A 71262-nucleotide genomic window follows, 5' to 3' on the forward strand; every position below is an offset into this window, starting at 1 on the left:
GTCACCGCAGGTTCCGCTGGTTGGATGCTGAGCTGGAGGAAGCAAAGCCAAAAACACAGCCCATGTAACAGCTGGCAAGGGGGATACTTAAAGCTTCTTAAACTGCCTTTGGATGACCCAACTTCTTTGGAGAACTGTGTACATACTGAGTAAAATGTATTAATCATGTAAACTGTATTTCACCAGTGTTGTCTTTTCAGTTAAGGGGGGACTGTCACTGCAATGTGGATTTTCTCTCTGCCACAGAAGCAAATAATACAGTTCCTTAGCTGGTGAGCATTGTAATGTTTTGAACTGTTGGGACTAGAGGGAATATGCTGTAACACTTGTCCCTTTTTCCCTTGGCTCTCAAAGAAAATATATCACTGAGCTTTAGGTGCTCAAATAGTTTCAAGAGTGTTGCAGTTTGGGACTAAGTCATCCAGAACATGCCCTTTCCAGTAGGAATTGCTGGGAATACTGCCTATTCAGACTACGAGATCTCACACAAAGCCCTGGTTTTAAGTTTTTGACTCTTCTGAGCTTGGTTTTCTGCGCTGAACATGGCTCTTAAAGAAAGTGTCAGCTTCCTTTCAGGGAGTTGCAGAGAGCCACAAAGTCACTGAGCCTCCTTTTCTCCAGGTTAAACACCCCCAGCTCCCTCAGCTGATTGCTGTAGCCAGAGAACAGGATCTCTCACTCTTTCCGTATTGCCAAAGTACAGTGAAACTCCTGGACAAAGTGTTTCTCAGATTTCAAGAGCTTCCACATCAAAACTGCTGCTGCTAATGTTTACTCTGAGAAAGAGGTGGGCTTTTGTGAGTTTTTTGATCCTGCTTTTGAAGGAAGTATTAAATTTGGCTCTCTCATGGATTGTTTATTTTTCTTTTGATAACATAAGTTCAAAAGCTAGGGCAAACTGGAAGTGAAGTGCATATTAGTAATTTGAGCATAAACTTACTATTTTTGACTGCCAGCTTTTCTCTATCAGACCCTAACTCCGTAGTCTTATTAGCACTCATTTGCTAAGTGTGGCCCCGATCTTGATTTATTGCACGTTGCTCACATCCTGCTGTGAAAGCACTCGTGTTCCTGAGCTGCTTCAGAAGAGTATAGAGAGATGCAATTATCACATAGCCCTGCACAGCTAACGAGCAGTTTCCATTTTCAGATAGCACAGTGCCTGCAGGAAAAGCTGGCAAAGGCAGTGTTGGAATGTGAGGTGCCAGTTCTGGAAATGTTTACCGTGGCGCAGTGATTTATTTTTCCCGCCCCCCTCATTCAAAGCACAGCTTTTCCAGTTGCACCACTGAGCTCTCCTACAGGATCTTAATTCAGGCAGCCATTAGAGAGTGGGAAAGGGGTGAATATCCATGAGAAATTTACTTGAAGCAGCTGTTCCACATCGAGATTATGGGTAAAGTGGAGCATCACACCACAATACTTTGCCTTACACAGCACTTCCCCTTCCCACCTTGTAGAAACTACGCTGTGATTTCTCCTAAGTTAGCTTTCTGTAGCAATTCCTTTATTTTGTAATACAGCTCCGAGTACAGAATGACTGTAATCCCTAGAATTGCTAAGGTTGGAAAAGACCTCCAAAATTGTTGAGTCCAATCTTGGGTTACCACCTTGACAATTAGACCAAGAGCACTGAGTGCCATACCCTGTGGTTTCTTGAACACCTTCAGGGATGGGATTCCACAGTGTACCTGGGCAGCCCCTTCCAATGCCTGAGCAGCTTTTCCATGAAGAAATTCCTGCTGATGTCCAACCTGAACCTCCTTTGGCACAGCTTGAGACTGTTTCCTATTATCCTGTCTCTTCCTATTGGGAGCAGAGCCTGACCCTCACCTGGCTGCACCCTCCTGCCAGGGAGTTGTTGAGAGCCAGAGGGTCCTCTGAGCCTTTTTTTCTCCAGGCTGAGAAATGCTTAAGGGTTTCTCCGGTTGCTTAGAGGGCAGATTTTAATGACTGAGAGGAGCATTCATGCTGGCAGTAATTATTCTGTAGTTACCTCTCCCTCCGTGCTGTTACTTCTTCTTTTCCCTCTGCCCTAAGAAATGTGCGTGGATACTATTCCATGAGATGAGATCAGACGACTGATATATTTAAAGCAATCCAAATTTTGAGTAATTAATGAGAATATTATTGCAGCTTCTTTGAGGTAGGGGAGCAGAAGATGAAGGGCACTGACAAAAAGGCAAAGAGGAAGCCAGTGGCAGAACTGGGAACAGTTATTGTGTGCTGCTATAGGGCTGCTTTCTGGGAACTTTCTCCCTAAACACCATTCCTTCTTGGAAAAACTTAACATCAGTTGGGCATGTTGCAAACTACAGAATGGAAATTGCCTTTCTCATCGTCACTAGGGAATGTTAGGGATTTTGTTATCGAGATTCTGGTTTGAAGCAGCACATGGAATCCCCAGCTGGAAAAACATCTCTAGCAACACAGACCTTGCTTGCACTGAGTCGCCAGTAGTCGGAGCTGCTGCTTAGCAAATCCTGATCCCTGTTTTCCATTCACCTCTTACGGAACCTCTTTTCCCAACATTCCTCCTCTGGGCTGATACAACTGATTAAAAAGCTATTAAGTACTTCCCTCCAAAGTTTACATATCCAAAGGGGAGTGGTCAACAGCTCACTGTCCTGATGGACATCGGGGACAAGTGGTGTCCCTCAGGAGTTCATGCTGGGACCTGTGTTATTTAATACCTTTTTTATGATGTAGCCAAAGGGATCGAGTGCACCCTCAGGAAGTTTACAGATGACACTAAAGCAGAGTTGTCACACCTGAAGGACAGGACACCCTCCAGAGGGACCTGGCACAGGTTGTCCAGAGAAGCTGTGGCTGCCCCATCCCTGGAAGTGTTCCAGACCAGGCTCTGAGCAATCTGGGTTAGTGGGATGTGTCCCTGCCCATGGCAGGGGGTTGGAACAAGATGATCTTTACCCTTCCAACCCCAACCATTCTGTGATTCTGTGATTTTGGCAACTGAAGTGCATTGTTCCTTGCTCTAAAACCATTGAGTTTGTTTGTCTCAAGATTATCCCTGAACCTTACTATTGCAAACCTTCTCTTCATGGAGGAGATGCCTCTCAGCTTCTGATCCCTGGGCAAAGCAGTCTGTACCAAGAAACAGAATCTCGGTTCTGCTGGAGGAGCACCTCAGGTGCTGTAAGGGATTTGTCCAACTGCCTGCACCAGAGGAGCCTTTCAAGGGTGCTCGGGTGTGGCTGGAGGAAAGAATAGGGGCAAAGGTGACAACAAACTGCTTAAAGCAGCCCTAGGTGGGGATGAGAGAGGTAGGTGCGTGGTAAGGAGTCCGTTTGGCTCTTTCAGTGGTGGTTAAGGGAGCTCTGGTGAGCTGCTCCTTCCCTTCAGGCAGCAGTTCCTGTGGTAAGTCACTCTTTTGCCTTTTTGTTATCTGAAATATTTGTTGTGGGCTTTACACATTCAAGAATGGATGGCTTTGCAAGCTGTAGATTCAGTGAGCAGCTGAAGAATTCTCTCCTGGAGACATCTTGTTTCTCCTGGGTTTTTGTCTTGTGCTTGGCCTCTCAGGGCTATAATGGTATCAGCGCCTCATTTTGTCCCTGTTAAGGTGTTTGTGTTGTCTCTCTGCCATGGAATTAACTGTGTGTAAGGCCTAAATTTATGTTTTAGTATTTCTACGTGTGGGTAAAGTGGAGGTTTTGTTCTCTTGTTTGTGAATTTGTCTCGTCTTTGGCCAACAGGACTTTCTGAGGTAAGGGTAGAGAATAGAAGCACATATGCATTCTGTAGGTACTATTTCCTTAGGAAGTTCACCTCTAGCTAACATTGCTGTTAATTAAAATAAAGTTGATGCTGCCACTGCATTTTTTGAGCCTCTGAAGTCTGAGGGCAGCCTGGGCAAAGCACAGGTTGTATCCCAAGCATGTGTCAGAGCAGTAATTTACTAAGACAATTGAGTGAAAATGAAAACAAAAGCTGTTCGCCTGTTTCTAGTTTTGTCAGCATTTTTCTTACCTTTTCCTCCCACATACACCACATGCTTTATACCCTTAATTTGGGCTTGGGTTGGGAAGAAAGAGCCACTCATTTTTCCATGCTTGTTGTTCCCAGACCACCTTATTCCTTTCTTCTGCTACATTTAGAGTATTCCCAGCCTGAACTTCAGTGCATTTATGAACCTATAACAAAAGAAGAATAAACTTTCACATCTTTGTGTCTTCTTGAAACAAGAAAAATCTAGTTATACAGCTGTCATGGGTTGACACTGGCGCAATGCCAGTGCCCCCATGAAAATATATTCTCCCTGGTGTCTACTGTGAGATGTGATCAAAAATAGAGCAAAGCAGGCTCCAACTTAGGAATAAAGAAGAAAAACTTTATTAACCTACAACTAGATGTAAAAAGAAACACACAGAACTCAGAATGAAAGCCTTCTAAAATTCCTCCTCCCCCCACCAAATTTGCACTACATCACAGTAAGACAAAACCTTGGATTCTCAATTCAGTTACACCCCTCAGATCATCAACTCTCAGTCCATCACAAGCCTTTGGATAGTCAATTCTCAGTTCATCAAGGAGAGAGGAGTCCCTCTTGTGCCATAGGCTTCCCCTGGAAACACAGTTGAGACCTCTTGTGTTTCCATGTCACACCTGGCACTGCCCAGAGATCATTTGCCATCGTGACATCTTCCTTCCATGCCCAGTGCTCTCACCACTGCGCATGGACCAGAGCTGCTTCTAGGATTCCCCTTTCAAGGATGCTTTGCCCAGTTCCAAAAAAAGCACAGTCTCTCACTTTTGGGACACCAGTCCCCCCCAAATTCACCCCCTGGGGCCGAGGGGTCTCGAGAACAGAGATCTTCTCCTTCCCTAAAGACGGAGGGCACCAGCACCCTCCTCACCCATTGCCTCTGTTCACGCACTCCTTCACATCACATCACTGCACTCTCTTGGCTCCAAGCCATTGCCTCCCCCTAAATGCAGTCTCTGTGTCACAGGAAAAATGGTTCTGTCCATGGCTATACAAGAAAAGTCCAGCCAAAGGCCACTCCATCATCCCTCCCACCTAAGATTCTTCTCAACTTCTCTCGTGGCCCATTTCCTCTTATCTCATCTTTATCTCTCTTCTCATTCAACTCCAGGAGGATCCTCATTTGTAAGGTTTCCATCATCCAAGAAAAGGGTTAAAAATCGCAGGCTCTGCCTGTCCAGAACTCCCATGCTGCCCTGCTGGGCACCTTCTCACCGCACCCCCCCTTCTCCTCCTTGGCCGGGCCGTGCTATCAAATTTCAAGGTGGCACAGGCTGGCGCTCTCTCTCTCTCTCTCTCTCTCTCTCTCTCTCTCTCTCTCTCTCTCTCTCTCTCTCTGTCTCTGTCTCTGTCTCTGTCTCTGTCTGTCTTTCTCTCTCTCTCTGGTGTGGCTGCCCGATGTCTCTCGGTGCTCCTTCACCCTTCCATCCTGCCGGGGCCTTCACCTCCCCTCTCTGCCCCAGGCCTGGCCTACCTCACCCGCCCGTGGCTTCCCCTCCCCGCCCAGCCCGCAGCCGGCAGGGCAGCTCTGACCTCTTTCACCAAGGGAACCCAAGAGAGCTTCCCCTGGGAGTGCTCTGCTTTTAACCCCCTGTGTTCTCAAAGGTGTATCCATGTCCTCAGTGGCCACACCAGGTGCCAGTATTCAAATCTGAGCACCTATTGGTTTGACCACAGCATCCCAAAAAACTCACTTCCTTTTCAAAGCAGGACAACAGCATAAATTAAAGAACAATCCCCTTCCCTAGTAATTAACTTTTACTCTAAATATTTGAAATTTTTCATGCTAGTCTTCAAAAACTGGCTTCAGTCTATTTGAAATTCCTAATCTGATTTGCTCAGGCCACTGACTTCATTTTAGAACCACAGACTCATCATCCCTGGGCAGCCTATCCCACTGCTTGATAACCTTTTCTGTGAATAATTCTTGCTGAAAAGGAGAACATTCAGAAATGCAGAGGAAATGCTTCCCTCCTTGGCTGTGTGCTCAAGCTTGCTTGGCTTTACTGTGTGTGCAGCAGGAACCCACCTTGGGAGGAAGAATTTGAAAAGGAAGAAAAGGTTCTATTCAGTAGTGTCCAGTGGAAGGGAAAGAAGAGCTGGTCTGGAGACAGGAGCTATTTAAGGGCCTATTAACTGCCAGTTTCTTTAAGGGGAAACTAAATCAGAGAACAGACAGAATCATTTAATCTGTTGCTGAGGGATTTGATTAGTTCTGATCAAACTTTGTGTGGTGAAAATGTGATAATCAATAATAACATTTTTTTTTTAAAAACCACTCTGCTTTCATTCACATCTTTTTTGCTTGACTTCTCTAAAATCAAGAGATAAATTTAGATTTACCTTTTCATTTTCCTCCCTCTTTGTGAAACTGCAGCCCTGTTGAAACATCAGCTGTGCTTTTATGAATGGGGTATAGAGCCCTGTTTGCATAAAAGTGTCCTCCAGTCAGGATCAGTGGGCAATGTTGAACCAAATTGTTATTTGAATTTAATCTGTATTTTGTTAAAAGAAAGAGAAGAAAAATGGTAGTTTTCAGAAAGTTAGACGAATTACTATTGTTTTCACCTGTTTGTCTCTGTTCCTGTCCATATCACAGCACAAGTTTTCCATTCCTATACAAAGTAGAGGTGGGTCTCTTCATTCTCTGGGTCATTTTTTTTTAAATTTGGTTGATGTTCCTGCACTTTGCTGATGCTATTTAACCTGCTGTTTATCTCTCTTCCTGTACCCATTTTCCAGTGCAGTGCATTTTGCATTAATTTTCTGGTACAAAACCTGAGGGATTTTTTAAATATTCAGCAGACTGGGAGCCTTTTTCCCTTGTGCTGAGATCCAGGTGAGGTGAGGACAGGACATCCACCAGCTTGGCAATTAATTACCAGCACTGAGAGGGCTAAAGGGCAGAGCTGCTCACGGTCAGCCACCAAAAAGCCCTCAGAAAACTGTGGAAGACCAAAGACTACCAATCACAGGGAGGATCCATCAATCCCAGAGGGCAGATCAGGGTCATCTCCCATCCTCTGTGCCTGGAATCTGAGGCTTTGCATGGAGGTCCCTGCTTGAAGCCAAGCACTGACAGTATGTGGGTGTTCAGCTCAACTTTCTGTAGCAAATGGGATTTTAGCAATTGTTTTATACTTCAGTTACCAGTCATGGCTGTAATCTCAGATTAGATTTCAAACCACATTTTTCCTGATTTTCGGGAGACTCAGCATTACTTCAGAGCACTTCTTCCATCTGTTCACTGTGAATCTACATGGAGTCCCTAGTTCTCCCAGACAAGGCAAAATGGTACCTGGCAGTGCGTGTTTGCCTGCAGAATTCCCCAGAAATGTGCCATCTGTTTCCAAGTGCCTAAAGGATCAGCAGTAATGGCAGCAGCTTTGAAAATGAAACCACACCTTAGTTGAGCCCTGCTGTGGTGGGCACACAGAGCTCTGAAGTCAGTGCTGGCTTCTCATTCTATTTGTATTCCTCTTGCAGTGGTTCAAAAGAGATTTGCAAATGTAGGTCAGTTCTGTGTGGATTATTTAACAGGAATTCTGGCTGGAAGTGTTATTTAAGCAAGTGTCAGAACCCAAACCTGGGAGCTCCATCGTGCAATGGCAGAGATCTTCCAGCTATTGCTTCTGTCGGGAGTTTGATAAAGGGGAATTCTTGTCGTACACAGGCAGTTTGCAATTTGCTATAATTCAAGGAGTAGTGCTACTAGTATAATTACTAGTGTAATTCAAGATGCTGTGCTAGAGCTCTACACTGACAGCCATGTCCAAAAAAGACTGAGACAAATATTTGCAAACCTTTATGAGCAACTCCATAGCATTGCCTGTTTGTTTTTGCATCTCCTTTAGACTTGGAATTTGTGTGTCTGCTGTTTTGTTTTGTTGTGTTTTTTTTGTTGAAGGGGTGCAGGTGCCATTAGTGTGGATGAACTGAGACTGGCTCCTTCTTTACCCCACCCTAGAAATTCTCCCTAATGTGTTCAGCTCAGTCTGCATCGAGTTCCATGTCTCTGGGGCTGGCAAGTCAGCCATGCAAGTCAGTTGGTTTAAGTAATAGCACACTGTGCTGCAATCTGCTGCATAATTATACACTTAATTAGATTCACAGTTTGCTACCTATGTCACACTGTGACAGGGCTTGCTGCTCTTTAGGGAGGGCAAAAAAACCTCATCTGCTTATAGCTCAGAAAAGCATCATAACAGTTGATTTTCTCCCTGAAGGTTTGAGTTCCTCTTAGAAGAACCTGCAGAACAGATTAAAGCTCAAGTAATTACTGTTTATTAAATGTCAGTGGTGAACACCCTGCAATTAAAATAGGCCTTTGGGCTTGCAGGGGAAAAGCCCTGAGAACAAGATGATGATGGCAAACACACTCAGAGCTATGGGATAAGCAGAGAGGAAATTTCTGTGTGTGAGTTCTGAGGGACCTGTGAGTATGAGGTCTTACATGACCATCACAGATGGCCTGGGTTGGGAGGAACCTTACAGATCATCCAGTTCCAACCCCCCTACCACGGGCAGGGACACCTTCCACTATCCCAGGTTGCTCAGAGCCCCATCCAACCTGGCCTGGAACACTGCCAAGGATGGGGCAGCCACAGCTTCTCTGGGCACCCTGTGCCAGGGCCTCACTGCGCTCACAGGGAGGAATTTCTTCCCAATATCCCATCTAAACCTGCTCTGTGTCAGTGTGAAGCCATTCCCCCTTGTCCTCTCACTCCAGGCCCTTGTCAAGAGTCTCTCTGCATCTTTCTGCATGAGGTGAATCACCTTCACACAGGGTAAAGGTATGTTCTTACTTGTTATTCTACAAAATATCTCTCTTCAAAGTATCTTCCTTCTACATGTTTAATCTGCCTGAAAACTCTGTGATGGGCGCTGCTTGTGTGTGTCAGCAAATATGAAAGAGCCTTAGTTTACCCTTGTTCACTTTAAACAATAGAATGTTTTGGAATGGAAGTATACATGGGGCTCTGAGCAATGTGGTCCAGTGGCTGGTGTCCCTGCAATGGCAGAGGAGTTGGAACTGGATGATCATTCAATCCTTCCAGCCCAAGCAATTCTATGATTCTATAAGTATGACATTTGATCCTTCACAGAGCAATCGAAGGATCCTTCTCTGTGAAATGAGATGAAAAAATGGGCATAAAAATTTTATTTCTCATCCTGTTCGTCCTCTTTCTTTCAAGATAGAAACTTCAGAAGTGTCTGACTGCTCAAAGCCTCCACAGATGGGCTGTTTCCCTAAGCATGATGCTGCAACAGTGCAGCATTTCAGGGACTGTGTCAAGCTGTCCACACTTTTAAGTGTTCAGAAACATAAGCCAACATCTCCCTCTGTAAGGGAGGAGTCCTTCAAAACATCTTGCTGCTGCAATTATGGCAGATTGCATTTGCACAGACCCTCCTAAGATACCGTGAAATTGGTTATTGTGCATTTCACTGAGCAATGCCGGGATTTAGGAGCCTATGCTGTTAATTAGAAAAGTAGTTGTCCCTTGGCACTGGTGAGGCCACACCTCGAGTGCTGTGCCCAGTTTTGGACCTCTCACTTTAAGTAAGGTCCCTTCTGTTCACACCATCCCAGCCTCATTGCTGATAACCCCATCCACCATTTCCTCACCAAACAGTTGGTCACTCGCTCCCTCCTCCATCCTTCTTAGTTTAGAACTCCCCTCAGCAGGTTGGACAGTTCTCTGTCTTGGCTTTTTTAACTCTGGTGTTTTCATCACCTCAAAAAGATTACTAGGAGCAGGAAAGATCCAGTGAACTTTGTCCAAAAAATACAAATAATAATGCCTGTGCAAGTGTTTCATACCTCTGATCTGTAGCAGTTTCCCATAATGCTGTTTAGGGTAATTTCTCATGCAAGCATAGTGTGCACAGCCCATAAATCTTACAATGGAAGAACCATTCAAGTTCTGTGTCAGAAAAGGGCTCCTTTGCCCCCTGCTTGTGCAAGGCTGTTCCAGAACTTCATAGTTCTGATCCTTAAAAACGTCTCCCCAGTTTTCAACCCACATCTTTCCTCAGAGAGTGGAGATAAACAAGTCCATATGTCCTTCTTAAGCCAAGATTGTCTTTTAGCTTAGAAATTTCTCTCCTTTATATTTTTCCCTCCTGGGAAACCAAAGAAGCCGTCAACTTCAACTTGTTAGGCAATTTCATTTTCAACTTCATTTCCTTAGGCAAGACAAAGTAAGCATTTTTCTTTTCATTCAAAGGATTTTCTTAACTGCCTTCATAGTTTTGTCCTATTGATCTCTTGTAGTCATCCTGTAATCAAGCAGCAAATGGAGTCTCCATTCCTTTTCAGTCTGAACACATAACAGAGGAGAGATTCTGTTCGATATCTGAAAAGACATTGTTTACTTGGTTTATTTCATGTGATTTTTATAATTATAGTCCTTAAGGTCACCCAATTTTTTTGACTGATTTCCCAGCCTTTCTGGAAAAGCCTGATTTAACAAACTAGTGATATGGCTCTTCATTGTCATGGCTATATAAGCAGCATTTTAGAAGTGATATCTGGAGTAGAAACTATCAACTATTTCTGGCAATGAGAATGAAAAACCAAGCAAACCACAAAGTAGCCAAATCTCCTTGTCTTTTCCACTTAAATAATAGATGTTTTATGCAAGACACTGCTGGAGGGAACAACAACAAAAAAATCCCCTGACAATATTTAACTGCTTAAAGAATAAAAAGGGCAGGAAAAAGTTTGTCTCCATTTGAGGCAGGAATATAGAGTGGTCCTCAGCTTTGGAAATAAGGTTAAGGAAATGTACAAATTGGCACCTACCTGAACCAGTTTTGGAGTTAAAGGAGAATGTGTTTCAAGGTTGAATGAAGTGCCTCTGGAGTCCACAGGCAAGGGCATTTCATTTTATTGTCAATAGGACTGAGAACTTTTAGAAGGAATTATGATTTTTGCAAAATTTGCTTCCATCCAGTCCTAAGGCTTGAAGTCCTCTGGCTCCTGCAGAGCATGGCTCTAGAGCAAACTTTGTGGCTTATGTCCAGCGGAAAGGCAGGAGGTTTCCTAATTCCTTTCTTCACAGCAGGAGCCCTGGGAGGTTTGGAATGAAGAAAACCTATGCTGTTCTTGAACATGAGGCACTTCAGAGCTGGGTAAGGCTCAGGACAGTGTGAGAAGCTGCTACTCTCAGTTGGATGCTGCACAGCTCAATGAGCAGCCTGAAGCCAGCTCTCAGGGGTGAAACATGGGAAAAGAAGGTAAATGCATTCCTTAGTGTGTGGAGCTACCAGAATGAGAACTCTTACCAGCCAAGTGGGCGAGCTCCCCAGTTGCCAAAAGGGACACAAATTTGGAGGTCACTGTGAGTTTAGCTGAATGTGAGGCAGTGGTTCAGCCAGGTTAGTCCAGTGCAAGTGTAGTAAACACAAAGCTAAGCACTGAAATATTTGCAAGACTTTAGGAAATATTCAGAAAACAGGCTGTGATGCTTTGTGTCTCTGGTAGTTTTGCATTACCTAAATTCCTTCCTAACCTGGGGATTTGTCACCAGGTAGGTTTGAAATTAGAGAAGATATTACTAATTTTCGATTTCTGTCCAGGCTTGCAGTTGTGCACAGCTCTAGTCTAGTTATAGTTGTGTGAGAAGTGAAAGGTTCTGAGCCTGCAACTTCAGGTCTGTGTTGAGGACTCCTGTATCTTCTCTGATGTGATGCAACAAAAAAGGTTTTCATTGTGAGAGTTGTTCACTGTTGGTAAAGCTCCAAGAGATAGTGAAATCCTCATCCTTGGAGAGTCTCAAAACTAGGTAATTTTTCATGGAATCATGTCAAGAATGGCTTGGCTTGGAAGGGAATATTAGAGATTATCTAGTGCAAGCTGTGGTTACTATACTGGATCACTGGGAACCAAGCAGTGGCCTCTCCATCTCTGTGTGTGGATGGTGTGCACCCAAAGCTGTTACCAGTCTAAATAGAGCCTGAAGATATCTCTAGATCCCAATTTAGACAGCTTTGGGACCTGCCTTTGGGATACAGGGAGCTGAATTTTACCCAGGAGCTGGAGTTCCTGTGCCTGCTGGCTTCATCCTGAGCCAGGACCAGCACTGCACTTTGAAAGGGCTCTCCAGCACCCTCCAAGGAAAACCAGATTTGATGGAGAGGAGGAGCTGATCAGCCATCCTCCTCAATTTAAAAGGTTTTCTTTTCTCTGTGGCCATTTGTGTTTCTTTTTAATCACTTGAAACCAGCCTGGGACTGCTCTGCCTTGGCTGCTGCTTGTCTTGAGATTTGTGAGGATTGAGCTGCAAATTAGGACTGGTCAGTGTTGAAATGCTTTTTCATCCAGGAGGTTTAAGGCACCTGGCTGAACTTCTAGACAAATCTCCTTGGTTCCAGCATGGACCCTGAGGAGAGATGTTCAATCACAAAATTCCACATGAGTTTCAGAATTCATTGATGGCAGGGCTGATTTCTTTGTTTTCTTTTTCCATGCAAAAGTGCCCTTTCCCTCCAGATTTTCCATGAAGTTTTGTAGGTTTTTTTCCTTGTTAAACGTTTCCACACCTCATTTTAACCCTTTGAAAATAAAGTGGTATTTCCCCTTTCTTCCCACCTAACCCTGTAGATTAGAAACTAAGCCTATTACTACAGAAAAATTAAATTTCCAAGTGATATCCTGTGTTTCAGAATCATTCCCACAGCCTTGAAATCAATATCTGCCTGTCGAGGGGGGATTTCACCTCTTCTTTCCCATGTGCTACAACATCTTCCAAATTCTTAGGTCTTTGTAGTTGAAAAAATGCAACTCCACTTGTTCCTTGTAAATACTTTTTGAAAATGATGGAGAAAAACTGCATAATTCATCAGGGAAGAGTTCTGTTTTCTAAATAGTTGAGCTGCATCTCTTCCCACTTCCTACTTCTGTCTATATTCACCCCCTGATTAAAGCCAGGAACATGCAGTGAGATAGGCAGCCAGGGATTTAGCCCCAAGTGTGTCTCAGTCACTTTCCAAAATGTTAACAGAGCACTCACACAAGTTCACAGCAGGCTTAACACATGGCCACCCTGTAGGAAGAGCCTTTACTGAATTTCTCAGACAAAGCTCAAGATGCAGGCTCTGTGCTGCTGCCCCTGCTCAGCAGCCCTTGTGTAACCACTGCAAACCTGACATTTTCCTGAGGAACGTGTGTGCATACACCCAGGGCACTCATCAGGAGACACCTGAGCACTGGAGCTGATCACATCTTATTTCCTGCACAGGGATGAATTGAGAAAGGATTCTTCTCTGTTAACAAATGTTGAAGGGGTTTTTTTTCCCTTTGGAAGGGGAATTTCTAGGCTTTCTCTCCTCTGTGGAAACTTGCTATATCAGAGATTTATGGCTTTGTGGTGCTTTTAGTTGAAATCAGGCAGTGGTGGCACTGCTAGAGAGACAAAAGAGAAATCAGGCAGCACTTGAGTAAAGAGTAGTTCTTGGACACTTCTAGCACAGGTGCTGCTCTGAGGCTCTGTTTTATGGCTTCTTTCTAGATGTGCTGGCATGTGAGCTGACAGGGAATGAGCTAGTGAGGGTTTCTAAGGCTGATTTGATTCAAGTGCTGCTGATAGTGGCTTAAAGGAACCTTTGTGTCCTCTGGGGGAGCATCAGTGCTCCTGGGGAGTCATTTTCATCTCACCGGTAGGAAAGGCTTTGGGAGCTCAGCTGTCAGTGGTTGGTGCCTCAAGATTCTTTGACAAGGGGTAATTTCACACACACTCCCATTCAGTTTGTGAAATTGGTCTAAAAATGTTACTATAAACAGGCTCAGTTATTGTAAAATACAGTTTATACTGACACAAACCAAACCTGCCATGGGCAGGGACACCTTCCACTATCCCAGGTTGCTCTGAGCCCCATCCAGCCTGGCCTTGGACACTGCCAGGGATGGGGCAGCCACAGCTGCTCTGGGCAATCTGTGCCAGGGCCTCACCACCCTCACAGGGAACAATTTCTTCCTGATATCCAATCCAAATTTCCTTTCAGTGTGAAGCCACTCTCCGGTCACTACATGCTCATATAAATAGTCTCTCTCTCCTTAGCAGATTACTATTAAAATAGTAAAAAGTTGAGGAATAGATACTTGGCTAACAGTTAATATGTCTGAAATTGGTTATTTCCTCCCCACCCCCAGTAATAAATCCAGCTCCCTGGATTTATGTCTTCATGACAGTGTGAGAGTGCAAATATTCACTTGTATGGAACATCCAGGTGAGAAAAGCTGCAGGTCTTGGTGGAGTAAAATTTCATAATGAAGTTCTTATTATAGAGTTTTGGTCTTAAAGTTCATTTAAGTTTGGCCACTGGTACAAAAATGTTGGCCTGGCCTCAGGATCAAACTTATTTTTAATGCAACTGATGGGAGCAAAACTGGTCCCATCAGTTGCACCTCTCATCAACAGACAAGTTTCAAAATAAGTGTGTGACAGAGCTCAGCTGCATGGGATTTGAATGTGAATGACTGGCTGGGGCAGGAAAAATATCTGGCAGTGTTTGTACAGCATAATATAGCTTGGATGTTGCCTTTGGGAAATGTTTTAACAGGGACTCGAGGTATCCACTCACTTTATTTTGCATAGAATAGTCTATCTAACATGCCTAATGATGATGGGTGAGAGACTTTATCTAATTTTTCCTGTATTGAATCCAAGAACTACTTCATATGCCCTCTCTAGTTAGGTATAATCATCACATAAAAAAAAAATTGAAAAAGAGCAAAGTCATCCATGTGAAAGTCAGAGTATAAATGCAGATTTTTCTTTTGCAGTAAAACTACTAAATTATGTCTTCTCAGGCTGAAAACTCAGTGTTTGCATATGAAATTGCAGAGAAGAGGATATTTACTTTACCTGATCCCTTTGCTTCTCTACTTAAAGAGTGAAGAGCTTTGATCTGAAGTTAATAAAAAAGAAGCATAATCTGTATAAAGCAAACGTGCCCAGGAGACTTTTCAAATAACTTTTTCAAAAATTTGGGGATTTTAATTGACAGCTAGGAAGTTGGGCCAAAAAAGAGACCTTTTTTCAAGTTGAGATGCACAGTCATTTTTCTATCTGACTCTTTAACAGAGGCTACATGAGGAGGTATCAGTCCTTTGACTCCTGAGCTGATCCTTCTCCATGAAGATTTGATTCCCCACCTTCCTGCTGGAAAATTCACATGGTGAATAGGATCTTTGTGATTAGGATGGTAAGCGGAGGGGCTTCAGAGTTTTAAGAGGTCTGTTCAATGTGACTTTTATGTGCACTTCTGTACGACCAGTGAGTTGCCAAAGTTCTGCTGAGCAGCTTTTGAAAAATCGTGGAAGTGTTGGCTGGAGGGCACCTCTGGGAATACTCCTGCAAGGGCAAATTGCCACCAGGTCACATCAGCCACAGCTTTGCCTGTCTGGATCTTGGAGGCTTTTGCTGATGAAGTTTCTGTGACACAGAAGCCCTTGAAAATGATACCTTGTCATTTGTGTTAACTCATCCCCCACAAAAGCTTTGCAGGAATCTGTGGCTAAAGGAGAAAAAAATGTGTCCACAGCTGCAGAAATAAAGATTAATTGGTTTGTTGCTTTTCAAATGAATTGGTGTATTATATTTTAATAGTTTAAGCTGGTTCTGTATTTAGCACCTATACTTCTAGAAAAAATTAAAAGGCTTTTGTTCCACTGATCCTGAGGATAATAAGGCTTCAAATTGGAGATCAGGACATGTAGAATGGGTTAGGGGAGTTAATTATTCAGAAACTGAATGGCTCAGATTTTTTCCTGTCTTTCAAAAGCTCTAAAGCTTAACTGTTTTCCCAAAATATGAGATTTTTGTACAATCAGAGAGTTATAGAATATTTTGGGTTGGAAGTAGCCCTTAGGATCATCCAGTTGTTCCAATCCCCTGCCATGGGCAGGGACCCCCTCCACTATCCCAGCTTGCTCAGAGCCCCATCCAGCCTGGCCTGGAACACTGCCAGGGATGGGGCAGCCACAGCACTCTGGGGAACCTGTGCCAGGGCCTCAGCACCCTCATGGGGAACAATTTTTTTCCAATATCCAGTCTAACCCTCTTCTCTGTCAGTGTGAAGCCATTCCCCCTTGTCCTGTCACCCCAAGCCCTTGTCAAGAGTCTCTCTCCACTATGGATACACAGTCTCAAGAAACTCATGGCCTTGATCTCCATCTTCCGCCTTTCCAGGGGTTGGTTTAGGGAAGCCTTGGAGGACAGGGTGACACATCCTGGTCTTTATTAGTTTCTGTGTGTTTGCACAAAACACAAAACAAGTCAGAGCTGCACAGGCCTCTGAGCTACTACCATTTTATGGCATAATTCAGGGCCACAGGGCAAAATGACTGAATTACTCAAATTAATAAAGTGTTTCTGGATGTCCATAGTCCAGCCTGCTGCTCAAAGCAGCATTATATCTGAAGTGATAGCAGCATTATATCTGATAGGGATATCTGAAGGTTGTGCAGAAATGTGTCAGGTTGGGTCTTGAAAACTTTTAGCGCCGTAGACTGCCTGTCACCACCACATCTCTAGGCAGCCTGCTCCCGTGCTTTGATATTTTCCTGTGCCTTTTTTCCCCACCCTTATGTCCAGTAAGAACCCCTCTTGCTTCAATTCAAACCCCTTATCCATTGTTCTGGAGCTGGGCATGTGAGATCCCTGCTCTTTGGCCTTGGCAAAAGCCTGTCAGGGATTGGGTGGCTTTAATGCATCCCCAGAGTTTTATTTTAAGGGTAATCAAGCTCCATTGCCTCAGCTTCTCCTCACAGGACAAACTCTCGAAGATGGACAGCTTTGGTGCCAATCCACTAAAGTCATTCCAGATTACTTTTAAAAGACTCCCTGAAATAGCTGTTCATGTTTTAGGAGTGGTTTATGATTAATCCAAAAGGATGGATAATCCTGGCTAAAACATTTTGACTGGCTTTCCTACAGGCCTGTGCACAAATATATGAACACAGTGTCTGTTTTGTGTTCCCTTGACCTCCTGTCTGGGTCATCTCTTTAATTTTGTGTCTCTCCCGTGACACCCAAGAAATCCTATAGTCTTGCCAGAGAGAAAATACAGAGGTTTTGCGTTGGACTTGAATGAAGCAAAAAAGTTTGTCTTACTCCTACTGCTTGTGTCATTAATTAGGTAAAACATCAAGAAAATGCTTCTTAGAAATGTACATCTGTGGTTCTTCAGGTAGAAAAGACCCTGGATATTACTGCATATGTCTTATTATCATGGTAAATGTTTAAAAGTGCAAGTAGTGTATGTTAATATTGAGTTTTCCTGTCAATTCAGATGAGCACATTATGAATAAAGCCTGGATTCCCAACCTCTCATGCCACTACAAAATAATGTTCCTTCTCTTCTCAGACTTGGTCAAGAAAATCACTTCAGGAATAGAAATTAATTATATAAGGCTGTACCCTGGCTATCTGACAACCTCACATCTTCCCAGTAGGCACAGTACTAACTTTATCCCAGCACAGTGCTCAGGCTAATATGAGTCATCTGATAACCTCTTCATTGTGCACTGACCTCAACCTTGGACCAAAATAAACACAAATTCAATTACAAACCTCTCCTTGATGCTCTCACCCTCCCTCCAGTGTGTCTGAAGCTCTGAGCAGCATGGCAGACTCGGCTTGGCTTTCTTTCCCATCCGGCTGTGGTGAAATGGGAGCTGAGCCTTGGGATGGGTTGTGTTTGTCCTCCAAAGAGCCTCAGACTCTGATCCTGTGTTTAGTGGGTTCAGCACTTGCTCTGTTCAATGCACGTGGGTTGCTCCTGCCTGATGTTGAGCAGGAGTCCTCTGTGATATGGGAAAAGCCTTGCATCTCCCCCTCAAGGCAGGACCTGGTGTCTAATAGCTCATTTCTTCACTTTCCCTACTTGCATTAACAGTTGGGAAAGATTTTTTGTAGGTTTATAATTTTTTGCCATTCTCCCTTCCTGAGAGCCAGATGCAAGACGGGGATCTTCAGGAAGAGAATAGGGCACTGCACTGAACAGAGATAACTCCAAGATAACTTCAGCCCTGCCACTGAGGGGCATTGTGTCCTTGGACACTCAGCTTGTGCCTCTTCCCCATCTACAAAACGGGGCCCACCACTAAGCCTGTTCCAAAGTCATATTCTTTTAAGGGGAAGATTTAGGGTTTTGTGGTTTGTTTCGAGAAGATTCCACGGGCCCAATCAATGGAGAGTGCTGAGCATCCCTGCACCAAAAACTAAGCTGCTCATCTTCTAAAGCCTTGATTTAAATCTCACTGAGCTGTTCTCTGTGAGTAAATTATAGAATAAATTACCTTCGTTTCTGGAGCGATCCAGTCCTGATCTGCCTTGAAATAAATATTTGAAACTTCACAGTGAAAAGCAGATGTTAAATTCATGTTATTCTGCAGCACCTCTGAACTGTTTGCTTGAAGATAAGCCCCCTTTCCTGTTCTTGCTGTGCATTGGTCATCTGTTCCCCAATATCTGAAACCACTAAAGCAGGAAAGTCATCCATGCAGGGAAAAAAACCATAATGCAACAGTTTTTAAGGTGCATTTTCAGATGCATCATGCAAAAACTCCCTAAAAGGTTCAATAACGTTGTCATGTGTGAATTTACAAGGACATATGTATTTCTACAGCCAGGGGATAATTCTGTAAATAAGCACAGCCCTGCAACCAAATATGCATGCAAACATGCCCAAATATACCAAAATATTTGTATGAAGCCTGCACTTATTTGACTTTAACAACTGCTCCCATATCTGGGAAGAGTAAAGGTGAATTTGACAAAAATTCTAAGTGTGAGTCAAGAAGTTTGGGTGGAAGGTACTACTGAAACATGGAATCATTCTGTTGAGGAAGACCCTTTAAAAGTTGGGACTTGCAGACACCAAACTTTCAGCACTGAATGTGACAGAGAAAGAAAAGATGATTCTGTTCTAAGAAAGCCTACTTAATTTGTACCCAAACCACCCTGGAATGAAAGGATTCTTTCATCTGAACCCTTCAGGCTCAATGCACCTTTTGTTTTACATGAAGTCTGAGGCATTCACCTCCTGTCACTTTGCTGGTGAAGTGCTTTACCTCCTTTATGATGCAATCTGAAGATCTTTGTATTCAGTAGAACATTTCCTTTTCATGTCAGTTAGTTGGGGAAGAGCTGTGCACCTCATTCCTTTGAAAAATGGATTAATGATCCAGAAGTGCATTAACATTGAATGTCCACAGTCAGGCACCTCAGAGAGTGTGATCTTGACTAACTTGGAAAATTAACTTTCTCTTTCCAACATGGACTAAAACCACACAAACATAGCAGTTTCTTGTGGAAATGAAATAACAAGCTCACACACAAGTTCAGGTTTCTCTGGAAGCAACATTCTTGGAGTCTGGGGCAAGATTTTGAACTTGAGATCTAGTGTAGTGTCTCTGTAATAAGCACAGAAGGGGTAAAAAGGAGGTGGAGATAATGGTTTGCTTCCTAAGAAATCAATATGAGATGATTTGGCATGGTGTAGAGCTTGGAGCTGATGGAATTCCTTGGTACAAATAATGGCAATCACTTGGGAAGAGCAGAGAGAAATCCATTTTGTGATGATCCCTAATTTTTTGTTCCTCACTCAGTTATCTGAATTGCAATGTCAATCTGTGCCTCTGACTTTATGTGCAGTTCACCCACTGAGAAGGTTGTGGAGCACACAAATTCCATCCCTCAGCAGTATTTAGGTCTTTTTCTCTTTCCACGAATTCCACCTGTTTTAATACCCTTTAAAGGAGCAACTCTGTAGCTTAAATAACTATCAAGTTTATATTTGAAATTTAAACCTGTGTCTGTTAGAAGGCCTTTGTCCATTCATTTTCTCTTCTGATCTAGGACAACATTCTGCATATATTTGCCATCCTGGAAGTGAGATCCCAGTGTCCTGTGGGTTCCTTGGACCTCAATTACCTTGATGTAATCCTGATGGCTGCCAGCAAATGTCTACATGTTTACCCAGGGATAATAAATAACACTTTGGGCTCAGAAACAATGATTATTGACTGGAGGCTCTTCCATTTGTCTTCCTGTGAATTAAAAATTGATGATCAGACAAACCTCCTTTCAAACAATGAGGATGGTAGTCCATCCTTACTTGCAGAGATTTGGGAATTGCATTTAACCAAGGCTGACTGAGAATCTTCTGTGAGGACAGTTCTCTGATGGAAAATGCATGTTATTAGGCATCAGCAGTAGCTGAGATTTAATGCCAAGGAAGCTTTTTATTTCCCCCTTTCTAGGATGAATATAGGGAATGATCCTTGGTTCTCTGCTCAGAGGAAACTCAGGAGCAGCTGCCAGGTGGGGATGAACTGCAGCCGCCTTGCTACCTGTTCCACTCATCAGCATCCTTGGAAGCCAGGCACTGGGAAAGGGCAGAGGAGGCTGTTTCTCAGCCTTATGGTTCTTACAAACAGCCACTGTTGGATCCTCTGTCTCCTTAGGAGCAGGCGGGGAAAATGGGGCAAGAAGGAAATGCATACATAAGGCACCAAACCCTTAATGACAAGCACGTTGAATTTCCACAGGTATATTTCTGGTGCAGTGAACTGATAAAAAGTGGAAGTCAGGCATATGGTGTTCCTTTAGGTTATCATTTCCTTGACTGTCAGAGGTCAGGTGAATTCATCTGACATGAGGCAGGAGTGGATATAGAATCATGGAATGGTTTGGGTTATAAGAGACCTTTAAGACTGTCTTGTTCCACCCTCTGCCATGGGCAGAGACACCTTCCACTATCCCAGGTTGCTCAGAGCCCCATCCAACCTGGCCTTGGACACTTCCAGGGATGGGGCAGTCACAGCTTACCTGGGCAACCTGTGCCAGGACCTCACCACCCTCAATTCTTCTCAGGGAAGAATTTCTTCCTAGTACCCAATCTAAACCTCCTCTGTTTAAATTCCCCTTTGTCCTGTCACTACATCTCCTTGTAAAAAGTCTCCCCACGTGTTTTTTGTAGGTTCCCTTCAGGTGCTGGAGGCCTGAGCAGTTTGCCATTGCTTTGTTGCCACAGTGCTCAGCTGGATCCAGCTGCAATGTCCCCATAAGTCAGAGATAATCAGCAGATGAGACAGAGCAGGAACAGCATGGCCACAGAAACCTCTGAATCTGTCACTGCAAGCTGGGAAGGCTTACATGTAATTGAAGGAATGCTGGAAGCAAACCTATTAATTGGGTTTTCAGTAGCACCAATGTCCTCTAACAATACAGCAGAGGAATGACTCTCAGGTTGGTGTTGCCCCTACAAGGAGGCTGGAGCTCCTTTCTCAGAACATGTTCTTGCATTATCTTTGCAGTAACATCTGCCAAAGGGGCCCACTGGAGTGGAAAGCAGCCGGATCCTTCCAGTGTTCCTGGGGGATGTGCTTGGGAGAGAGCACTGCTTGGCTGCAGAGAAAGAAATCTGTGCAAGAGTCTTCCTCTGAAGGCTTGGCAAACATTTTTCTGGTGTAACCTCCCTCCTACATTGTTTGGGAGCACACAGGGAGTGTTTTCCTGGGCTGCAATGATCTCCACAGCCTGGGCATCAGGTGCTGCAAAGAGCTCAGCATTTGCAGAATTAGCTCAGCATTTGCAGAATTATTGGTCGTTTTGGGCTTACAAAAATAGATGTGATCTTTAAGGCTCCATTCCAATAGCTGGCTCTGATGACAGCTCAAAATGCCTCACAAAATGAAGTGCAGTTAATGCTATTTCTGTCCTGAGCTAATCTATGGGGTTTTTTTTAAATTATTATTCTTAAATATTAATAGCAATGTCTCCACAAATGATCCGAAGTTCAGAATTCCACATTTCCTGATCATTTAGTCAATCCATTCCTTAAGCTAGGTGCTACTTATGCTAAAATGGCTGAAAGAGCACTTCTCAGCAGGGTAAAAACCTGAAGGATTGGGATCAGTGTCCTTAGGTGAAATGGTTCCCTTGGGAAAAATCCTAGAGAAGCTGTTCCTGAGAACTGACTGGGAAATAAGAGTAGTTTTGTTTGCTTTTTAAAAGTCCAGAATAATTCATTTATTTTTAGATGTCTGGCAGTGAATCTGGCTGCTTTAGGGATGCTTAAGCTCTTCTTAAATTCAAGTGCAGTTTCTTGTTTTTCCTTCAACACCAAGATGCCAGCATTAGCTTTGATTCCACAGATCTGTCAGTACAGTTTTGTTTGCTTAATTGACAGTCTGATAAAGCCTTGTTTGCAAATATTTTGGTTCCAAGAATTTGACTGGCCCATCACAAAGGTAGGGATTTATAACAGGAAAAGATTAGGAGATTATATATGTTGTAAAGAAAGCTTTTCCTAAAAATCAGAGGCTACTCAAAGCAGAGTTCTAGAAGGGGTTAGCATGTGATGATGTGTACAAACAGGAAATGAAATTTCTGGGTTTTCAGGGCTGTGGAACTAAAACATGATAGGAGCTTTATGCTCAAATTCAAAAACAGCTTCCATGATAAATTTAAGGCACCTCTTTATCTTTTAAGAAATAATTTAGGTATTTTCCCACAGAGGATTATTGACTTCAGTGGAGAGCCAAATCAGAAAAAAAATCCAGTCTGAACAAAAGCAACTGGAGTTTGAAACCTTGCTCTGGTAAAGGCATTATGTATTTTTCATAGAAAGCAATAAAATATTAATTCCTTTTAGTGACTGAGATGAGCACTATAAAAAACAAGTATTAGAACTGGGGCAAAAGAATTGCATTATTCAACCACATCCTCTTCATTACATGTTATTAAAGAGATGCTCGATATTTTGAGACGAAAAAGGCTTTTATAGTTCTGGTTATTGGAGTAAAAAGTTAAAATTTTGTCAGTCTTGGGAGAGAGAGCTGAGGCTGAGGGAGATGTTCCCACTCCTTTCTTTCTAAAGAAGTGAGCATCAACATTATAGTTAAGGAATTTTGTTTGACCCTTGTGCTGAAACAGCGTTTTACAGAAATGTTCATCAGAACAGCCCTCAGCAGTGTTAGAGCCTGGCTCCACTGACATTCCAGACTCCCTCCCAGTGATCCCAAAAGAGGTCAGAGGGATTCCACCAGCCAAGGAAAACTGCTCCCATGCCTGTCCCTCCAACAGTACCTAAATCACTATAAAAGGCTTCTCTTGGGTCCAAGATCATGTAGTATTTGTTCCTGACAATCACAGTCCATTGGGTGCTGACATCTTCACAGCAAGCCTTGACCAGGTCAATGCTATAAAAAGTTAATTTTATGGATTTCTCATTAAACTCCAAAGGGTGGTTTAGGAAGGTTTGTTTTACAGGCAGTTTGTGCCTGTTCAGGGGGACGTTTCTAAAAGCAATAATGAAAGTGGTGCTGCTGTTGTTCCTATTCCCAAGAGCTGAGGCCTGGCTTGACAGGCATTAGGAAACTGTTGGATATAAGTGGATAAGACAGATCTAATGGGAAAGATGTCATGGAAAGAGCATGATGCACTGCTTTGGGCTGTGCACAGAGCTTAAATCCGTGGTTTGATCTGGTGCCAGCTCCATTATAGCTTGACACTAGGATAGAGAGCGTTATTCCTTGGTTCCTGGTGATCCTGAAACTCTTCTTCTCCTTTGGAGGAGCCTTTCCCACATGCCTCAGGTTGATTACATCCCAGTGAGATAATTACATATTGGTGCTGTAGATGTGTTCTGCAAGCAGCAGCTGGAGCTTGAAGAAAACACCCTTTCCTTGGAAACCCTTGCTCTCAAAGAGGTTTCACAGCAAAGTTCTCCCAGGTCTGCTTCCAAGATTAACACAGAAGGCTTTAAACTGCATCTAGTGCTTAAAACTGTGACTCTGCCAAGCTCCAAACCTTGAAAAAACCTAAAATTGGAGGTCTTATATCAGACAAATTTGCAGTATAGCTCTCTTCCATTGCAGATTAACACATTGCTCAGATTCCATTAAGTTGCAGCACAGGACATAGCCAGGGAAGTGTAATGGCCTTTGTTTCCTAGATAAAGGACATTAAGGATGAAACAACACTGTATTCCTGATAAAACAAGGGAGGCAACATTGCTGGGAAACTAAAGAAAAACCCCAAAAAGCAGTGGGCACCTCAGACTTTCTCCTGTCATGTTTCTCTACCTTCCCTACCTCACTAAGCAATTTACATATTAACTTTCCTTTTTTTTTTTTTTTTGCCTTTTTTCCTTTTATTTATGGAGCCAGTTCCTCTTGCCCTGAAATCTGATTCAGACTGAAAGAATCAGAACTTGTGGCTCTCCAGTGGTTTCCAGAAAGTCCTGGAGCAGACACAGATGATTTTTGCATGGGTGATTTCTGTCAGATATTTTTCATCCTCACCTTACTTGTGACTCTCACATTTTTTATTCAGCTTCTCTGAAATGCTTTCCAGCAATTTTCATTCAGGGGAAGAGATGGCTTTTGTTACAGAGCTAATCTTACATCTGTTTTTATTGCTGTGTATTTGAAGATTGACTTTGTGTTCCAGCAGTCAAGAAGAGGGGAAGTAATTTCTGCCCTTGATAGCCAAGAAGGGTGGGAAGGCTGTGTGAATGGACTTAGTCTGATACTAAGTTTTGTACATCAGGTTGAGCTTTAATTGAATTTGGTGTCTATTTGGTTTATATTCAGTAATAATAATAATAATAATACCAAAATACTAAGTTCAATGATCATGCTACTGTTATATTTTGAGGAGTCTGGTAAAGCCCTCTCTGCCCCAGCTGGAAGGTTTCTTGTTGATCTTAAGACTGCTCAAATGAGATTTTTTTCATGTTTCTTGTCTACCTCTGAGCTAATTTGCTTGTTTGTTTTTATTTTGAAAGCTTCTGCTAAAACAAACCAGTGGAAAAAAAAAGATTTGGCTGTCTCTAAAACAAAGTTGGTGGAAAATGTTTTGCTCTGCCTGTCAGAAGTTATTACACTCATTTTGCTACAAAGCTCTCCGACTTTTTGAGCAGAGCCAGAAAATTTGGCAAGGAGGCTTTTCTGATGTCATGGTGCTCTCTGCCATCCTTGAAGAAATTTTCTCAATGCATTTTTTTAACATGTATTTCATTACAGACTTGTCAGAGCTTTACTATGGAAGTGCCTGAGGATTTCTTAGCTCTGGGATGACCAGATGTTCCCATATCAGTTGGAGGGAACTGTTCTGACTGGCCAAGACCTGCAGCTCCTGGCAGGGAGAGATGGGATAACAGGTGGCAGGCTGAGAGCTGTGTCTCCAGGGCTCTCCATGCCTCAGGCAGGACACTGGGAAGTGGCAAGGCACAGAAATCAGAGAATGGGATGAAGGGAGAGGCAGCCTGAGGTGAGAGAAGGAACACAGTGCTGCCAGCTGTGTCCTCACAGGTGGGGACATAAACCTCTTTTAGCCAGATGACCTTTGGAGGTCTCATCACTTCCATTCCAGGTCTGAACAGAGATCTCTGTGAAGGGAAATTTGAAGTCACAGAAAGGCCAAATCCTTTCCATTCTCTTTGTGGCTGGGGAATCTGGACAGGCAGAGGGGGCAGGATGGACGCATGACACACAGGGCATGGGGCTTCTCTTGCAACAGAGTTCCCTTCACATCAGAGCGGTACAAATCTCACTAAAATATTTCTTTATTGTTCCTTCTTAATAAAAGAGAGGGTGACATAAAATAAAGTGAGTTTTGTGATGATACAGGCAACATCTAAGAGACTGTTAGAAACTTGTTAAGGACTAACAAGTTCTAACAACGTAATTTAAATGTAGCGAATTTCCACAACTGAGGTGTTCTTTTGCTATTGTTGGTTGGTTTTCTCTTGGGTTTTGTCTGTCTGTTTGGTTTTGTTTATCTTTTTAATAAAGTTGAAACAGGCTGCAAGTGCATGTGACTGTAGAGATGCCCTCAGTGGATGTTTCACTGGGTGATCTCAAACTCTCAGGGATGTGTGTTAAGGGATGCTGTAAGTGGCCAGCAGCTCCTAAACTCTTCCCAAGTTTTCCAGAGTTTCACAGGCTCCCCTCAATTGTCACAGCTCCTCCTGTTCCTCGTTGCCTTCATCCATTGAAATTAGTGACTGAAAATTTTTGGTCTTTGTAATTTCTCAGTTACCCCTTTGTATCTCTGTGTGGTTTTCTTTCTTTTTCCCTTTATCACCTTTCATAGAATCATAGATTCACAGGATGGTTTGCATTTGAAGGGACCTTAAAGATCATTTTGTTCCAACCCCCTGCCATGGGCAAGGACACCTTCCACTACCCCAGGTTACTCAGAGCTCCATCCAACCTGGCCTTGGACACTTCCAGGGATGGGGCAGCCACAGCTGCTCTGTGCACCCTGTGCCAGGGCCTCATCACCCTCACAGGAAACAATTTCTAATTTCTTCCCAATATCCCATTTAAACCCACTCTATGTCAGTGCAAAGTCATTCCCCCTTGTCCTGTCCCTCCAGGACTTGTCAGGAGTCTCTCTTTGCATTAAAAGAGTCCTTGACTGGGATGCCTTAAAGAAGCAGAAGCTTTCTCCTTCCGCATAGCTTTACACAGGGTATAAGGCACTGATAATTTCCTGGACCACTAAGAAAACATTGCACCGCCAGCTAAAACCATCAGAGGTGCCACTGGCAGCATGTACCACCTGCTCATAGCCAGAACTCCTTGCAAGAGCATTCTGGACTTGGGCTAACATAATTTTCCTCACTGTATGTTTGGAAGCAGTGGATGGGCACCCAGATGTAGAGGGACTAAAAGCCACAACAGAATTCTCAAGAATCTCTTGTCATTTTGGAAATATGACAAGAGATTTTTTGCATGGAAGCAGGCCTTCATTGAAATGTTGGGGTTTTGGTGTCAGCCAAAGTTAAATGAAAGGATTGGAGCAGAAGGAACTGGGAAATGGGGAAGGATAGAAGAGCAAACTGAAAAGGCTGGGAGAAGATAGAAAATGGGAAGGAGGATGGGACATGGACAGGAGCTGAGGGACAGGATAAAAGGATAAACACTTGGGACCACCTCAGGGGCTCTAGGATGGAAGTAAATTAAAGAATGTAAATTGAATATTGGAGTGCAGGAGCAAAAGGGGTTGAACAGACCCAGAGAAGACAAAGTCCAGTTGAAGCATGACCAGAACTGCCCAAGCAGTTGCATCAGATGCTGCAAAGCCTGACAGTGTTTGTACACCTCAGTCATTTTAAGCTGTCTAGCAAAGAGCTGTGAAACCCTCTGTCTTTCCCTCATGAGGGGTCTACAGGCTGCTGTCACTGCCTGTCACACTTATTCATTTGCTCACACACCACAGGGTTGTGTTGTGAACCTAAAAACTATGACAGGCCAGAATGCTTTTCCTCCTGTGATAAACAGAAATGTGAAGTCCCTGAAGTACATCCACAGTATCTCTCTGGGAAAGGGCATTTGAAAAAAACCCAATGTATTTACAAGGGAAATACTTAAGAGATTTAAAAATAAAGGTTTAAAAGTTACTCATCTGTAGATAGAATTTTGGGGGAAAGCCCAAGACAAACGCAGTATTAAAGGCACTTTAGGTTAACAGAAGTTAACCTAATTTGTGAGAAAGTTTCTGGTGCAACCTGTTTCATCTTCCCCTCCCCCATTTATCCCAGTATTGTGACAAAATCTTCAGTTTTACCATTATATATTTTTGCCAGTACAAGAACCTGTCCTCATTCAACAAACAGAAAGGACAGCATTCCAGAAATAGTCTGGGCTGATCCAGAGAATAGGATGTCACCTTGACTTCGTGGAAGTGCAGTTCTTCCTCCATCAGTGGCAGCAGCAAAAGCACCATTTTCAAAGGGCAGCACAGAGACTGCCCAAGGCCTGGCTGCATGGGACTCTGAGCAACCTGGGCTAGGGGAAGATGTTCCCCCTGCCCATGGCAGGGCTTTGGAATAGGATGGTCTTTAAGATCCCTTCCAACCCTGGCCATTCTGTGATTCTGAGACTGGGATGGAGGGTTTCCCATCAGAGAATATTCAGGTTTGCTTCTATTTTGAGAAAATTGGGATTTTTTTGGATCCCTGCTCATTGTGGTGATGCATGAAATCATGATTGATACGTGGGTATTGTTAGATGCCCCAGCCTTCCTCACCTTGTCTGGTTCTTTGAGATCTGCAGTTACATGAATTGAGAACTCTTTGAGTACTTTCACCTCTATAGGAGTGTAATAAAAATAGGAAAGCCAAGGTTTCATTGCCCATATGCAGTGAAATCACTGCTCTTTCCTACCCCAAGTGACTCTGGCATTCTGTGAGATACAATGTTTCAAACCCAGGCCTTCACTTGGACTAGAATAAGGAGGCTGGAGGCCTCAGGGATCTGACCATGAACATTTTATGCCACAGGAGTTGATGCCTGGAAGATCATTAATAAACATCCTTCAGGTTTCTCCTGCTTTCTGGTGAAAGAACAAACCAGAACTCCTGTTTCCAAGTGGTGTGCCCAACAGCTCTAAGGCTCAAGCTAATTCTGCTTCCCTCCCCTGTTCAGCACTCTCATTTATAGATTTATGGCTCTGAGTAAGAAGGGAAGTATGAAGTTGGCTGTAATTGGTACTGTGCCTAAGTGTAAATTACCATTTCAAATGGGGATGCTCTGCCAGCTATTGCATTTTTTTTTCATTTTCCCTGTCTATTGCTCTTTTTAGACTGGGGGGATTTGTTTGATGTGTGGAATATTTTGGCTCCTGGGAAATGAATCCTACCCCAGGGCCTCCAGCCTGGGGGAGGTTCTGTTGTGCCTCCCAGCCTGTGCATTAGGGTGCTGATGGATGATTTTAGATGTGCATTGATCACCAAAATATATTGCAGGTATGGAAGGTGTTCTCATGTCTCCATTTAATGGGGATGAGAGCTACAAGATGTCACATGAGCAAAGCATGTCAAGCTGTTCTGCTGAAGGCCCAGTGGCCATCCAGCATCCCCAGCATGTACTGGGCAGCCTTCAGCCCCAAAAGGAGTTTTGGAAAAGGGATATGAAAAGTATTTTGCAACTGGGTTGCAAGCAAGTGAAGAAACTGTAGTAGGGTTATAGGGATGAGAAGCTCCATAACTGGGAAAAGTACCTGAATGTGGGAAGCAGAAGATAGGGGTAGCACAGGAGCCATGAAGGAGGGAATTGGAAAGTTCAGGAGATGATGGGGTGACTGGGAAATGCAGGAAGACAAGGAGGTGGCTAATAAGTTTTGCATGCCCTAGCTTCAAACCTGGATTCCTACTTGGGGTATCTTAGTTTTGGAGTGAGTGTCTCTGGGTTTGGCTTTCCTGAGAAAATGCTACACAGACACAATTTGTTGGCAGCTGCAGTGCTGATCGCATCCAATCCTGCAAAAGGGAGCTAAAAGAAATCCAAAGGTGGCAGTGTTACCCAAAATGCTGAGCCACGTTTGGGGGTGCATCCAAAGGAATGGTAGAAACTGAACTTCTATGCTGTAGATTGACAGTGCCTGTATGGACCAGGCCTGGAAGGACAACGTCCCTCCAGTTTTTGGAGCAGGATGAGAGCCCAGAACTGGGTGTCCTGTGCAAGCCAGAACAATTTTCCCCATGAATCTCTGAAAGGACTTTTGTGCACCTTGGCATTAATGACCAATACAGACTGCGGAGGGATGTGGTCATCATAAACTCTTGAACCACAGCGAGGTGCCAGACCTGAGTTGGAGATGTGATCACAGCTACTGCCTCAAAGAGGAGCTTAATGGCACCCTCAGGTGGCACTGGCCTCGTGGTGTTGGCTTCAGAGCCAGCACCCAAATCTGTCTCCAGGGAGCATTATGGTACAACAGTGTGGCTTTTGGGGACACTCTTCTTGTCCCTCCCAACATCTACGTGTCTCCCTCGCCTGCAGCTCTGCAAATGGTGCGCCATCGGGAGCTGCTGGCCCAGCAGGATCTGCACAGAGGCTGAATTGTGGCAGCTGGTATTGCCTCAATATAGAAGTGAGGGAGGGGTGTGGCGGCACAGGCAGCGCGGTGCCGAGCGGCTCGGAGCAGGCTGCGTGCTGACAAGAGTTGTGTCGCACTCTGCAAGGGCTTCTGGCTTTAGCACTGAGCCTGAGCACACCGTGAGCGCACCGGAGGGCCAGCGGCCTCTGAAGGGCTGTCAGCAGCAAGCCCGGGCGGTGCAGAGCAGCCGGAGCGCCTGCTCGGAGCTGGGCTGTGGCAGGAGGGTGGGAAGGGTTGGGATGTGGGAGCGCCCATCCCATCCCTTTGCTGGCTGCCGGAAGCACGGCTTGCCCAGGGAGCGGGCAGCCCAGAGCTGTGGCAGCATGGAATGTCTGTGTGGGCTGGAAAATGGTCCTGTAAACCGTTCTGGAGCTCCATGCTGACTCTGCTCTGCCGATTGAAGCTCGCTCCTTCAAACCCAGCGCAGGGTGACCTCCGTCATGTAGACATTCCCTATGTGTCCTCTTGGAAACCTCGGGAGCTTTCTCATCCCACCTGAAAGCTGTTTGGAAAGGATTTTTCAACAGTTAACCCTGCAAATGAATAAATCATAATTATGATTCAAATAATCCCGGGAATTAATAATTCATTGTAATAATTGAAAAAGAAATTTCAGCAAGAAGCATTTTACTATTAAAAAAGCAAACATTGATCCTCTTTTTTTATTTTTTTCCAAAGACTAGGTATATTCTCCAGCAAAGTCTTTTTCATCTGGCTGCCATACCCCAATTATGTTTAATATGAAACAAAAATACAATTCCTTGTGTGACAGCCATCTCTTCATAAATGAAAAAATATGCTTTCTTTTGCAACAGCCATCTTCAATGCTAATGAGCAAGAAAGGAAAGGGGATTAAGTGACATTTAATTCATATTCACCTCCTTCCTGAGAACAGAGACAAAGAAAGCAGTCACAGTCAGCTGGTCAAAATGTCCAGAGCCTGAACCAGGAATTGCCAGCTAGTTAGGAGGGACTGTGAGGAGGGAGGCATAAAAAGGGGAATGTTTTCCTCTAGATCCGTGCTGCTAAGAGATGGTGTAGGCTAAGCACATGGCTTGCAGCCAGCAAAGGCATCAGATGCTGCGATGATAAAAGCCTGGTTAATAACGTTTAGCACCGACAAAGGGCTTTCAAGGGAAAGACAGACTTTTGTCCTGTGAAGGATGGAAACAGAGTCACCTGTTAGCCAAATTTCTGTCTTTCAGGAGAAAGTACAGTGTCATGAGTTTCTCTGTGCTTTCAAATGCCAAGCATGACAGGGACGGGGCAAACCATAGATTTCTAAAGACAAAAAGAGCTGGCAGTCTGATCTGATTGCTTGTGAAATTCAGATTCTGATTTTGTGATTTTGGGAAGACTTGATGCTGGCTTTGTAGTGATGGAACAAAAGAAAAAAAAAAAAAAAACAAGCTTATGTGTTTGGTATGTGGCAAAAGAGGCAAACTCGATCCACCCCAAATGAGGAGAGAAACTGCATTTACCTGTATCTTTCCCCGGTTGCACTGTTCACCGTGACAGGTTGTCTCCATCTGTGGATGGTCCGATGCCACCGTCGTGCTTGCATCATGGCAATGACATTTATAAATGGAGGTCCACGAGCCACAGGCATGGAGTGACTGGCTCAAGGTCAACTCCAGCCTGCGGCGGGGACGGGAACAACACCGAGGTCAGCCCGGTTCCACGGCCGAGCTCTGAGCCCTGCCCGGAGCCGGCGGTGTTGGACAGCCCCCGGTAGCGGCTTGCCTGAGGGGACAAGGGCAGGACTCCAGGGGGGAGAGGCGGGCGAAAGGAGGGCGGCGGCGGTGCCGCCCTTTGGACCAGCTGTTGCGAAGCTCCTGGCCGGAGAGCTGCTCCGCCAGCGGCTTCCCCTCAGGGGTCTCCCCCCAAAAGCCGGCGCCCCTGGGCTGGGGCTGCCGCGTCCTCCGCGGCGGGGGGAGAGGTGGGGCGAGCATCCCCCGTTGGCGGGTGCGCGCATCCGTCTGTAGCTGAGCGTGTCGGCGCTGGCGCGGCGTGCGTGTCTGTGTCTGTCTGTCTCCGTGCGGGTGCCTGCCTGTGTCTGCGAGTGCCCTTCTCCCCGTGTGTGCCACCGCGCGTGTGTGCTCGCACACCTCCCTCTCCCGCTCTCTCTCCCGCGTCTCTGTGTCTGTGTGTCCCTGTGTGTGCGCGGGGAGCGCGGCGCGGAGCCGGGAGCGGCAGCAGCGGCAGCAGCAGCAGCAGCGCGGTGCCCCGAGCCCCGCGGCCGGAGGAGGAGCCGCGCCGGGAGCCCCACGGAGCCGCCGGGCGAGCGCGGCCGCACCGAGGCGCAACAGGCGGATGGCGGCGGGCGGCGGGCGCTGAAGGCGAGCGGGGCGAGGCGGAGGGGCAAGGAAGGGCAGGCGAAAAAGGGTAGCGCCGGGCAGAGCGGGCGGGATGCGGGCGGAGGAGCCGCTGGCGCTGGCGGCCCCCCGGGCGGGCGGAGAGGCGGAGGCGGAGGCGCCGGGCGAGGAGCGGAGCGGCGGCAGCTGCTGCAGCAGCGAGCGCCTGGTGATCAACATCTCGGGGCTGCGCTTCGAGACGCAGCTGCGGACCCTCTCCATCTTCCCCGACACGCTGCTGGGGGACCCCAGCCGCCGGGTGCGCTACTTCGACCCGCTCCGCAACGAGTACTTCTTCGACCGCAACCGACCCAGCTTCGACGCCATCCTCTACTACTACCAGTCCGGGGGGCGGCTCCGCCGGCCGGTCCATGTGCCCCTCGACATCTTCCTGGAGGAGATCCGCTTCTACCAGCTGGGCCAGGAGGCTATCGAGACATTCCGGGAGGACGAGGGCTTCATCCCAGAGGAGGAGAAGCCCCTGCCGCAGCACCACTTCCAACGCCAGGTCTGGCTGCTCTTTGAGTACCCCGAGAGCTCCGGGCCAGCCCGGGCCATCGCCATCGTCTCCGTGCTGGTCATCCTCATTTCTATCGTCATCTTCTGCCTGGAGACCCTGCCCGAGTTCCGCCAGGAGCCCAAGGGACCCCAGCCTGGCTTCGGGGAGGCTGCGTCTCTCGGGGACGAGGCGCTGCTGCTGCCGCCGCTGCCACTGCCGAGCGGGACCCCCCCCACCCTGCGCCCCGCCGCCGGCTCCGGCCCATTCTTCACAGACCCCTTCTTCCTCATCGAGACCCTGTGCATCATCTGGTTCTCCTTTGAGCTCCTCGTGCGCTTCTTCGCCTGCCCCAGCAAGCCCGAATTCTCCCGCAACATCATGAACATCATCGACATCGTGGCCATCATCCCCTACTTCATCACCCTGGGCACCGAGCTGGCCCAGCAGCAGCAGCAGAAGCAGCAGCCCGGGAGCAGCAGCAACAATGGGGGCCAGCAGCAAGCCATGTCCCTGGCCATCCTCAGAGTCATCCGCCTGGTCAGAGTCTTCAGGATCTTCAAGCTCTCCAGGCACTCCAAGGGGCTGCAGATCTTAGGGAAGACTCTCCAGGCCAGCATGAGGGAGCTGGGCCTCCTCATCTTCTTCCTCTTCATTGGGGTGATCCTTTTCTCCAGCGCTGTCTACTTTGCAGAGACTGATGACCCTGACTCACTGTTCACCAGCATCCCTGATGCTTTCTGGTGGGCAGTGGTGTCCATGACCACCGTGGGCTATGGGGACATGTATCCCATGACCATTGGTGGCAAGATTGTGGGCTCCTTGTGTGCCATCGCTGGTGTGCTCACCATTGCCCTCCCTGTCCCTGTCATTGTGTCCAACTTCAACTACTTCTACCACCGAGAGACTGACCATGAGGAGCAGTGCCAGTACACCCACGTCACCTGTGGCCAGCAACAGTCGCCCTTCTCTGAGCCCAAGAAAGGGGACAGTAATCAGTCCCTCAGCAAATCTGAATTCCTGGAAGCAGAAGACCTGGAGTCCATGAAATATTCCAACTTCATTCCTCCCAATAACCAGGGATATAAAGAGAAGAAAATGCTGACAGAGGTGTGATGGGTTTTGTTCTTCTGGGTCCAGACACAGAGCTGCAAGCTGCTGTTACAGTTGTCTTCCTACAAGCAGCTGGATCTATTCAGCATTTACATGCCAGACTGTGAATTGTGATACCGTAAACAGAATGATTGTGATAATGGGCTCTTCTGGCCTGATTTGCTGTTTCTCATTACTGTGTGCAGCCAGAAATGTTCTTGCTTTATTCTGTGGAGTGCTAGCTGTCATCCCCACTCCCTTATGCATTTCTTTCTCTGCTTTTGATGACTGCTTTAATCCAACATTTGCTCTGAAACCAAGTCTTGTAACTCCACTAGCAGAGAAGTCCTTGCCACTACTTCAGTAGAGTAAACAGTTAAAGGGGCTACAAACATCTGGCTCGAGCCGTGCTCTCAGTCCCTGTGCCAGCGCGGTGCCCTTGGCTGTGGAATCAGTCACGCCTGCCATGCCATTGCCTTTGAATAATGGAAACACTGCAGCCAGGATCACAGGGAGCTCTGCAGCTCTAGGGGAAAGCCAGCAAGCAGATGCCTGCCTTCTTTGCAACCCTTGGCATGCTAAAAGATCCTCCTGGTTTGTGTTTCAAAAAAAAAAAAAAGAAAAGAAAAAAGGCGCAAAAATTTAAAAGCTCTTTGCTACTTGCGACCATACATCATGTGTCAAAAACACGCTTAAAGCAGTCAACAGGCTTGGTGAAGATTCTCTGTGTTTTGAGCTTATCTCAGCCTTATTTATGCCAGTGCCCTGATGTTAATTGGCTTTTATAGTACCAACTTAATCTTCATAGTGGTAAGTGCCTTCTGATACAAGGCATGTTTGAGTAAATCCATTTGTTATCTGCAGAGTTCATCTTCACACAATAGCATTTAATGAGATGTGCTTTGTGCTTCAGATACCCAGCTCTGTATTCAGGCACGTGAGAGCAGTTGACTCCTCTGCGTTTTTTTAATTGAGCATTTGTGTAGCTGAGGGAAGTTTGCATGTTGGTGTTTTGTTGATGTGGCAGGAAAATCCCGACCACAGAGAGCTCTGCACCTGTGCTGTGTGAGGATTGTGCTGGTTTAGCAAGTAACAGGCATAAAATGCTCCAGGGTGAGTGTGTCAACATTTGAAACTGAGACTGGCATGGATACAAACTTCCCTAAGCTGTCTCCAGACCCTTTAAATGAGGGGATAAACAGCGAGTCCTGAAGAGAGGCCCTTGCTGTATTGCTGGCCTAGCCAGTTCCTGGTATTTCATGGATGGGAGCGACAGCAGTGTTTTTGTAATTGGTTTTGTGAGAGCAGTTTGTGTCAGCCATGCAAAATATGCATAGCTTGGCCTGCAGTGCCGAGTTTGCCAAGGGACCAGAGATTTCTATCTTCAAATACGCATTTTTCTTCCCAGATAATTTCATTAGTTTCAGTCAGATTGGCCTTACACCTAACTTTAAAAATGTTTCAAGCTCTGCCAGCAGGTGAGAAAGGGAAATGTATGCTTTCAGATTCCACTAGCAGAGTTTCCTGCAAGGAAAAATCCTTCTTGTTTGAATTCTAAATGTTTATTCTGCATTCACATGTCTGCATGTTTACGAAAGCAAAGGCAGCCATTAATGCCTTGCATCACACTGTATGAAATGCATATTGGAATGTACTACATATTGCATGGCACACCTGTAATACATAAACCAGACATAATGCCAAAGTGCAAAAATACAGAGAATAGATTTTGTATATATATTGTGCTTTTCAGCCATAAGACTAAGAATGCTAAAGGCATATCATAGAATCATAGAACCTGGGTTGGAAGGGACCTTAAAGGTCGTTTCTTTCCAAAGAGGGACACCTTCCACTAGACCAGGTTGCTCAGAGCCCTATTCTTTAATATAGTAAAAACTGGCTATAGAACTGGTTGTGAGGTGGGATCTGTTTGCATTTTCATTACTCTCCCTGTTCTCAGTTGTCTTGAGATATGGCTCCATGCCTAGAGTGCTTTTATTGTAGCCTCTCTCCATCCTGGCCCTGCTCATATAGTAGAAGTTGTTTGTGCAAATCCTAACTACTCCATTTCTCCAGAGTGCTGTTGCCTTCTCAAATGTTTTTAGTGTGCAGGGATATCCCTTGGGGTCAGCACACAACCATTATATTAAAACCTCTGCTCTCTCTCTCTCTCTTGCTGAAATTAGTAGGGAATTGCCACTTCTCTACAGCTGGGAGACACACGTTTGATGTGTGGAGATTCTCAGTTCAGTTGAAGAAAGAACAGAGATAATTTCTCCCAGGCTAGCCTAGGAATCGTAGAGGAAAGAATTAAAACAATTATTGTCTCTCTTTCTGTAACCATTGTTTATAGTTATGGTTTTCCACAGTGTGCTATTCATAGTGCACCAGTAGTGTGAGATGTTTCTACTTTAAAACCAATCAAGTATCACCTTAACAAATCACATAATAAAAACCCCCGCTACTTTCATTAAAAATAACCTTCTAATCCACCTGAAAACTAAAATCTTTCTTTCCATCCCTAACTCAACAACATCAGATGTGGTGAGGATTCATAGCTCAGAGGGGTTTGCCTGAATAAAGCCTAATTTCTCTTTGCTTCATGGGACTGAGGCAAGGGTTTGTGAAGGTCTGAGCCTTGGGGACCATTCTGCATCCCTTGACACCTGTAATCAGCTGGTGGGTAAATTGTCCTGGTGAATAAGTGGGACTGAGGGGCATGGTAGCATCTCTGTTGATTTTGTGTAAAAGTTGTCCTTAGTGTGTCTTAGTCTTGGTGGTGTTCTTAGTTGTGTTTCGGGGTCAGCTTAATGAAATCTTTACTGTGAGGCCAAGAGAGGGACGGTTCTTCAAATTTTGTATTACTAGAAACTAGCAAAAGAAGCTGCTATTTAAGAGGGATGTTTTGAGGCTGATGCCCTCTCCCAGCAGAATGCCCATGTTTGGGGATATTTTATGCCTGAGTCTATCAGCTGATAAAAGTTCCCCCAAAGTAAGATATAAAAAACTCAGGTTGAACACAAGTTCAGGAGGAGTCATGAGACACGCTGAGCCTACGTCAGAAAATTCCTGTGCTCGTTTCTCCCCCTGGGCCTGGCCCCTTTGGCCCTGCCAGGCAGGAGCCCTCCGTGCCCAGAACAGGTTGTTCTCCTGACTGGCAGGACAGACAGCTGGACATGGAGACTCTAGCAAGAAAAAAAGATCACTGGTAGCACAATCCCAGTGTGTCTTACACAGATCCTCTTGGAAAGAGGCGTCCTGCCCTTGGGTGGGATCCAGCAGTGAGTTTCCAGGTGAAATTCAGCAGTGAGTTTCTAGTGGGTATTGGATTCTCCCACTCACAGATCGCACCCAAGGTGTGAAGGAATTTTGTGGTCAGCAAGGCAGCTTTGTGCAGTTTTTGTGAGCCACATTTGTCAGTTCTGAAAAGAAAAGGGCACATGAAAATGTCTAAAGCAGGAGTGATGTTTGCTCCCTGGGTTTTCTCTAAGAAAAATACAGACCACCAACAGAAACATGGAAACTGTAACCTTGGGACTCATTTAGGGCATATAAATCCTTCTCAACGCACCTCCTGAAAAGCAGTGAAGTCCCAGAGTTATCAGTAATGCTATATGTTACAGAACTTGTGGAATCTGACCTTTTTTAAGGAACCTTCAGATTTTTTTTTTTTCACATGACTGAAATGACACTGTGGCACCCGTTGACTTTACCAGAGGTCTTGTGCCACCGATCACAGAGATGCTTTCAAAAACCTTACCTCAAATTCTCAGCCCCTAGCACTCCCCCCGGCTGCTCAAAATGCAAATCTGTTTCCTTCTGAAGGTAGAGCACATCCCTGTGAAGCCAAGTAGGCACCTTCAGGGACTTGTTTCCATAACAACCTCCCGGACTGTTTCTCTCCGTGCTGTGATTGTGGCTACAAGCGAAAGCACTGAATTTTGTATTCAGATATCAGCACCTTATCTTTACAGATGTTTTCTTTGCCTACTGGAGCTGATCCCATCACCTCATATCATGTACAGCTGCCCTGTCCAACTTCAGGTGGGCAGTTTCCAGTTTCTTTTGAAAGCAGAGTGCAAACCTAGAGATGCGAAGAGATTTTATTTGTCCGTCCTTACAGAGAGCTGGAGAGTGTGTGAAGGACAATCTGAGCACTCAGCCAGGGAGCTGAGGGGCAACTGGTCTGATGTAGAGTCATCTGGGCACCTGGTGACAAGGAATACAGGCTAAAGCATTACATTAAAGATCCAGAAATTCCTCTTGCAGCAATCTCACTAGGAAATAGTTTTGCAGTGGAAGAGACTATTGCTCCTTCCAGATCCCCTGGCTGGCTTGTGACAGTTGGTTCCCCTGATCATTTTCCTACAGGATGTTTTTCACCAAAGGAGGACAGGGCAGAAATCATCTCCTTGGAGGTGGGGAAGGAAGGAAGGAAAGGAAGAATTTTACTGAGGACACAATTTTTTTTATCCACACAAAGGTCTGGAAGCATGAAAGGCATGAAGACTGGTTCTGTGGTGTTTTACTGTTGGACTCCTGCTCTTATCTCCAAGATGAAATTCCTGTTCTGCTCCTTATTGGAAAACATTGGAATTCAGGATTTTTGAGTAAGTTTGGGCCTTTTGATCCAGCATTCATGGATAAAAATTCACTGCTACAGCAGCTGTGAGAGTGAAGGTGACTGAGCTTGGTCTTCTCTCCTGGGTACTCTCATTCAGAGGTCCCTATGGGATAAAGAAGAGTGAGTGTAAAGAAAATTCAGGGGAGCAAGAGACAGGGTAAAGACTGAAGTGTCTTCCACACAGTGATGGAAAAAGCAGCATCAACCCTAAAAGCAAAGGAACAAACAGCTCCAGCATCTGCTGCTATTGCAGAAATAGGTAAGGTTTCTTTCTGTTCTGGGAAATTAACGACCAAGAATTTCTTGAAATTAATGAGGAAGGATTTCCTAATTAGGATTTGCAGCCTAAAGGGAGAATCTGGTTCTAGGTGAAGAAAGAAAGATAATTATAAACTACAGAAATGTAGTATGAGCCAGATCCTCACCATCTGCTGATTCAAGCTGGCAAAACTCCTTTTAGTACAACTGCCTTGGATTATATTGGGCTCCAACTTTAATCTTCTGCATCAAATCCAAGCACATGTACTGTTTGTTAAACTGCTTATTTTTGTTTGTTCTTTTCTTGAGGTCCTGTTTACATCAGGGAAAGATCTGCAGATTACAGCAGGAGTCAACCACAGCTTTCCCAAAAAGCTCCCACCTGACTCGAGTCCAAGTAAGTCCTACCAAACTCAGAAGAGCTAAGCTAAACTTAACTTTTAAATTTATATTGACAGAAATTAAAAGCAGCAGCATTTTATGCATTTTTTTCCTCACTGCTGGAAAGATGTGGACAGATTCATAGGGAATTGGAAGATACTATCCTCCATGGCAGCCCTATGAGCACCAGATATCTCTGTTGGTGCTGCTGTAACCAAGAGCACAGCCTTGAGCCCTTCATTGTTGCTCTTTGAAGCTTGCACTAGAGGCAGATCCCTTCTGAAGAGATTTGCAGCCATGTTATCAGCAGGTTCACAGGAGAATGCCTGAATTGCAGGCACCTGCTTTAGGCATAAGGAGGGGAGCAGGTGTTGGCAGGATGAAAAGACTTAATCCCCCGATGAAAGGAACCAGGGGATGCGGTGTGTCCTTAGCTGCCACCAAAGACAGTGCCTGAGGAAACTGCCTGCCAGTTTCAGGGAGCTCTTCTTGTTCAGGCCAGGGTCCTACAAGACCCTACCCAGGGAGATAAATCCAGAAAAATATTTTTGGGGAAAGCAGACAGGAACTGTGCTCATTAACAGTGCGGCATATGCTGTTAGTACATGTTAATTCCATATGCTTTTCCCTTTTTAGGTGGATTTTCCCTTGCTCCAGGGAAGTCTGTCTGGGGCTTGTTGGCTGGCACAAGGAGTTTGAATGTCACGACATGGCTTTACATTTTGGGAAACTCATAGCTGAGGTCAGTGTGAGTTGTACTGTCCTACAACATTCAATGATGAACCCTCACCACTGCACATATTGAGGTTGTCTGTGCCAATTAATAAGAGGGGGCCCAAGAAATAATTGAGCTTTGCTGCGCTAAATTTCTTCTTAGTGAAAGGAAAGAAAGAATTTGCAGGAGGGAAAGTGCTCATCCATTTCTGTGGTCACCATAAATACTGAAGCTGTGTTGACTACTCATTGAAGATGAGAATTAGGGGAAACTTTTGTCTTCACACAAAGAAAATTCAGCAAGTGTTTCTTTGGCTTCATTTTCACTAAATTAATATAAATATATTTATTCAGTGGTATAAAATTTTGGAACACCCTTAGTCCAAAAGTGACATAAGTCACAAATTTATCTATTTAATTATCAAATCTAACCATTGACTGTTTAAGAAAATGAGGGCCCTTGATTCTGCTTTCTACCCAAGGTTAGATAAACGTTTCCATAGGATTGTGGATGGTATGACTCCTGATTTCAATGAATGTGAGAGAAGAATCAGGCTCAAAGAAGAGGGCTGTAAGTGCACATGACTAGGCTGGATCTCTTTAGGGTGCTGTAGGTGCACATTGGTCCATTCACCTAAAAGGTTGTATACAATTTTACATCAACAAAAGGTCTAGCTTTTAGAGTACGTATTGGTTTATTCTCTTACATTCTCTGGAGGGAAATTAAATGGTATTTTGCAAGAAAATGGGAACATTACCATCCCTTCTTGCTGCTCCTTGCTGCATCTGTTGTTTTCAATTAGCTTGATGGCATCCATTTTCAGAAAGCAGATGCTGCCCTCTTTTACACTGGTGCAATTCTGGAATAACTCCACTGACGTCAGTGAAGTGACTCCAAATTTATCCCCAGCAAAAGCAGAATTGGACCACAGTCTCTTTGTCTGCCTCTTTGCTCTGGAGCTCAGGGGAAGGTGTGCCACTGCCACAACATAAGGTGCCTGTCTGCTGTGCTGTGCTTGGCATTTTTGTGTCCTTGACACCCCCACTCACGTGCCTGGCTGGAGCAGGAGCCAGGCTGGCCTGGGGCATGCATGGCCACCAAATTCCTGGTGCTGAATGTAGCACTTTCTGGCTCTGGATTCCTGACCACTCTCCATCTTAGCTTCCTCTTACCTGAATATGTTTCCCAAGGAGACAGAGCTTTTTAAGATGAAGAAATGTAGTTGCAATCCTTAAGTAATAGAACAACAGAAGGGTGGCAGAGGTAGATGTGGAGACAAGCTCTGCGCCTCCTACATTTTTTTGCTGATAGGGCTATGTAAAAATCACTGCAGTCCTGGTAGGTTGGCTTTACATCTGCTGGTTTCAAAGTCTCCATTTACAGGGAGTACTAGGTTGGAAAAAACAGGACTTACCTGCTCTAACTCTTCTGATGTCAGTCCTGCCTTCCCTGAAACTGGACAGAAAGCTTGGTGTAAAATCACCAGTCTGCTGTAAGGGAAATACCACTGGAGATGGGACAGATGAGGGTGAGTAAAAGGAATAGTTGTAGAATCATGGAATGGCCAGGGTTAGAAGGGATTTTAAAGACCATCTCATTCCATGCCCCTGCCATGGGCGGGGACACCTTGATTGCTGAGAGCCCTCTCCAGTCTGGTCTTGAGTATCTCCAGGGATGGGGCAGCTACAGTTGCTCAGGGAAATCTGTTCCAAGGGCCTCACCACCCGCACAGGGAACAATTTCTTCCAAATATCCAATCTAAATCTTCTCTGTCAGTGTGAAGCCATTCCCCCTTGTCCTGTCACTCCAGGCCCTTGTTAAGAGTCTCTCTCCATCTTTCCTGTGGGCTCCCTTCAGGCACTGCAAGGCCACAGTGAGGTCACCCCAAAGCCTTCTCTTCTCCAGGCTGAACAATCCCAATTCCCTCAGCCTTTCCTCCCAGCAGAGCTGCTCCATCCCTCTGCTCCCCTTGGTGTCCCTGCTCTGGCCTGGCTCCAGCAGCTCCCTGTCCTTCACTCAGCCAGAGTGCCAGTGTCACTAACTGAGTGTCTTAGTTAAAAAAAAAATCGAAGTGCAAGTCTTGGAAAGTCTCAAGACAAGAATGTTCAGTAACACCTGAAAAATGTTAGTTCTGCAAGGCCTCATCTGGAATGCTGTGTGCATTGTTGGTGACCTAAATTTGGTCAGGCAGGATGCACAATGGAACAGCAAGAATGACCAGGTGGATGGAATGTGCTTTGCTAGTGGAAGCTGGAAGAGCTTGACTTTTCTAGGCCAGCAAAAGACTGACAAGACCTGTAGTTAGGAAAGTACTGGGGGAAAAATATGAGAAATTGTAAGATCTTCACACATTTCTTGTGTCTCCAGATCAGTTGCCATATTGCACATTTACGTACAAAACACCAAATCTTGGTGATTTTACTACTAAATACTTGGGTTTTGTGGGTAGGAGAGGAACTGTGAGTCTTGGTAGGAGAGGAGCTGTGAGTCTTGGGAGGTTTCTTCCTCTGTGGGACTGAGGAAGGAAGTCCTAGGAGTGGGGTAGAATGGCACAGAGGATACCATATCCCTCCAGGAGTTGGTCTGGAGGATTCACACCCTTTAAAAAACCCCACCAAATTCTGTTCACTGTGCTTCCCCTCAACCTGGAATGGCTGCTCACCTTGTCCAGTCCTTTCTCCCTATCCAGAGCTCTCCAGCTCTTTGCTGACCTTCCATCTTCCGGGAATCTGTGGTCATTCCTCACTCCCATGAGCTTCCTGGTATCCTTGGAATGGTGCATTGCATCTAATGTTGAGGAATGCCTTGAACCAGCTCTGCTGCAGCTCATTTTATCTAATGCATCATTATTATTATGCATCATTTATCTAATGCATCATTTTATTATGCATCTAATGTTGAGGAAAGCCTTGAACCAGCTCTGCTGCAGCTCAGTTAGATTATCTGATTTGAGTAACCTGCCCTGGTGGAAGGTGTTCCTGCCTCTCTGGCAGGAATATTGGAATGAGGGGATCTTTAAGGTCTTTTCCAACCCAAATCAGTCTGTGATTCTGTGGTTTGTCACAGAAATAAGCAGTGATGTCTTCAACATCTGCAGCTCACAGAATCATTGAGGTTGGAAAATACCTCCAAGATCATCAGGTGTAGCCTTCAGTGGAATATCACAATGCCCAGAAAACCATATCATGAAGTGCTATGTCCACTCATTCTTTGAATAGTTTCAGGGCTGGTGACTCCAGCACTTCCTTGGGTGGTCTGCTCCAATGATTAACTGCTCTTTCAGTAAAATTTTTTTTCCTAATCCAGTCCTGTCCCTTGTTCCCCTGGAGAAGAGGCTGACCCCCACCTGGCCACAGCCTCCTGTCAGGGAGTTGTGGCAAGCAGTGTTGTTGGGTAGGAGGTCAGAGCAGTTGATCCCAATGGCCACTCTGGCCTGAAGAGATAAGCAGAATAATCTCCTATTGCACGCACTGTTCTGACACAGAACAAAATTTCACATTTCCACTCTAACCTCTCTCACCTCTCTCAAATCACAGAATTCACAGAATTCACAGGATTCACAGAATCACTAGGCTGGAAGAGACTTTAAATATCATCAAGTCCAACCCATGCCCTGACATCTCAAGTAAGCCGTGGAGCTGAGTGCACATCCAGTCTTTTTTTTAAACTCATCCAGGGATGGTGACTCCACCACCTCCTTGGGCAGGCCATTCCAGAAATTCATGACTCTTTCAGTGAAAAACTTTTTCCTAATATCCAACCTGTACTTCCCTTGGCACAGCCTAAGACTGTGTCCTCTGGTTCTGTCAGTTGCTGCCTGGAGAAAGAGACCAACCCCACCTGACTGCAGCCACCTTTGAGGTAGAGAGTGCACCTCTCAGCTGTAGAGAGTGATAAGGTCACCACTGAGTCTCCTTTTCTCCAGGCTAAACACCCCCAGCTCCCTCAGTGGTTCCTCACAGGGCTTGTGTTCCAAGCCCTTCACCACTCTCATTGCCCTCTTCTGGACACACTCAAGGGTCTCAACATCCTTTCTAAACTGAGGGGCCCAGAATTGTTTCCCCTTGTGGAGGTGAAGATCCTCTTAAGCTCAGGAGGCAGACAAAATATTGACTGAAGTGGGAGCTTCATCCATTCAGCCAGTTCTGTGCCACAGAAGTGCTAGGAAGCAGCTGTCCTTAGATTTTGTCCTTGAGCTTTCCTGCTTGTTGATGCTCTTTGTTCACTTCAGTGAGGAAACCATTGTCTTGTGATTTCCATCTTTATTTTGGCCAACCAGTTCTGCTCTTTAGCTTTTTTCCTGTGAGTAGTAAGATGCTGAAGGCCCTGGATGGGAAGCCACACACGGAGCAGCTGAGGACACTGATCTGTTCAGCTGACTGAGGCCAGAGCTCACAGCAGCTCTGCAGCTTCCTCACAAGGGGAAGAGGATGGGAAAGGCCCTGATCTCTGCTCTGTGTGACCAGGACCCAGGGAACAGCTGGAGGGAAGGGTTAGGTTGTTTAGGAAATTTTCTTCCCCCAGAGGGTGATGGGGCACTGAACAGACTCCTCAGGGAATGGTCATGGTCCCAAGGCTTCCAGAGCTCCAGGCACAGGATGGGATTGTTGGGGTGTCCTGGGGAACAGGAACTGGAGTTTGACTTGATGATCCTTGTAGATCTCTTCCAGTTCAGGCTGTTCTATGATTTTGTGATGCAATGAGGAAAAAAAGAAAAGCCAGGCAATGGAAATGTTATAAATATCCATGCACATCACAAAAGCCTGTGAATGTGGACACCACTTGTGTCTATCTGTGGCATTGGCAGGATGGTGCACACAAATCTGGTGGCCCTTAAGATGTCTTAAGAACCTGTCCCAAGCATTGGGCATCATTTGAGTCATGGCAATGAGCCACATTAGAAAGGAGATGTAAGAAATGCATAGTAAGCCAAGGAGTTTGATTTGAACCATGAACACAATCATGCATTTATTTCTGATCTCAGTTTACTCACAGAATTATGGAATAGCCCAAGCTGGAAGGAACCCTTAGCAGTGTATAGTTCTCAGGCTCTGAATTACTCTCATATTTTAGTGTGTCAGAAATAGCACTGTCTGGCACATTCCTTTGAGAACTGTAGACTATGGCCTTTCATGCTTATGACAAAGCAATTGACCTTTGTAACCTGTCCTTGGAAGTGACTTTGAGAAATGTTTTGGAGCGTACTCACTGCCGCATTAATCTGGTATTTGATGACCTAGTCTTCAGCAGTGGACTGCAAACATTTCTCTTGGATGTATTTTCAAAAGGTGCTCCTTCCTCAAAATCAGCAATATTTGTGGGAGAAGTTTCATTTCAGTTCATTTTGGCACCCTTTAGAAAAGGCATGTTTAAAAAAAATTGTAATGTACACAATCTCTTTCTTAATATTATAAATACTTTTTGCCTTTTTAAATAAAATGCATGTAAACAAGGTAAAACACAAAATTTGGCCCTGTTTTGGTTTTTGTTTAGTTGGGTTTTGTTTGTTTGTTTTGGTTTTAGGATTTTTCTTTGTTTGTTTGGGGGGTTTTGTTTGTTTTTTTCTAACTTTGATCTGGAATGAAATACATAACATGCATTTGGGGTTTATGTTGTTTTATTTTTTCTTTTGGAAGGGAGGGGATATTCTCGGTTTAGGGGAGTTTATTTTTAATAAACTCTTTTTTTAAGCAGTGTAGTGGTAGGCGTTGGTTGTTCCTGTTCATTACCAGCGTGGCTCCAGTGTCAGCTCCAATCAGTTCCTTGAATTGATACTCAAATGCTCCAGAAGAGATAGAATGACAGCCCAAAGCTCATTGGTAATTACAGCATGTACTCCCAGTGACAGAAGGGATGTTCCAGTGCTTTGGCTATGACTGAGCCAAGCCAGTTGTTCTTTTCTGCAGCTGCAACACCTGCCCAATTGAGAAAGCATTTTAGATGAGACCAAACTGCTTTTCCAGTGCTGTTGGACTTGTTAGATCACGTCATTCTGAATTGTGAGCTCCTCCTGTTCCCACTCAGCTGGTCAGCTTTTAGGATCTTTTTACTCCGAGGTTATGTGATAAGAAAAAAGAAATTAAAAACTACAAAAAGCTTGTTATTGAAATTTTCTGGGTGAATTGAGAATGGAAGGAAAAGGTGCTATCTGCAGAGGACTGTGGCTGCTCCTTTACTTTTTCCTTGGCTCTTTAAAAACCAAACATGTGCAGATTTGTGAGCTGCCACTAACAATTAGCTAAGGGGATTTCAGAGGAGATGAGTTGGGAGTTCCTTGCACAGTAACCACTAATCAGCATAACCATAGAAAATGTCTGAATACATATTGATCAAGCCAGCTGCATCTGAGAGGGGCTCTGGAGGCTGATGCAGCTTTCCTCCCCATCCTTCATCCCCAATCATGGAAACTGTGTAGAAAAAACACCCACTGGTGCTTCTGGTCCTGGCATTTCTGCTTGTTGTAATTTCACAAAAAGGCTGTGTGGGTTTTTTGACAGTTAAGAGACCGCTAGAAAGGAAGATGATTTAACTATTGGGCTTGGAGTCAAGGGGACAGTCCCCAGTTCTGTCACATGTCCTTTGGATGTCCCTCACCTCTCAGTGCCTCAGAAATAAGATGGACAGTATAAAGCCATTGGTTTCCTTCTTTTCCCTAGACCTTTTGGACATGGAGATGTTTCTGAGTATTCCTTATCTCCTTCCTGACACCTGGATGATGTCAGGCACAGCTGGGGACCTCTCCCCCCTCAAGACACAGTGTTGTGCTGCTGTCACAACAGCGGTGACAAACAGATGGGCAGTGAGGATGAAAAAAAAACCACAGGAAAATGTTTGTCCTTGTGCATGGGATTCATGGAATACCCAGATGCTGACAAGTCCTGCTGTCGCCTGGCTCTTTGTTGGGCTTGGCTGATCTGATCCCTGTTTTCCAGGCTCAGGCACAAAACACTCAGAGCAGGCCCCTCATTTTGACTCTCCCTTCCCTTGCAGGCTGCCTGATAATTAAAAGTGTGCAAAAATATTTCTGTCTGACAAAGCCCAGAGCTGACTTAACTGCAAGGTAAATTGAAAGCTCCTGGAACGCTTGCTCCATGGAGATAAGAGGCTGACATCACTTTTCACAGCTAGTTCAGAAGAAGGGAATTGAAACAAGTTATTCTCTTCTACCCCCTGAGTTCCCCTCAGGGACCAAGGTGTTAGAACAGCAGAAGAAAAATATGCTGGAGGTGGAAGGAGTTCACTATCTCTTTCAGAGATTTGTGTCAACTCTCCAAGCATGAAGGACTGGCACTGAGCAGTCAAATCTGCATTTTGAATCTGGCAAGATTGGGGTTATTTTGCAGATATTCATTGGCATTGTTAGAAACTAATCCTCCTAAACAATTTGGTGGTGTTTTTTTCGTTTATGGTATTTCAGAGGGATATGAGGATATGTAGAATAGCAATTACAGCTCTTCATGGTTTATATTTAGTCATATATTAGTGATTCAGAAACAAGCATATGTAAAAAGGCCCAGATGAATCCTTTTGCAAATTCCTTCCTGTCCTACAGCACATTTAGGTGCTGGAGACTTACAAGGAATGCATGAATCTTACAAAAACCTTATGTTTTTGGAGAGGGAGTCATGCCATATCTTTGTGTCCACCATGATGCATGAAGAATTTTTTTTGATGGCTGAAATGTTTTAACAGCCATGCTGATACAGAGACTTAATTTCAGGCAAATGGAGCCAAATTCTCAGCTGGTGTTCATAACTCAGCACATTTTTCTTCTGATGCCAACTAGGCAGCATGGTACAGGATGCTTTAGAAGCCTTTTTTATTGTTTAGGGTTGTTTTGAGGTCTGTTTACTGTATCACTGGGAAGAAATACCTGTTTAGCTTGAAAATTCAATGTTTTGAAGTCTAAGTAAAATTCCCATTTGAATGTTTTTTGAGTTCTGACTGTCAGATGTGCCACAGCACCATGCCCATCTGTGGACAGACTGATGCTCACAGGCACATTCTGGGTCAGGATGATCTGGGACGGATCTAACATTTCATTTTTCCCATACCTCAATTCCTCTGACTCTGGAAGAAAAATACCATGTTTCTCCTCAGCCTGCAGTTGGGTGTTTATCAGTGGTAAAGTTCTAGGTACATTCATTTGTCTTCAGATAATGCAAATGGCCATTTTTTTTCCTGCAGGGAATCACAAGTAGATGGTACGAGACAGGCCTGGGAAATTAGAATCATAGAATTACAGAATGGTTTGGGTTGGAAGGGACCTCAAAGATGATCTCTTTCCTGCCATAGCCGGAGACACCTTCCACTAGACCAGGATATTCAGAGCCCCATCCAGGCTGGCCTTGGACACTGCCAGGGATGGGGATTGAACCTAGATGTGCAGCTGGGGCAGCTGCTTACTCTGAGATCTTCAAGGAGCTTCTCTGGTCTGTTCCTGATTTCACATGATTGTAACTTCTGTAAAGGGTATTGTTTTCACAGCTGCAAACGGGATAAATGGGATGTTGGCCCTCTTTACTTGCTTCAGTAATGCTGCTGCCATTGATAATTTTATTTTAGGGAGAAATTGTTCCCTGTGAGGGTGGTGAGGCCCTGGCACAGGTTTCCCAGAGAAGCTGTGGCTGCCCCCCAGGCTGGATGGGGCTCTGAGCAACCTGGGATAGTGGAAGGTGTCCCTGCCCATAGCAGGGTTTGGAATCAAATTAACTTTAGGATTCCTTCTAATTCAGGCCATTCTGTGATTCTCTGACTATTTCCCTGTGCCCCTACATCCCTTTCCATGTTTTCTGTCAATAACTGGAAACCTCACTACTGTGTCTTCAGGTGACTATAGTGAGAGTATAAATACTTAACTAAGCAGCCAGACACTCAGGAGATACCATAAATTCACACTTCCAGGACTTTGATAGAAGGTGGCATTTAAAAAATGCCTAAACACACCATGGCCATTGTGAATTTTTTTAGTGACTTTATTGAAACAGAATTGGAGCAATAGCAAGTACATTTGAAAATCCTGCCTCTTGCTCCAAGCAGTAGGTCAGGAGTGATCCTGCCCCTCTGCCCAGCCCTGTGTGGCACATCTGCAGTGTTGTGTCCAGTCCTGGGCTCCTCAGCACAGCAGGGACAGGGAGCTCCTGGACTGGGGCCAGTGGAGGCTGCAGAGATGATTCAGGGCCTGGAGCATCTCTGGCAGGGAAAGGCTGAGGGAGCTGGGGCTGTCCAGCCTGGAGAGGAGCCCCAGCTGAGAGGGGCCCTCAGCCCTGGGTGTCCCTGTGTGCAGGGAGGGCTCTGAGCAGGGCCCAGGCTCTGCTCCAGGGCCCAGCAATGGCACCAGAGGAACGGGCAGGGACTGAGGCCAGGAGGTTCCACCTGGGCAAGAGGCAGAACTTCTTCCCTCGGCAGACTGAGTCTCCTACACAAAGGACATGAACCTGCTGCTTGTATTCTCATTGCTGGCTTTGATCACAGAGGAACCCTGGAGACTTTTGGGAGGAGGGCAGACATAAGGAGTGGAGATAACTATGGCCACTGCCACAATTATGGCAGGAATTTCCTTGATCCTAAGCCCCTTTCTCACATTTCTCAGCAACAGCTGCCATCCTAGCCTCCCAGGGCTGGGCTGGCAGCACGACCATGGCTGTTTTGCTGTCCCCAGCAGGCTGTTGTCCTTAGCAATGCTGTCTTTGCCTGTGCTGCAGAGGGATATTCCAGACCTTGTTGCTCAGTATATAAAGCTGGGGAAGAAGGAAGAGAAAGGTATGTTCAGGGTTTGTTTTAGTAGGATTTTGTGTGTTGGTTCCCTTGGGATATTTCAAAAAGGCATTTAAAACAGCAGTGAAGAGAAGAGAGATGAGGATTTAACGAGGGCTAGCAATGAGGTTAAAGCTGATAAGGAAGGTTGGATTCAACTTGAGTAGAACTCTGATTGCTTCATCTTCTCAGCCACTTTAAGCTGAAAACATTGACCTTTGTGGTCCTTTCCAAAAATTTTAATAAGGGCAAGCATATCTTGTTGAATTTTAATTTAAAGTCATTAACTCTGCAGTTGTCCCAAAATATTGCTCTTGAAGGGATACTTTGTGAGCCAAGGGAAGCATCTAAGCCCTGTGTCATAGGCTTCTCTGCACAGACGAGAAGACTTTGAAATTTGCACAGCCCAAATTTTAATGTCTGTGGTTTGGCTGCATCTTTGACCCATAAATGGGAAAGGACTGGGAAACTGTGTGGGTGCTGTACCAGTTGAACTGGAGCTCATGTGCCAGGTGTGTCAGTGCTTGTGAAGGTGTGGTGGACATCAGTGCTGGAAAGCTGTAGGTTCCCCAAAATGCAAGTTTTTGCAGTTATCTGAAGTAAAATGCAAATGGTGGTGTGGTGAATAGCACAAAAAGATTGCAAAATGAATTTGGTTTTGTACAGTACTTTGAAGTGTGTTGGAAGCAATAGCTGGTCATAGAATCAGAGAGTAATTGAGGTTGGGAAAGACCCCCAAGATCATCAAGTCCAGCTGTCTGATCCCCACCTTGTCCCCAGACCATGGCACTGAGTGCCCCACTCACCCTGGACACCTCAGGGATGGCGACTCCACCTGGGCAGCCCCTTACAATGGCTGACTGCCCCTTCCATGAAGAAATTCTTTCTGATGTCCAACCTGAACCTCCCCTGGCACAGCTTGAGACAATTTCCTCTCATCCTGTCCCTTGTTCCCTGGGAGCAGAGCCCGATCCCACCCAGCTGTCCCCTCCTGTCAGGGAGTTGTGCAGCGCCAGAGGGGCCCCCCTGAGCCTCCTTTTCTCCAGGCTCAGCCCCCCCAGCTCCCTCAGGTGCTCATCACAGGACTGGCTCTCCAGACCCTTCCTTGTTATTAATTAATCTCAGGGTTTACTGAATACAGTTTCTCAGCAGCAAAAAACCGTAGTTTTTTTGGAAAGTTGGTGTGTAGCTTCCAATGGAGCCTTTTCTGGGGGGAAGATCACTGATGTTTATTCCAGCAAAATGCCCACAGAAGGAGAGGTCATCTTTCTGGGCAAAGACATAGGAGATTCTGTGGAATTCTACTGAATTCCGAAATGCCTGAAAATTCAAAGGAAATTTGAATTGTAGTGGGAAAAAGTCTGACTTTGGGAAAAATACTGACTGTTGCTGTCAGGAAGAGGCGCCGAGTGCCCGGGAGGAGTTTGTGGAGTGTCGCAGTGCCCTCCTGTGGGCCACGGAGGTATGAGACAAGGGACGCCTGCACGGGTGCCCGGTGGGTGCTCCCTCACTCCCCACCAGCAGGATACGGCAGAGAATGGCAAGGGTAAAGCTGGAAAACCCTGGGTTGGGATAACGGCAGTTTTCTAGGGAAAGGAAGAGCAGTGCACACAAGCAAAGCAAGGAATTAATTCCCTGCTTGCCATGGGCAGGCACGTGCTCGGCCATCCCCAGGAGAGTAGGGGCCCATCCCACCTAAGAGTGACATAGGAAGACAAATGCCATCACCCTGAACATCCATCCCTTTCCATCTTCTTCCCCCATGTTATGCACTGATAATGATGATGCCATAAGGTCTGGAATGTCACTTGGGGTCACCTGTCCCAGCTGCGTCTCCTGGCACACACCCTCAGCCCCCTTGCAGTGTGACCGTAGGAAAACCAGTTGGATCTGTGTCAGCACAACCAAAACCATCCCTGTATTATTAACCCCAGTACAAACACGAAATATAGCCCCTGGGAAGGAAATTAACTGTACCCCATCCAAAACCAGCCCGGCCACGAAGGCTCCGCTCGCATGAGCAGCACTGTCTGCCTCAGGATTAATCCGTTTCCTTTTATGTAGAAAAAATCAAGATTTTCTGTGTTTTTTGTCTTCAGAGTTAGCTTTGAAGGAGCTGCTTTGGTGGCAGCTGAGGACAAGCACTTAGGCTTGGGTCGGATTTAGGGAATGGATGTGGGACTTGCCACATGGTGCATTTTCTGGAACAAGTCAGTGCAGTCTTTGCACAATGTCATTAAACCCAACATTGTCTTTTTAATGTCAGAATTAAAAACAACATGTTCTGGAAAGTTGGGATTCCTCAAGGGAGCCCCAGATGGTTCCCAGGGAGAGAAGTGTGAGCTGCATATGGCCAGCACTGTGTGGGGTTAAATTGGGGGTTTAATTTGAGGAAAGATGGTGCAGTGTTGGGAATTTCCTTTGAATATTTGAATTGAATATTTTGATTTGTTCAGTCAAGCTAAAACAAGCAATCTCACATGAGACTGTGCTGGATCTTTCCACCTAGTTATGCCAGATTATTAGATGTGTGCTTTGCAACAGAGAAACACTGTAAGGAGTTCATCCTCTCTTTAGGAACAGACCTGCTTACTTCACAATCCTGCTGCTCTTTTCTGCTTCTCTGCTTTAAGATGGGCACTATAAATATATTGGATGTGGTCTGTTTAATCACCTCTCCCTTATCTCTGCACAGTGGGATAGCCTGGCTGCCACAGGGGTCTGTCCTAATGAAAATGAGTAAAATTTGCTTCAGTGGAGTTACATCCACTCAAAGTAACTTTCCCCACATTTTTGCCATACCCAGGGACATTCAACGCCTGAAATTATTCTCAGTTAACTCATTAGAAGTTGCTTCTCTCTGCAGATCTTCTTACTTGTTGAATGTACAGTCTGAATGGGATTGCATATCTCACCACTGAGGGGGATTCCAAGACCTTGCATGGTAACAGGAGCCAGCAGTTTGGTTTTAAACATGAGTGCTATTCCATGTGTTCAATTCATAAATGTAGAAGGTGTCTGAAATAGGTTTGAAAAGTTGCCCAGGTGAGTTTAGATCTCATTCCAGAGCATAGTTCAATTTTTCACATCTCTGGTCTCAGAAAACTTCACTGAGGAGTGGTGAGATATTTATTATGAATTGAGGCATCAGTATCGGGCTCTCAAAATTAATGACAATAAAGGATAGAGAAATGGGTGTCCAAAATCAATCCCCTGCAACCCTCTACACATAAATGAAGATGCACCTTGTAAAAAAGGTCTGCCTTGTAAAAAATAACAGCACTTTAGCAGGGGTTTTTTTGGTGTACAAGACCTGCATTCTGCTTTCTGGAACTCAGCCCCTTTAGACTTCAAGCTGAGCATCCAATGCCATTCACCACATGGGAAATTCTTGGTTTAGTTTTGTACTTTAAATGGTATTTAAAAGTAAGTAAGCAATAACTGAGTAATGAGTAAGTAATAGGAAGGAGTACTTTGGTATTTTGTTTCTCTTATGCTTCACATTTCCCTTTATGCCCATTCCTTTTAGGTGCTTTGTTACTTTTGTATTTATAGAGTTATAGAGATAGAAAAATCTTTGTTCCACCTGCCACTCTTCTGGCCCAGTCAAAACCTTTCCTGTTACTTTCTCTGTGTGAGTGAAAGTAATCATTATTTTGATGGTGCTTTCCAACACTGTCATAAATTTGGATATAGGATGATTTCATGCCAGTCTCTGCTGTGCTGTGCTGGCTAAACCCTGGTTTAGTGGACAGATTTGGAATGTGAGGTTTGCTGGCCGCAACTGGTTGGGTTTTTCCCAACATTTGCTGTGTGAACAATTGTTCTACTGTAACTGAATAAAACAGCTCAGTTATACTTTCTAAGCTGTTTGCAGAAATCTGCTTAAGGCTGCAGTGTTTGATCTCTGCAGATGCTTTGTTTCTAGAACACTCAATGAAAGGTTGGCCAGAAAAATTTAGACTTTGGCTTTTCAATTTACAGATAATTCAAGAAAATTTTTCATACTAAACTCAAAAACCTGTTTGTAAAATTCATTACCTTTTTAGTTACTGGGACCATGGTTCTTTTGCACAACCCTTGCTTTGAACAGGAGGTAACATTACACACTTTAAATATGCAGCACTTCCAGTTCAAAAGGAGTCATGTTTGCTGCCAGAGAGTTTTCCCAAATGAATTTACAAACCATAAAGGAGCAGGAATCATCTCCCTGCAGGTCAGAAACAAGCTGTAAGAGAGTATATTTTACAATTTCTAAGCATTTTTCGATTTTTAATATACACAATGGATAAAAGGAGATCCTAGACATCAAACATTGACTATTTAGAGTCTCATCCTCTCCTCTTTCCCAGTGGAACATCTCTACTACCTTTGGGGAAGATCCATGTCATTCATTAAGTGTAAAACTAGAACAAGAATCAGACCAAACCACCACTGTGATTGCTCACACTGCTGGGAAATCCAGGCATTTGGCAGAGGTTCATGCAGCTGCTGCAGACATATCTTTCTGCCTCTGGATTATCTGATCGGGTCTCTGCTTTACCAAACTCCAAACAATCACTGGGATTCAATATTGCTGCTCTGAATCTCTTGAAAACTGTGAGCTGGCTTCAACATCTCAATTTTTTGATCCTCTGCAATCCCTGGAGTGAAAACTCTCTTCTCCAACATATAAATCCACAAGAAAAAAATTGACATGTAAGAAAACTCTCTGAGGGAATTTTGCTTTGAAGATCAGCACATATTTAGCCTGGAAAGCAGAGATTGCTCACAATTGTGGTGAACTCAAAGTACGCAAGTTGTGCATTTTGTTGGTAGACCTGGCTTCTCTTTGTCTTCGAAAACTTTTTGAAGAGCAGATGCAAATGTGTTGGTGTATATTTATATTCATATAAGGATGCTTTTTTTTTTTTTTTTTTGCTGTTGACATTTTCTCCTTTTGGACCTAGGCAGAACTCCTGACAAATCTTGTTCAGTTTGTAGGCTTCTCCCATCTCTGATGTTTCTCCCACTTCTTTCTCCTCCTTTGGGCTTTGGCAATGTGACAAACAACCTTCTGGCCCAGAGCTTTCTCACTGCCACACTTTTTACAGCCTGTTCTTTTTCTTTTTCTGGCTACTTGAGTCATTGCCAAGCAGTAGCAAGAGCTGTGGGAGCTCAGGATGGGAAAGTGTATGGTTTTCATAATGGAATAAGTTGCTTTCAAACCTCTGCACTGAGTAGGAAAGAGAATTACGGTGGAAAATGCTGTGTAAAAACATAAATGGTGCAAACTCCTTGCAGTGCAAGGCTTGAGCTGCTCAGCATTTTGTCAGGCACAAGCTGAACTTCTTTAAGCTCTGTACTAGCCCTGCTCACACAATTAAGTCTGGACCTCAGAGTTTTGTTTAGCACTCAGGAGTCCTGAAATGGTGAATTTAAGATCATATCTTATCCATGTAGCTGTGGTGGGTTAACCCTGCCAGTAGGAGGTCCCTCCCATGGAAGTGAGTCCTACAGGAACTTCCATGCATGAGCCTTCCCCATGGGCTGCAATTCTTCATGATCTGCTCCAGTGTAGATCCCTTCCACAGGGTGCAGTCCTTAATTTATTCCAGCCATTTTTTTCTTTCTCCTTCTTTTGTTGTGGAAGACTGCTGATACTTTTAATAACTTATTAATAGCTTTTTAGGTTTTATGAGTCACCGGTACAGATGCAGCTGGAATGGACTGCACAAAAGTGTGACAATGGAGAAGTCTCTAAAGGAAGAAGAGTTCTTGCAGACCCAACTTTTTTTTGTTCTGCTGTCTCATAAATTGTTTCAGATCTAGTTTTTAAAAAATAAAGTAAAAATTTTAAATTCCCTCATCTACTTTGATAGACTTTCCTGCCCCTGGCACAGAGGGAGGGACTATAAGGCAAATTGCCATTACAGATCTATCTTAAAAGGACCTAAAATTAGATGCCATGAAAATGGCTCTAGGAATTCCCAAAGTCCCAGTTACAGTAAGAATCAGACCTTGTGCCTCTGTCCTTGAAGAGCACAGCACTGCAATGTATCCTAACAAATTTTGCAACCTTCTAATAAATATATTTCATCTCATGCAAGAAGACAAGTGTGTAATTTCCAGGAGCTGCAAGGAAAAATTTGCCCTAAAGCCAATCCCAGTAGGCATCAAGGTAAGCAAAGAAATGTAGCACTTTCCATTTTAGCCAGCTGCAGTTGAAAACAGATTTCAAATTCATCCCCTTCAAACATTCTCAGGAAGAAATAAACCCTTAGGTTGTTGTGGCTTTACTGTGATCCATGTAAAAGAACACTTTTTTCTTGTGTAATTTTTTTTAACACAACACCTTTTTTATTTTTCCTTGCTAGGCTGGATTCTGTATGCTGCAAGGCTGTCATGTCAGGATGCTGCAAAAGAGGTTGTTGCATCTTCTTCCTGTAAAGTTGGTGGAGTTTCTCTCTATGCAGGGAGTACAACCTTTCTGGCCAGGAAGCTGTTTTCCTTGCTCTGTGGTTTTCTTGCTGCTGCTGCTGCTTTTAAAGGGGTCAACACTCTTAGTTCCAGGAAACAGAAACTAAATGTGAGCAGGGACTGGAGGAAGGAAGCAGAGAGAATCCCCTACAAGATTCCAATACGTCTTATTTCTGGGAAAACTAAATAAAGCAGGATTCAACTGCCAGTGGCTAAATAGCAGCAATTTATGAGCTGTTCCTCAAAAGCCCCAGACAAGCACCGAGTCCTGTGGGAAGCTGGAGATTGACACAGGACACCTCCAGAAGAGACTGCTCTTGAAACTTCTTTTAAGCCTTTTTTTCAAGTGGAGCATCCAGACCTGGCAAATGCATACAGTCAGCCCTTAAAAGAGCAAAGAGCTCTCTCTAAGAAAACCAAATGAGTGGCCGAAGTCTGTCCATTTGTCTGCCTTTTTGGCCTTGGATTACTGTGCTTTTCAAAGCTGTGCTTTCATAACTTGGATAAAAAAGTAGATGTTTCATATAGCTCTACAAGTAGTAATCATCCTATTCATGCAAAATATCTGCTGCCTGAGGGATGGGCCCAAACCAGAGGTGTTTCTCATTTACCTACAAAGCATTAGCATCTGTAGTCAGTTTTTGTGAACCTATGAGTCCACTGCCTGCTCTAATGGAGTTAGTGTCTTATTTTCAGTGGTCGTAGAGAGTTTCACTGAAATAGCACTGTTTGTAGTCCATTGTGTGACTTAGGAGATACAATAGCCAGACAATTCTGCAATTGTAATATAACTGTACGTGGCGTTCCCAGAAAATGCTCTGAAGTCTTCTCCCGTTGCACCATGGTGATAAAAACCTCTGCTGCTTTTCAAGCTCCATGAATCCATGCTGTGCCATGCTGAAAGTGATAGAAAACCCAATTACCTCTGAAAAGTAAAGGGCAGAGAGGGGTGCACTGACCTGGAATTCCCTCCCTTTGGAAGCAGCAAAGGTCAACCGTGCAGCCAAATTTCCATGACCACGTGTGGATCCAGCTTGTTTGTGTTGCCAGCTCTCTGCACAGAGGAGTGGGAGGTGGGGTAGGAAGAATTGATTCTGGAAGGGGAAAGCCTGAGGGGAAGAGTAAAGTTAAATGTGACAGCTGGGATTCCAGAAGGCAGTTTGATGGGTGCTGGGCATCCAACTTCTCTAGAACTCTTTATCAGTAACATTCTCTGTATCTCCCTGAGTGACTTTTAGCCTGTCTGGTACTTTTCAGCATCAGTGTGTCAGGGAAAAGAGATGGGAGGCAGCTCTCTCTGATTTGGCAGCTCTGGGACTTCAGTACATCTTTGTGCTGCTGGCTGAGGGTCTGGATCTCTGAGGAGCTTCCTGACTACCTGTGGCTCCCACAGGCTTGTATGACTGGGCTTAGAGAAACCCTGAGCTGCCAGATGGATTCTGCTCCTGGTGCAGCTCTTCTGAGTAGTCCTGGGTGTGGAAGTGAGCCTGCAGTCCTTGGGAGGCAAAATGCTTTCCACAATCCCAAGGGACCTGCTCTCTCAGTGCAGGCCAGCTGTGGGAAGCCTCCAAGTTCCTTTATCCTGATCTGTGTGTCAAGGCCATGTGGCTCACCATGAGTGATCAGGGCTGCCATGGACCCTTCTTGCAAGAGCAGCTGTCATCAGAGTCAGCGTAGGTTCATGTTATCTTTGGAAAAGTGTGAATATCCTGGGGAAATCCATGGGCCAGAAACCTTGGGCTATACTGTGTGCCCACCATCAGTAGGCATGATATTGACAGGCAGGCTTTCCTTTTGGTGTGAAACCTTGCTCTGATGCATCATTCTAAGGAAAACAGCTGGAATTTGCAGGCCAGGTCATGTGGTGAGATAAGTAATTCCAGCTCCCTTACTGGACCTGATTTATACAGGCCAGGTCCAATATTTCTGAGAAATTGTTGATGGTGGGGGCTTTTTTGCTTGTTTCACTGAAAAATTGAACCCTTTCAAATAAAAAACAAATGAGGTATAGGGAATTTTTAGCTGGACTGTGCTTCAGGATATTTGCTGCATTCAGGCTTTGAGAACACAAATTCTCTGCAGACTACCCCACACACAGTGGGAAACGAGGTTATTGGGCTTGGAAGTGCACCAGGGAGATGGGACTCGAGTGAGCTTTGAACAGCAGTCATTGTCATTAGTGGTGGTGCCATAATATGTGCTTGACTCAAATCCAGCATTGCAAGGTGAGAACCTGGTGAAACCTTGTACCGTGATATTTGTTGTTGTTCCTGCCGGTGTGATCCACTGTTGAATAGGTTAGACATGAATAAAATCAGTATTTTTTAAAGTGTTGTGTGGGGTTTTTTATGTCAAAAAGGCTAGTTGCCCTCTTGGACTTTACTGTGTTCATATTAAATGTTTGATGTGGAGTTAATATGGGTCTACAGCCTTTTTAGCACAGTCCACATCCCCTTGCAGAATTTCACCTTCCTCAGAGGTGGGTGCTGCAGCGCTGCACTGAGCTCCTCCCACAGGGAAAGATGTGAAGATAATTTGGCATGTCCCCCTGGTGGTCCCGCAGGGGTGGTCCCTCTGTGCTATGGTAGCTCTGCTTGCCATCAGGTTGGAGTGAACTACTGGCTGGAGATCAGTGTAGTGCTGGTGAGGGATGTGTCTGACTCCATTCCAGCCCTTGCTCAAGGAAAGATGAAGTTGGTGAAGATGCCTTTGCATCTCCCACATCCTGTATCTGGTTGGATACCAAGACTAAACAGAGCCAACTTGGGCACTCCACAGAGTGTTACCACCTTCCATGAGACCTGTCCGGCTCCATCGTGGGCACTGCATGTGCTCAGTGGCAATCTCCAAATTACTCCTCACTCGGCTTTTGCTTGCTTCTGGACTCAGGTGCCACAAAGGTAAGCCCCTGTACATGGCATTTATCCATGTGTCTGCCTCACAGTCATGCTGGAAGAGAGTAAGGAGACAACAGTCAAGGAAAAAGCCTCATTATCCCATTGGATGCAGGAGTCTGTGTCTTGCTGAAGGGCAATGGTTCCCACACAGATTTGTTTTCTTTCTCTTCTCCCCCACCACTGTGGCAGCATTGTTACTGGTAAGTACATGTGCTTGTCTGCTCCTTCTCCCTCACCCAAAGCCCTCACTGCTTTGAACACATTTGCACATTTGAGTTAATCCATGTATTTTCCTTGTTTTACAAAGTCTTTTGTTCTCTCGGCTGTCACATTTCAAACTACACTTGCTTGCTTTGCTTCATCTCTTTCCCTTCTTCGTCCAGCCCAGATGATTCTTCACTCCCCTCTGGAGGGAAGTGTCTGTCCCAAACCCCACTGCACTAAAGTGAGTGGCACAAATGCCACCGAGGAACTGTGTTTTGGATCTCATCATTACAGACCCCATCACTGCCAGTCTGCACAAGCACTGCTCCAAACCTGCAGCAACGTGTGTAGAATTGAGATTGCTCACAACTACAGGTAGATGTATAATGTCCAGGCAAATCACATAAATCATCTCTTCACCCCAAAAAATCAATCATATTTGGGTTACAATGATGCAAATCCCTTTATCTCCCTATCACCATCGTCTCTCCTCCTTTTGTATTTATTTAGTAAAACTCAAAATGCTTCTATTTTTTTTTTCTCTTGAAAATGTCTTTTTTTATCTAGCAGGTAGCAAAGATCTGAAGGGAGGAATGGTCATCTCACTGGCCTCAGGCTGCTGCAGGTGGTCACTCATCAGAACTGTAAATGGGTGATGGAGATAAAGGCATTTCTGGTCAGGCTGCAAGCACAGCCCTGATCTTCACTCTTGTAAATACTCATTTCATGGCTTCCTTCTGAAATCTGGGATTTAGGGAGCTCCAGCAAAAGGTGAGGCCACTCCATGGCTGTGTCTGTGAGCTCCAGGAATCTGTCCTCCTACATTTTTTCAGTCTCTTGCATGGTGTTAAATTTTGTGACACCCTCTTCAGTCTGACTTACTGCAGATAAGATAAAGAGGGTTTTTTAAACCAATCCGGCTTAGGGTAAGTTTGGGAGAAGGTTTTTAGAGGGTGAATTATGAAGGCATAAGCTGTGCAAGGCTGACCAGTTGAGCTGCATCTGCCATAAGGGCCCACAGAGTATTAAATGGCATTCGTGGCAATACAGGTATAAAGGAAATGTCAGGAAGAAGGAGAAGCAGGGAGGAGTATAAATGTATTAATTTTGAGTACAGCATTTGTATTTTCTGTCATAATTGGTCTGTTAAAATGATTTTCCTAGAAGTAAATTAGTGATCCCAGTAGAGAATACAATTTGGGGAGTCATTTAATTAGAAGAAATGAAATCAAAGACAGAGTAGCATCTCTTCTATTGAATAACTGGCAGAAACTGTGTTGCAGACAGACTGAATGCTGACAGATCATCAGAACTGAGTGATATTCACTCATGACTTTCAAGGGAAATTGTGGAATTACGTACAGCATTTCATTCACTTAATCCTCCATTGTTGCCTGAAGTCTGCGGAATATCAAAGGTGGTGACTTTCTTTAAAAGAGTTTCCAGAGGTGTATCTAGGGTACTGCAGTCCAGTAAATTTAACTTCTGTAGGAGGACAGTAATTGTATAACAAGGAATTGAATCAACGAATGCCTGATAAATACAAAAAATATCCTTCATAAAAGTCACCATAATTTCTGTTATGGAAGGTTTTGGTTTAGGACACTGATTTCTTTGGAGAGATAAACAAGCACAGTGGTAATGGTGAGTTTCCTTGGTTAGGTCAGAAGATTTTAGAGGGGAATGTCCAGTCATGGGATCAAAAGAGAAAGTCCTGGAATGGTTAAAAATGGGAAACAGCTTCTACGTTTAGGTGGTCTGCTTGTGGTTATTCTTCAGACTTTATTATTCATGCAGAAGTTTGGCAGAAACAGGAAACTTATGTCTAGATCAAAATCGGCCCATCTTCTACAGTTAATGGTATTAACTGGTGTTATATAGCTTTGACCCTTTGGAGAGATCTATATCTGACTTTTCCCAAGCTCTGAGTAAAATAACAGTTTCCCAGTCTTTATTTGCAGATACTATAAATATTGTTCCTGGGGATGACAATAGCAGTACAGAAAATGCTGACAACCAGTTATTTTTTTTTTAGTGACCTTTTTGGGCTCCTTAAAACTTGTCCACAGACCCTTAAAGAGTCTTGAACCATAGCTTGATGGACATTGGCTGCACTATGTAGAGTTCATCCCTAATTTTCAAATTTATTGTAAGCAACAGACATCCACTCCTGGAAAAGGAGAAAGTAGTCACAAGAGTGAGAGTCTGAAGCTCATGAATAAGGAAGAGGTGAAGTTCTCACCAGAGAAATGTGACAACCCTGTGTCTATTTCTCTTTGTGACCTGGTCAAATCTGTGTGAAGTGTTGAGGTTTTTGGTGAAACCATCAGGTCTGCACAGCACTCTCTCTTTCCAAAGGGGGAAATTATATTCCATACCCCAGACCAATCCAAGCCAGTGTGGCTGCCGTGTTTGCCTTTGAATGGAGCAGACAAACTGTCTGGGTATCGATTTTATGCACATTAACAGCTCCCCATAGCTGGGGAGGTCATTTGCTGAGTAGCAATTTGCATATTCATAGAGGAATCATTTCCTTGTTCATTACTGGAAAAATTCACCCTTTCCAGTAGGTTTTGATACTGTGTTTCAGGAAGTCACTTCCTATCCTAAACTTGTTATACAGGGATGTGTAGCTGTAGCTCCTTCCAAATCAACTAGGTGCTGTTTGCCTCCTGCAGCTGCTCACTTTGTGACTTCTGATTGCTCTGCAAACCCCGTACAGTCCTGCCATTTGTTTATATGTCCACGTAGGAATCAAACCTGGGCATCACAGAAGGAGAGAAGAGAGCTCCCAGGGCTTTTCAGCCACTCACACTCCTGACCAAGCTGCTGTTCCAGACTGGAGGCAGCTCCAGGTGTCAGACGTACAAATACACTGTGCTATAAAGGGCTGAGTCTCACTGATACCTTTGTCCTGTGCATCCCTAGAAGTGGGGATGGCCATTCCAGCATCTACTGATCTGCCCCTCCTGTGAGTATCCCTGAAGCCAGAGGCCTGGAGAAGTTTGCAAGGATAGCTTGCCTTACGTCTGCTGCACAGTGTTGTTGTTGGGACATGAGGGGACATCATGGAACTTCCTGGGAAAGTGGCTGCAGTGAGTTGAGCAGCACAGGTGGAGATGGAACCTTCCCCAGAGGCTGTGCAGGCAGCGCCCTTCATCCAAATCAGTGATTTCACCTGTGCTTGCAGAAAAGATTGGCACCGTTCTCAGACATGCCAGAGATTTCTGATGTTTTAGTAAACCTGAAATTCCAAATTTCCCTCTGCTGTAGTGTCCAAATTTTGGGGTCTGGTCTTTGCTGTGAAGTGAGCTGAGACAGCCCCAAATCCCTTTGTCCATCCATTCCCCTCTGGTACCCTGTTGGGAGCAAGATCCCCCCCCTCATCACCTATTGTGCAGTGCTTCCTTTTCCCCTCATTAATAGCCTTTGCACTGCATTATATCCCTTGAGCTTTCTCCCTTCTTTCTGCCTGTTCCCAGCTCTGACGCTTCCATGGCAGATCTGTATTCGGTTCTCTCCTCCCTGGCTGGGCTGGCATGAGCTCCAGCAGAGGGCGCGGGATCCATTCAGGAATACGCTGTTCCAGGCTGTTCCACGCAGCCTGATTATCTTTTTTTTTTTTTTTCTTTTCTTCTGCAGTGCTGTTTCAGGTGTGTGAATACTTGCCCCTACACACTCTGCCTCTAGGACAGTCTCTAGATTTTTCTCTTTTCCTTTGCTGATGGAAGGGTGGGGTGTTGGCCTGCTAAGGTTATTCCATTAGGGTACCTTAGAACCATAGAATCATTGAATAACAGAATCATTCAGGTTGGAAAAGACCTTTAGGATCATCGTGTCCAACCTGTGACCAAACACCACCTTGTCACCCAGTCCAGAGCACTGAGTGCCATCTCCAGTCATTTCTTGAACACCTCCGGGGATGAGGACTCCCTGTCCTCCCTGGGCAGCCCCTTTCAATGCCTGAGCACACTTTCCATGAAGAAATTCCTCCTGATGTCCAACCTGAACCTCCCCTGGCACAGCTTGAGACAATTTCCTCTCATCCTGTCCCCTGTTCCCTGGCAGCAGAGCCTGATCCCCCCCAGCTGTCCCCTCCTGTCAGGGAGTTGTGCAGAGCCAGAGGGCCCCCCCTGTGCCTCCTTTTCTCCAGGCTGAGCCCCCCCCCCAGCTCCCTCAGCCCCTCCTGCTGCTCCAGCCCCTTCCCCAGCTCCGTTCCCTTCTCTGGACACGCTCCAGCCCCTCCATGTCCATTTCTTGTCCTGAGGTTCCCAGAAGTGCCCCAGGATCTGAGGTGTGGCCCCAGCAGTGCCAGCCCAGGGGACAGTCACTGCCCTGGCCCTGCTGCCACACCAGGGCTGGCACAGCCCAGGTGCCATTGGCCTCCTGCCCCCCTGGGCACGCCTGGCTCCTGTCCAGCCGCTCTCCCCAGCACCCCCAGAGCCTTTCCCATCTTTCCAGCCCCTCTGCCGCAGCCTGGAGCTGCAGGGGGTTGGTGTGACCCAAGGCAGGACTGGGCCCTTGGCCTTGTGGAATCTCAGAGCACTGGCCTGGGCCCATGGATCCAACCTGTCCAGATCCCTCTGCAGAGCCTTCCTGCCCTCCAGCAGATCCACACTCCCACCCAGCTGGGTGTCATCTGAGAAATGACTGAGGGTGCACTCAATCCCCCTGTCTAGGTTGTAATTTAAAGAGAACTGGCCCCAACACTGAGCCCAGGGAACACCTCTAGATGTACTGGCCACCGCCTGGATATAGCTCCATTCACCACCACTTCCTGGGCCTGGCCATCCAGCCAGTTGTAACACAGTGAATGTGGATTTTAACTTGTGTATACTAACTTGCACATTTAGAGGACAGGGAATGTGCAAGGCCGACGCTGAGAGAATTCCTAGCTGCCTTACAGAGCTGCTCTACCAGTAGGTTGAGATTCCACTGCTCCCTTTTCTAAGTACAATACACGATCACAGCAATCTTTTATGGCTTTAAAATTGATGGCAGATGTACTCCCCAGATAATGAATCTCATAAAAAAACTGTATGGAATCTCCTGTTGAATTCAATAGCAGAAGTGCTGTTCCAATTTAAAGGTTACAGGATGATGCAAAAAAAGAGCTAAAGAAAGGTTCTTGTTTTCCACTCAGCCTCTGAAACCTGGGTTATTACAGAGCTGACTTTGCCAACACTAAAGCAGATACTTTTGGATGACTGAAAGCTCTCTGTGGACAAGGAAATGCAGTAATGTTCCCCATGCATGAAGTGCACAGAACTGCAGAGGGCCAAGGGCTGTTCCACCATGATTTGTCACCAAGCTTCTCATGGCAGAGCAGTGCCACCTAAAGTTTCTCTGAAAGGAAACTAAAAAATCCTTTTTTCAAACTGGAAGTATTCTATCACATGGCATCATAGAATTTTAAAATTACTGTTAATCTTGGTGGTATGTATTAAAATAAAATAAAATCATGACAGTACTGTTATACTGTTAACTCTTTTTCATTATTAGGTACGATGCCATCTTTTAGACAGGTGTGCAGCTTAGAGATTTGGCAGCAGATGCTCTTCGGCTTATTTTCACCAATGTCTTTGCCCCTCTTATCAGTGAAGGATGGGATGACTCCATGGACGAGCTGTTTAAAAAAGGCTGGATGTGGCACTTGTGGCATGGTTTAGTTGATAAGGTGCTGTTAGGTAGATAATGATCTCCAAGTTCTTTTCTAATTTGGCTGATTCTGTGATTCTCTAAATCTGTGACCAAAGCCCTGCTCTGACATTGATGCCATGGTGGAGCTGTCTCTTTTCCTTGGGGTAGTGGCAGCAGCAGCAGATGCCTTTGTTAGGGTATGTGACAAGTCTTTGGTCCCATGCTCACACAGCTGTTTGAACACAAACATTCTTGTTAAAAGCCTCAAACACGAGCATGGCCAAGGCTTCTATGAGCAAGAGAGCAGAGAGCCTTCATGTCTTAACACATCTTGTGTCAAAAGGCTCTTCTTTTCTTTTCTTGTGGCTACCACAGCTGAAGTTATCCTGAATTTGGGATTGTGGGGGATACTATGGAGCACAGGAAAGCAGATTCAGGGGAGGAAGGGTAGTTGTTGCTGGCATGGGAAGGGTGGGAGATCTTACAGACATCCAAGGTTTAGTGACTGAAATCCCATTTCGTGCCACTAGAGGATACTCGAACTGTTGCTAGCTTGTAAGAACAGCTCCTTAATCTCTGCTTTTCTAGAAACAACTGCTAGGAGAAGGAAATATCTTTGAGAGGAATAAAGGGAGTAGATGTTTAGGTACATCTAAAATTTTTCTTTTAGATTTCAGTGGGAGTTCAGTGAAAAGAATCACGTGCACAAAAATTGAAGCAGTGAGTGACAGCAAATGGAGCTGATGAGCTGCCTGTATGTCAAAGCTGCAGCTTTCTCTGCATCAGAAAGTGGCTGGTTCCTAGGAGGTAGAACTGATGAAGCAGCCACATCCTGTTGTGAGAGAGGCTGGCAAAGCTGGTATGGGAGAGACAAGGACATATCAAGAGGCTTAGAGAAGGTGCTAGTGGGACATGTCTAGATTTTGTTCTGGTTGGATAGCTGGGATCTGGTGCAAGCCAGAGACGTGGTCTTGATTCCAGTTAACATTGTAGAGTCAGAGGGAGCAGAGCACTCAACATTCACTGCAGAACTCATTGCTGAGGTGAATGGCAATTGGGGTCTTGTGTGGGGACCCAGGTGTGGTTTAACTCCTCCAGAAAAATCAAACCATTTCAGATGGGGCAGATCCCAATGATGTGATGAGCTTCTCAGGGAACTAACAAGAAACCACTATTTTCTGACTCAGGCCAAGCAAGGCTTAAAGCATTTTCTTACCCTAGCCAAGCTTGGCTGCATCAAACACACCAGCAATGGTGCTGCTGAGTCTGACAGTGTCACCACAAATCCTCCAATTGGGGTGGATGCAGGGGAAAAAATTCCTCTCTGACCTCTAGTAACATTCCCTGCTCAGCAGTGTCTCAGTTGTAGAGGACTGTGATGGGGATGGTTATCCTGTTACAGTTTGATTTGCATCTTTTGGGGATGGTTAAACTGACAAAGATGCTTAATCTGGCAATTGGAGCAACACAGACTTCTTTGCTGGTAATCAAAGAATTTGTACTCCTCTTGGCAAACCCATGGCAGAGCTCTGTCATGGATAGTCATTCTTCAGCATTCCCATCCAACACAAGCAGGACTAATGCCTAGGATACATTCTGGGCCTGTCTTTTCAGTCTGTGTCTTCCTTTTAAAGGCTACAGTAGTGAGAATGGGATAGATACCAGGAAAAAATGTCTCCAAACAATTCCCTTCAGATACTGGAGATAACTTTTCTCACATGGGGTGGTCAGGAATGCAGCAAAAGGATCCCAGGCCAAAAGGTTGTGCTCTGGGATGGAGCTGCTGGAGCCAGGCCAGAGCAGGGCCACCAAGGGGATCAGAGGGATGGAGCAGCTCTGCTGGGAGGAAAGGCTGAGGGAATTGGGATTGTTCAGCCTGGAGAAGAGAAGGCTTTGGGGTGACCACAATGATGTGGCCTTGCAGTGCCTGAAGGAAACCCAAAAAAGATGGAGAGAGACTCGGGACAAGGGCCTGGAATGGCAGGACAAGGGGGAATGGCTTCAAAATGACACAGAGCAGGGTTAGATTTGATATCAGGAAGAAATTGTTCCCTGTGAGGGTGGTCAGGCCCTGGCACAGGTTGCCCAGAAAATCTGTGACTGCCCCATCCCTGGAAGTGTCCAAGGCCAGGTTGAATGGGGCTCTGGGAAACCTGGGGTAGTGGAAGGTGTCCCTGCCCATGGGAGGGAGTTGGAACTAGATGATCTTTAAGATCCCTTTCCAACCCAAACCATTCTATGATTCTATGGTTATAAATTAATGTGACCCTCTTTTCTAACCAAGGATTTCCTGACTGTTTCTCAATGTTGTGCCTGCCCACCTGGATATCATCTGTATGCTGCTGGCATGAGGATCTGATTCTAGTGTTCTGAGAGATGTATATCAGTGTTGAATAATGCAGCCAGAAGTCTCTAGAGCTCGTGTCCTGCAAGTCATTAAGCTGGATAGACTGGCTCCATGCATGGTAAACAAGCTGTAAAACACTGATTTATTTTCTCGATTGCAGTAAATTCTGCTGTGTAAAACCAGAGTATCTCCAGTTTGCATGGAGACAGTTTGTTTTAAGGTATTTAAAGACACTATTGCTCTTGGTTAAATTCTAGTCATTTTTCTTCCCTGTCATCTTGATCTCAAAGCAGTATATAACATACCTGAACTTTTTTTTTCTAGGCCATTGGAGTGCTTTTTCACCCATAGGAAGTTTCTCCAGCGGTACCTCTGTTATCTTTCAAAATTTCTTCCACAGTTCCTTCTTCTTTTTCACCTGTTTGTTCTTCTCCTTTGTCTCAATAACCCTGCCAAATACTTCCTTGAGTTCTTCCAAACACACCCCTTTCATTCTGTTGATGGATTGTGGCAGAATGAAAATTATTTTTTTTCCTTTTGTGGTATCCCTCCCAGAATAGAAGTGATAATTTTAAAGCCATTTGTGGATAGGGCTGCTGGGGGAAAAAAATCCTTACTTTTGCTCACTGATATCTGAGGACCGAGATACCTGTGGTGGGAAAGAAGAAAAGAATGGAATGGACAAACTAATTTTCTGAAAAATCTTCTTCTGGCTCTTGGGTTTTCATCTGTAGAAAGCCATACCAGGCTCATGTCTCTGCAAAACTGCATTCTAGCGGTTTTCCCATTATTTTCTATTGTTTCCCCCATTTTAAGTATATTGAGGTTTCTGGAGAATAATTCAGCTCATACTTATGTCCTGGGTTGGTTTTTTTAATGGCATCTCTGTATTCAGCTTGATTTTGAAGGTCCATGAGAGAATATTTAACATAGGTTGAAAGATTAATCTTCTGCCTGGCATCAAAAAGTGCCAGCCCACTGTGCCAGCTAGGAATATCATCCTGGTGTTGGGAAGCTCTGTGGAATGGAGCACTCCTTCACTGTCAGCATCTATGAGTGGGCAGGGAAATGGGACTGGAACCCTGTGGGGAAAATCTGCTCCACGCTTGGTAAAGTTTCCTGTTCCTCTGGAGAGTTTGCCCCAGGAGCAAAGAGAGCTGTGGCGGGGTTGAGGTTTATGCAGCCTGTGAGGGAAGACTCTGCCATGGCATTCCTCAGCTGGAGAAACCCAGAGCAGCCTGGATCTGACGCTCAGTTAGTGCCCTTACCCTTTGAGGAGAGCACTAACAATCAGGAGACTGCATGGCACTTCCATTATTCCAGAGGTTACTCAATTTCCTTGTGGTTTTGGGAAAAAAACCCCAAACCAACAAAACTGGGGTGATCAAAGTTAAAGGAAGGAAACCCTAGATAAGAAAACCTGCTTAATTTTGCAACAGAGAGCACCTGGCAAGAAGGGTCACAGCAATCGGATAATCCCAAAAGGAAAGCACTGTCACACCTTCAGGATCCACGATTAGGAGATCCTGAGACTCCAAATGGCACACACACACACAAGGCTCAGCTTCTGCTGAATCTACTCGCTGATAAATAACACAGAACTGGAGAAAGAAGACCTGCATTTAGGCAACTGACCGAGGAAACAAACCATCTACACCAAGCAGTTGTTTGTATGGCAGCTGCCTATAGCACAGGCACAACTTCCTTTGCCTGAATTTGGTGCCTACCTTGCAGGGAGAGAATTCCTTGGAGGTTCACAGCTGTCCTCTAAGGTGGCAGAGTGGCATTTCTGGAGTGCCTGACCTGTGGCTGTGCCCATGGCTTGCCTTTCCATTGCACTCCTGTCAAAAACTCAGGCTAGCCTCTTCCTCCCCTGCCACTTTTTAAGGGAAATCAAGTTATTCCCAACAGGTGACCATGGCCATTTTAAGTGGCTCCCTGTTTTCACTGGTGTCTTCTCCACTAGTGATGCCAGGATTTTAACCCATGGGATCCCACGATCCTCAAGTGTGTCTGTCCCAGTACATCCCACTGACTGCAGCTGTCCAGCCGTTCTCAAACCAGGTGTTGGCTGGTGCCAAGTTAAAGTAGGGCAGCTAACTTGGAGTCTATTTCTGGTTTGCCTCCAGCAAGGTTACTGGTGTGCTTTTGGCCACTGGAGGGCTCTGGATTTATTTCATAAAATATTTCATATTTTCTCATTCTATGAGAGAATGATACTAAAAATTACCAGTGTCGTGGGCCAAAAGGAGAGTCTAAACTCTTGCAGAAGCCTCATGCCTTATCCTGACACTTGGACATGAAAGTTGAAAATGGGGTGTGCAGCTTGATGCCTCATGAATAACCAAGAATCTGGGATGCTTACTTGCAATTATTTGGGTTAATACAATGATTTTCTGAGCCTCCTGAGGTCTGTCTCTGTGCCAGTGCAGCAAAGATGTACTCACAAAATCTGTTTTTATGAGAATGAACACTGGCATTGGAAAAGAGAAGCAGGGGTGTATGTGGAGGGAGAAGCAAAGGGAGATCCACACCACTTCTGTGAGACGTTTTTATCAAGGGCTGATCAGGGGTAGGAAGGAGGGGAAACCCTAGGTTGTACCTACTTGGATTTGCTAAAATTGTGCCTTTTCCCTCTTCTCCCCTCATTGAGAGACTGGTGCGGCACAGGAAAAGCTCAGAGAGGGAGCTTTCATTCATTGCAGAGCACTGCAATGCATTCATTATGTGTCCTTGAAGGAACCTCACATTTTGCGGCTGACCCTGAGCTTTAGCATCAGGAAAGCTTTTTTTTTCTCTTTTTTTTTTTTTTTTTGGCCTTCCTCATCTCTAGTCCTATTTTTAGAGCCTGTCGTTTTCTCAGGGGCTTCACAGTCTATTTTTAAAAAGACTTTGCAGGCTGCCAGACCATTGTTATTTTCTCTAGGGTGATGTCAACACAATGCCTATAGTAAACATGCCTGGCACTTACCATAGGTGATGCTTTAGAACAGATAAATATTAATGTTGAGGGTGAAAAATGATTTTGCAAGCAGAGTCCCACTGTGAAGTGTTTCATTTCCACAGAGCACCTTTTGCTTGCCTCATGGCTTTCCCCTTTTCTGAAACACTGTTGGTCTGACCGTCAAATTGCTCACTGCTGCATGAACCTGATCTGTACATTATTAGATCATCTAGAGTGACTGTAAATCAGTTTTGGCCCAAGTCTTGCAGCATGTTTAATGTTTTTACAAAGGTTTTTCCCCTTGCCTTTTATACTGGCAATAAATTTAACAGCCCAGCTCTGAAAGAAAAATGGGGGAAAGTTTAAAGGGCTTAAAATATGAACAGCAGCAAATATTGGTAATAATTATCATGGTGTCATCAATTTTGGTGGAATTTCTCAAATGAATCCAGCATAATCACAGCTTCTTTTTACCTGTGGGGAGGAGGAAAAAAAAAGGAGGGAAAATTCAGGAACAGTTATGTAAAGATGTGGGAGCAGATGTACTGCTGGTGTAAGCTGGCACTGCTCCACTCATGTCAGTCAAAGTAGTTGATGTGGGGGAACATTTGTCTGCAAGGGAAGCAAGATTCATCACTGAGCTCTGGTGGCTCCATAGAAATCACAGAATGGCCTGGCTTGGAAGGGATATCCAGGATCATGTGGCTCACCCCATGGGCCCATCCACTAGCCCAGGTTGCTCAGAGCCCCATCCAGCCTGGCCTTGGACACTTTCAGGGATGGGGCAGCCACAGCTGCTCTGCACACCCTGTGCCAGGGCCTCTCCACCCTCACAGAGGATGATCACACATCAGTTGAATGTAGTATTTGCCCATATCATGCTCTTACCCCCTCACAAATATGAGGGATGATGTCTGAATTTAATCTTTTCATGGATGCTTAAGCCAATGTCTCTTCTATACTTCCTGCTGTAGACTACACTGCCCAAGAGGACAATTCCTGCCCTTCAACCACACGGATTTGATCCTTGGGCTGAACTAGCTCAGCTGTGCCTTTGAACATTGATTTTACAGACCTTGGACACATGTGGAGCACCTCCTCCATCAGCCACTTGTGTGAATGTCATGGGAAGGCTGAGCAAAAGTCTCTGTGGGAGGTGGTAAGCCACCCTTCTGCAGAATC

General features: G+C 45.1%; 2 protein-coding genes across 2 annotated transcripts in view; both read left to right on the forward strand.

Moving 5' to 3' along the window:
* Window positions 1–177, forward strand: part of NDUFA9 (NADH:ubiquinone oxidoreductase subunit A9) — a 12171-nt gene extending 11994 nt beyond the window's left edge. Inside the window, exon 11 of the mRNA XM_054282015.1 lies at window positions 1–177. This exon is cut by the window's left edge and continues 100 nt beyond it. Within this exon, the coding sequence (XP_054137990.1) occupies window positions 1–68 (68 nt within the window). The 3' untranslated portion in view covers window positions 69–177.
* A 32145-nt stretch (window positions 178–32322) lies between these two features.
* Window positions 32323–58377, forward strand: KCNA6 (potassium voltage-gated channel subfamily A member 6). Its single transcript, XM_054281809.1, has 4 exons — window positions 32323–38738; window positions 39047–39134; window positions 39755–39860; window positions 55946–58377. Exon 1 carries the CDS (start codon window positions 32323–32325, stop codon window positions 33877–33879), a length of 1557 nt encoding a protein of 518 aa, XP_054137784.1. The 3' UTR covers window positions 33880–38738; window positions 39047–39134; window positions 39755–39860; window positions 55946–58377.
* The last annotated feature ends 12885 nt before the right edge of the window (window positions 58378–71262 follow it).

Source organism: Melozone crissalis, unplaced genomic scaffold, assembly GCF_028551555.1.
Source record: "Melozone crissalis strain CALT ecotype California unplaced genomic scaffold, PUWL_Pcris_2 ptg000033l_1, whole genome shotgun sequence".
In the NCBI taxonomy this organism is placed as follows: domain Eukaryota; kingdom Metazoa; phylum Chordata; class Aves; order Passeriformes; family Passerellidae; genus Melozone; species Melozone crissalis.

What these genes read in the sequence shown, in the direction of transcription:
- KCNA6 (XM_054281809.1), top strand. Translation starts at nt 32,323, where the DNA reads ATGCGGGCGGAGGAGCCGCTGGCGCTGGCGGCCCCCCGGGCGGGCGGA.